Source organism: Lepidochelys kempii, chromosome 24 (genome assembly GCF_965140265.1).
Source record: "Lepidochelys kempii isolate rLepKem1 chromosome 24, rLepKem1.hap2, whole genome shotgun sequence".
Lineage (NCBI taxonomy): Eukaryota > Metazoa > Chordata > Testudines > Cheloniidae > Lepidochelys > Lepidochelys kempii.
This window is the reverse complement of record NC_133279.1, coordinates 18,240,634-18,298,938: the sequence shown is the minus strand read 5'-3', so window position 1 is coordinate 18,298,938 and position 58,305 is coordinate 18,240,634. Positions and strand designations below refer to the sequence as shown.

The 58,305-nt window shown below is 56.7% G+C and overlaps 4 protein-coding genes across 6 annotated transcripts in view; 3 read left to right on the top strand and 1 right to left on the bottom strand.

Moving 5' to 3' along the window:
* The first annotated feature begins 1,696 nt into the window (after nt 1–1,696).
* On the top strand, nt 1,697–4,561 carry LOC140902661 (uncharacterized). The gene has a single exon (XM_073322987.1). The coding sequence runs from the start codon at nt 1,697–1,699 to the stop codon at nt 4,559–4,561; it is 2,865 nt and encodes a 954-aa protein (XP_073179088.1).
* Nucleotides 4,562–14,941: 10,380 nt separating this feature from the next.
* Nucleotides 14,942–35,673, top strand: PRDM9 (PR/SET domain 9). The gene is made up of 10 exons (XM_073323000.1): nt 14,942–15,022; nt 15,484–15,607; nt 16,089–16,193; nt 18,587–18,660; nt 27,814–27,946; nt 28,760–28,885; nt 29,610–29,881; nt 31,395–31,462; nt 32,054–32,244; nt 34,274–35,673. The coding sequence occupies exons 1-10, from the start codon at nt 14,942–14,944 to the stop codon at nt 35,671–35,673; spliced, it is 2,574 nt and encodes an 857-aa protein (XP_073179101.1).
* A 9,536-nt stretch (nt 35,674–45,209) lies between these two features.
* CD79A (CD79a molecule) lies at nt 45,210–50,932 on the bottom strand. Of its 3 annotated transcripts, none has more exons than XM_073322752.1 (5): nt 48,987–50,932; nt 47,234–47,757; nt 46,765–46,883; nt 46,490–46,555; nt 45,210–45,952 (listed from the first exon to the last, which is right to left on the bottom strand). In XM_073322752.1, the coding sequence occupies exons 1-5, from the start codon at nt 49,112–49,114 to the stop codon at nt 45,839–45,841; spliced, it is 951 nt and encodes a 316-aa protein (XP_073178853.1). In that variant the 5' UTR covers nt 49,115–50,932; the 3' UTR covers nt 45,210–45,838. The 3 variants fall into 3 exon arrangements, with proteins under 3 accessions (XP_073178853.1, XP_073178852.1, XP_073178855.1); XM_073322751.1 differs by having other exon boundaries at nt 46,490–46,558; nt 48,987–50,801; XM_073322754.1 differs by having other exon boundaries at nt 46,490–46,558; nt 47,234–47,704; nt 48,987–50,790.
* A 391-nt stretch (nt 50,933–51,323) lies between these two features.
* The window catches only part of ARHGEF1 (Rho guanine nucleotide exchange factor 1), a 21,075-nt gene continuing 14,093 nt past the window's right edge, over nt 51,324–58,305 (top strand). Inside the window, 9 exon segments of the mRNA XM_073322999.1 lie at nt 51,324–51,509; nt 53,151–53,225; nt 54,163–54,234; nt 54,471–54,554; nt 54,676–54,789; nt 55,427–55,525; nt 55,820–55,862; nt 57,290–57,395; nt 57,884–58,024. Coding sequence (XP_073179100.1) covers nt 54,208–54,234; nt 54,471–54,554; nt 54,676–54,789; nt 55,427–55,525; nt 55,820–55,862; nt 57,290–57,395; nt 57,884–58,024 — 614 coding nt within the window. The 5' untranslated portion in view covers nt 51,324–51,509; nt 53,151–53,225; nt 54,163–54,207.

Genomic DNA, 58,305 nt, shown 5'->3' with positions numbered 1-58,305 from the left:
AGGCCCCTTTACTTCTCTCCCCTATGTCTGTGAGTCGGCCCTGAGAGCGGACACAACTAGGGTGACCGGACAGCAAGTGTGAAAAATCAGGACGGGGCAGGGGGTAATAGGAGCCTATATAAGAAAAAGACCCAAAAATCGGGACTGTCCCTATAAAATCAGGACATCTGGTCACCCTAGGCAGAACCCCTCTCCCCCACTGGGCAGCCCTGCGCCATGCAGGGGAAACCAAGGCACACCCAAAAATGCAACAGAAAATTCCCACTTTGTTCCCCCCGCCCCCGAATCAGCTGCTGTGGGAGCAGATGTCCCCTGCACTCGGGCTGCGGCTTGCCTGCCTGCAGCATGCTGGGTCCTGTCAGCGGAATTGCAAGCTGCAGTGGGAAGGCAGGACCCCGCAAAGGAGAAGTGAAAGGGGCCGCAGCTGAGGACGATGCAGGATTCCCTCGGCCTGTTCCCAGGGCGCATCACCCCTCCCAACAGGTGCTACCTGGCCCCCTCAGAGATGGCAAGGGAGGAGTGGGCCTTGGCTCTGGAGCAGTAGGGCCCACAGCAGCAGGGAGCGCGGGGGGGGGGGAGGGGAGGAAGCTCTCCTGGGGGCAAACCCACATGCCAAATCCCCCTCTTCTATCTGTCCCCCAGTCACTGCTCTACGGAGTGCTTTCTCCCTCCCTCAGTCATGGCAACACAGATCACTGCACAACCGTCCCCTCCCAGAGCCAGGTAGAGAACCCAGGAGTCCTGGCCCCCAGCTCCCCCTGCTCTAACCCACTAGACTCCCCTCACCTCCCACAGCCAGGATAGAACCCAGGAGTCCTGACCCCCAGCCCTCTCTGCTCTAACCCACCAGACCCCACTCCCCTCCCACAGCCGGAATAGAACCCAGGAGTCCTGCCCCCTTGCTGTGGGCCTTTCTGCAGCATTGTCCCTAGCTCTGTGCAGCTGTAACCCCACTGAGTGTCAGCTCAAAATGTGACTGAAAATGATACTCCCAAGCACTTCCTCATTCAAAGTCTCAGACGCCTCCTTGGCAAAACTCCCAGCACCCCTCACTGCCTCCTCCAGCAAGGAAGAGAGACGGACCGTGCCCTGGCACTCAGCTCAGAGCCTGCCAGGATCCCGAGCCATTCCCCAGCTCTGCGCCGGGGAGGGAGGGAGCTGAAGGCGTAGGACACACCAGGTGAGAACCATCCCCCAGTGGTACCACAAACATCCCAGGGGCTGCTGGGAATAAGACAGGAATTTGCAATGGGGTGCAGCTACATAGAAGGCCAGGGCTAGTACCCAGGAGTCCTGAGTCCCAGCCCAGCCCCCCTGCTGTAACCCACAAGATCACATTCCTCTCCCAGAGCTGGGAGAGAACCCAGCAGTCCTGGCTCCCAGCCCCCCTCGCTCTAACCACCAGCCCCCACTCCCCTTCCAAAGCTGGGGCAAGAACCCAGGAGTTCTGGCTCTCAGAGCCCCCTCTAATCCAGCAGATCCCACTCCCCTCCTAGAGCCAGAATAGAACCCAGGATCCTGCCGCCCCCCGCCCCCCATCCCAAGGGAGTCCTCATTCAGTCTCTGCGGCCCCCCAGGTCCCTGTGCTCAGCTCTGCCCCTCTGTCCCAGGCAGTTCAGAGCAGAGGCTCACACTGACCGTCTGGTTCTAGGTCTCTGTGCCAGTGTGGAGAGCCCCCAGTCCCCGGGGAGGCAGGATGGGCCCCGGTTTTCCCCTCCTGGCCGCATGGCTGCTCCTCATGCCGGGGGCGTCTGCCTATGGCTTCAGGAACTGTATCCAGTCCATGGAGGACCCACACAGCTTCCGGTGCATCCAGCGCTTCCTGAAGGACATAACCAGCGCTGTGGGCGACCTGCCTCCTGACGCCACGTTCGTCAATGTCTCCCACAACTCCATCTGCCGCCTGCCTCCGGCCAGCTTCCGCCACTTGCCACAGCTGCAGCAGCTGCAGCTGGTCTGTAACCACCTGGAGACGATAGAGGATGGGGCTTTCGAGAACCTCAGCGCCTTGGACACGCTCAACTTGTCCGACAATCGCCTGGCCAAGCTGTCCAAAGGGGCCTTCCAAGGTCTGGGTAACCTCACCCACCTCTCCCTGCGCAATAACCCCCTGAGCACGATTCACCCCCGCGCCTTGCAGCCCCTGGGCAACCTCCGCACCTTGGACCTGTACTCCTGCCGCCTGGTGAGCTTTGCCGACGTGGCCTGCAGCCTGCAGGGGTTGACAAGACTGCAGGTGCTGAACCTGTCCTGCAATAGCCTGAGTTCTCTCAATTCCAGCTGTCCGCTCCCCCCATCTCTCTCCACCCTGCATCTGTGCAACAATTCGCTCCGGGCCGTGGACGGTGGCGGCCCACAGCTCCTGCGCCACATCAGGAGCCTGGACCTGTCCTATAACAACATCTCCAACGTCACTTCCTTTGCTGGCGCCGAGCTCCAGAACCTCAGCTACCTGCTGCTGAAGGGGAACCCCTTGGATGTCTTCCATCTTCTAAATGTGTCCAGCCTGCAGCCGCACAGCCTGGACTACTCCGGCCTGCACTTAGGCAACGAAGGCGTGAGCAAGGTCTGCCAGCGTTTGGGCAATCACCAGCTCAACCACCTCCTGCTGCAGAGCAACAACATCCGGGAGCTGAGGAACGTGTCCTTCTCCCTGTGCCCGCCGATCCGGACTCTGGACCTCTCGTGGAACAAGCTCAAGTGGCTGGACTGTGTGGACAAGTGGCAGCACAACCCTCTGGAGAGCCTGGTGGTGGAACACAACCTGCTGAACCGACTCAGCACCTGCCAAAACTCCTCGTTTTTGGAGGCGTTGCACTTCATCAGCTTCCGCTACAATCGCATCCTCTCAGTCAAATACTGGGCATTCAGATACGCCCCCAATCTGCGCATCCTCCACCTCAACATCAACACCATCTCCTACCTGCACAAACATGCCCTGAAGGGGCTCTACAACCTCACTGAGCTGCGGCTGGATAACAACCTGCTGACCGACCTCTACGAGGCCAGCTTCACCAACCTGGTCAGACTCCGCACCCTCAACCTCCGCAATAACCGCATCTCCATCCTCTTCCCCTGCGTCTTCAGGCACCTCAGCCTGCTCCGGATCCTGGACCTGGGGGGCAACAACATCCGCCACTTGACCAGTAGGTCGTTCAGCGGGCTATGCAGCCTCTCCAAACTCTACCTGGATGGCAACCGCATCAAGGAGATCAGCAGTGAAATTTTCCACCTGGTGCAGGCCACGCTGGAGGTGCTGGATTTGACGGGCAACAAACTGCAATACATCACCAAGACACAGCACAAGAGCCCACCCTTCAGGCACCTGCACAAACTCTATGATCTCAAGCTACAAGCTCAGCAGCCGTACGGCATGAAAATAATCCCCGCCAAGTTCTTCCAAGGCCTGGCTGCACTGCGCTTCCTCTATCTGTCAGAGAACAAGCTGCTCTCCATCTCCCCGGATGCCTTTGACGACCTTGCTCAGCTGCAGTATTTGAGCTTGGCTGACAGCAGCAATGGCATGCAAGATCTGCCACCTGGGATCTTCAAAAACCTCAGCCGCCTGCAGAAACTGAACCTGGAGAACATGGGGCTCCATTCGCTGACGCTGGAGGTCTTCGGGAACCTCAGCAACTTGACTTCGCTGCTCCTGGCCAAGAACCAGCTGCAGACCGTCAATGTGAGTGTGGCCAATGCCCTGGGCTTGCTCAGGTACCTGGACCTACGCAAATGCCCCCTGAGCTGCACCTGCGAGAACCTGTGGTTCCAGAACTGGCTGGCCAACAGGTGGGTGCAGGTGGTCTATCTCTACAATTACTCCTGCGACTCCCGCCAGCAGCTGGGCTATGTCTACAGTTTTGACACACACGTCTGCTTCCTGGACGTGGGGCTGTACTTGTTCTCTGTCACTGCCCCGGCGCTGCTGCTTCTCATGTTGCTGCCGCTGATCTACCACCGGGCCTACTGGCGGCTCAAGTACCATTTCTACATCCTGCGCTCCTGGGTGAATGACCGCTGGAGGAGGCAGGATGGGGAGCACTTCCAGTATGATGCCTTCATCTCCTACAACTCCGCTGATGAGGGGTGGGTGTTGGAGCAGCTGGTGCCAAGCCTGGAGAGCAGCCAGGGCTCCTTCCGCCTCTGCTTGCACCACCGGGACTTCGAGCTGGGGAAGAGCATTGTTGACAACATCGTGGATAGCATCTACAACAGCCGCAAGACCGTCTGTGTTATCAGTCGCAGCTACCTGCAAAGTGAGTGGTGCTCTCTGGAGATCCAGCTGGCCAGCTACCGGCTCTTTGAGGAGCTCAAGGACGTCTTGGTGATGGTGCTCCTGGAGGCCATCCCCGACAGGGAGCTGTCTGCCTACCACCGCATGAGGAAGGTGATGCTCAAGAAGACCTACATCAGCTGGCCCCTGGAGCCTGCAGCCCAGAGGCTCTTTTGGACCAAACTCCGGAAGGCTCTGAAAGGCAGCTACATGGAGGAGGAGGAGGAGTTGTATCCATTTGATGAGGAAGATAAGCCACTCCTAGAGTCCACATCCCAGCTTGGCTAAGGAAATGGGAGTTTCCAGTGGTTCTATACCACTGCCAATCCCCATCCCCTGCAGCCCATTACTTCCTCTATCACCAGCAACTTCCCCACCTCACAACCTCACCGCCCACAGCAAGCAGCCCGCCTGTTTCTATCTCTGAGGCTTAGCCTGGTCCTGTCCCTTGGGAGTTTTGCCACTGGCTTCCCTGGGCGTAAGAGCCTCCAGTCCCCACCTGGCCTCGTGTTCGAATGACCCTCCATGAGTGACAGAACTGGGCAATGGGACCCGAGCCCAGTTTGAATTCATCTCGGGACACGCTGGAAGCAACAGCACGAGAGGAACTTGTAGGTAAATTCTGACCTGGGACGTGGCAGCTGCCCACTGGAGACAGCCAGGACCTGCGGGGAGGACAGGAACAGAATTCCCTCTGACAGCTGAACTGTCCACAGAGTGCCTCAGACAGGAACTAATTAACCTTCCTCACCCCCACCCCCCCAGGAGGTGACTTCTCTGAGGTCACGCAGCCAATCTGGGGTAGAGGACTCCTGGACCCTCCTGCTCTACCCCACTCCCCTCCTGGAGCTGGGAGAGAACCCAAGACTCCTGGTTCCCAGCGCCCTCTGCTCCAACTCACTAGACCCCACTCCCCTCCCGGAGCTAGGAACTGAACCCAGGAGCCCTGGCTCCCAGCCCTGCACTCAGAATAACCTGCCTTCTGTTCCCTCCATCTGGGAATTCAGTATCCCTCAACCGGGCAACTTAAGCTGCTGCTGGAGTCCTCACCCTGCCCACGGCTCCTATGGAGCCAGCAGCGTGCACCTTCCAGGGCCCCGGGGCAAGTGACGGAAATGGACCCTGCAGAGGAGCGCTGTGTGGCTCAGAAGCTTGTCTCTCTCCTCCACAGAAGCTGGTCCAATAAAAGAGATCCCCTCCCCCACCCTCTCTCTCTAATTTCCTGGGACCCACAGCCTACTGCTACACTACATCCACTAATGGACCCGGCAGGGGAACTAAGAGACAAACTCCCCAGGAGGAGCAGGTGGGCCAGGGCCCAGGCAGCTTCTGGCCTGGGGCTGGCCCCGGGCTGTGAGACCTGCTCTCTGCCTGGGCACATCTGACCAAGGTCCCCCCTGAACCTGGAGGACACAGGCTGGAGACCTGCAGGGGAAGGGTTCAGGCACTAGGGGCGATGCATGGCAGCCTCTGTGAGAGGGGGCAAAGGGAGCTGGATCTATGGTGGGGGTCCAGGGGCTGGTGGGGGGGGAACGAGGCAGAGCAGGAGAACTGAAAATTACAGTTCCTGGGTGCCCCGAGGGAGGTTGAGCAGGGTCAGAGCAGTCCCGACTCCCAGTTAATACCCTCCAGGGGCAATGGGGCTGGGGGAATATCCACTACGAAAGCCATGAGTGATCTGACCCTGACTGGGGGGAATCCCAGTGTGACGGCCTGGTCACAGGGACTCAGTGATGGAGGATCTGTACAAGGGCATAACAGAGCATTCAGCCTGAGGGGAGATCTGTCTGTCTGTCTGTCCCTCTGTCTCTCCAGCCAGCCAGCCCCCCGGCCCTCTGGGTCCCTGGTTTAGTTTATGGTTTGGAAGGCCACTGGCCCTGGAGAGGGGCGGGCGAATAAGACGACCCCAGCGGGAAAGCAGAGTGGGATGCGCTCAGCCAGCCATCTCCTTGTGCGGGCGGGAGGACAGGTCATGCTGCCTACGGCAGCAAAGCAGCAGGGATGGAAATCCCACTGCCTGAGGCTTCTGCGGATCCTCCAGGGGGCATCTCGGGGGCGATTTTCTTAAAGGCAATTCTCTGCAACGGGGGCTCACAGAGGGGGAGTGATAGGGTTCATGCAAGGCTCCTGGCCCCAGGCCTTTGCTCTGGCTCAGAAGGACAATGCATCCATGGCTGCCTTGGCCTCAGAGAGCCTCTGGGAATGGCCCGCACTCCTTGGGGGCTGGAGGCAGTGACACTAACCCCAAGGGGGCGCCTGGGAATGGGGCTGGCAAGAGGGGGAAGTGGAACCTGCCCCCCAGCCTGGCGTGGCTGTGAATCCAAGGAACTGTCTCACCTCCAAGGAAACCCCCACAGTGCCACTTATTGACAACTGGCCTTTATTGAGGAGCCTCTAACATGGCCTCGGCTCTGGGGGAGCCCCCTGCTTGGGAGGTGACCTGGGGGACCCAAGAGGGGTGGATACCCTGACCATGACAGAGTTGGGCTGCACGCAGGCCCCTAAAGCCGCACAGTTGATCCCAGTACTGACTGACGCCGCACAGGGCTCCGAGGAAAGGCAGCTGGGAGCTGGAGGGACCAGTGAGCGCCCCAATCCAGCCGGCGGTGCCAGGGCTCCCAATGCACTTCCTCCCCCTGCCAAGATCTCTCAGTACAGCTTCATGCGGGGGAAGACCCAGGCCTCAGGGCTGCCCTCCTCTAGCAGGTATCCATGCAGAGTGGGCTGCGGCGAGCGGCTGTGCTCCAGCGCCTCTGAGGGGGGGAAGAAGGACATGGGCAGCTGCTGGAGTGTGCGTAGCTGCTGGGGCCCCCCCAGGGAGAACCTGCTCTTCCATTCCCCAGCATGGGGGCAGCCTTCCCCACTGGCTTCCGGCAGATCCCAGGTTCTGGGAGCGGCGGCTCTGGAGTCCCATGGCTGGTAGCAGTTGGGGGCTCTCACTGGCTCCATGGATGCCGGCTTCTGACAGTGGTCTCTGGGCTTCACCAACAGCCTGTTGGCATGCCTGGGCTTTTGAGCTTCTTTGGGGGGCAGGAGCGGTTCCAGGTGAGGCCCCTGCCTATCCAGCGAGCAGACCTGCGGGAGGAGTGCTGGTTCTGAGCACAGTTTCCAGGAGACAGCCCTGTGCCCTGGACAAGGCCACGCCAGCGCTCGGGGGGCCAGGACCTCTGCTGCCTGGCTTGGCTGGTTGGGGCTCCAGATGCTTTTCAGGACATCGAAGGAGGTCTGCATCTCCGAGGCGGCTCTCTCCATGGTCTGGGAAGTGTGTAGCTCCAGTGGGGGCCGCTTGCTCTGGGTCTGGGTCTGCAGCACTTGCCACAGCTCTGGGCTCAGCCGGTGGGCACAGGAATGCTGAAGGGGCCCAGCCAAGGGGCACTCCGCAGGGCTCCTGCTGTCCAGACCCAAGGTCCGCACCGAATCTCCAGCTGCGAATGGCATCCAGTGCCCTTGACCGTGTCCCTCGGAGGCACACTCCTTTCGGGCCAGCCTAAAGGCCATGCTGGCTCTCTCGAGCCTGGTCCTGGGCTCCCAGATGGCTTCCCAGGATCTCCCGCAGCATGGAGCAGCTCTGGGCAGGGGGCCTGGGGCTTGCGGGGCAAAGGTGGCTATTGTGCATGAGTGTCGGGCCGAGCCGGACAGGAGCACGTGGTGGGACGGAGCTGCTGTGGGGTGCATGCTGTGCTGGCCAAATGGCTCGCATGCGCCAAGGGATTCCAGGTCCTCCCTTCGGGTCGCTCTCCTCTCTCCCTGCATGGAAAGAGAAGGGGGCTGGCTTGTCCAGCCGGAGGAGGACGGCATGCCAGCTAACAGGGCAAATGCTGGGAGTGACAGGGGCCATCTGCCGACTCCGCCCCTTGTGTGGGCAGTGTGCTCTGGTGTACCTGGGTCCGATGGGGTATGTGGGGCTGGGCTGGGGCACTCCGCACTGGGGTGCTCTGCAATGGGACTGGCTTAGAGAGTCTGTACCGATTGCAGCCCATCTCCGGGGCTACGGAGTCACGGCCCACACATCCCTGCGAGGTAAGGCCAGCTCTGCCCGACCAGAGGTCTCCACCTCCCCATGGGCAAAGGACCTTTGCTCTCATCTTAACTAGCTAATCTCTGTCCCTCACCAATGCCACATGCATGCGGCCATGCACACAAGTCAGTAAGGCAAAGACCCCACCTTGGAAAGTCACTGGGTCCTCTCCGTGTCCCCTGGAGTCCCACTGGAAATGGGGTAGGCAGGCCTAGTGACAGGCCTTTAGATTGACAACCCAGCAGGTGGGAGGTGTTTGCTGCCCCAATGATGGAGGAAGGTGCCTTTATGGCCCTCCAGCCACTAGGTTCTGGGGTAGGGGGGCAGGGGGCTTTCCAGGGACCACAGGCCACTCACCGTTTTAATGACCGTGTGCACAGGGCTGGGGCTGCTGCAGGCCAACACGTCCTGTCCCCTTCTCCTCTTCCCCGAAATGCCCTGTTCAGAGCTCCAGCTGCCACTTGATCCCGGACCCAACAGCAGCGCCTGACCCCTGGCATCTGGGCTCCTAAGAGCTGAGGGCAGCAGAAAATCAGGAGGCTGCGCAAACCCAGGAATCAAACGCACTGTGGGCCAGGTGCCTCTCCAGAGCGATGGGACAGAACACGACGACGCCCTTGCCAGGCCCCGAACCGCAAGGTCACTGCACCCACCTCTGGGGGGAATGCGCCAATCGGCCCCCCCCCGGGCCCAGAGCTGCAGGGTCACTGCACCCGCCTCTCCAGAGCGACGGGACAGAACATGACTCCGCCCAGCCCCGAACCACAGAGTCACTGCACCCGCTTCTGGGGGAAATGTGCCAATCGGCCCCCCCGGCCCCGAACCGCAGGCTCACTGCACCCGCTTCTGGGGGAAATGCACCAATCGGCCCCCCCCGGCCCAAAACCGCAGGAAGCTAGTACAGGAAAGTCATGGCACCCACCCCGTGCGGGACCTGGGATGCCAACTAGGGAAACTGCAGCAGGGAGATGAGAAGGCAGAATGGAACTGCACAAGTCGGGCCTGGCCTGGGCATTAGGGCTAGCACCCCAACTCCGGGGGACAGACCCCAGGGAACTTGAATTAAAATACAGGGGGCTGGGGTGTGCATCTGAAAGACTTAGTGCTGCATTGGGGCCGGCACTGACTGCCAGGGGAGAGCCCCCCTAGCGCCCCACTGGGGCCAGCACTGACAGTGAGAGGGGAGAGCGCCTCCTGCTGAGCCCCTGCCCCACTCCCTGCCGCACAGGCCCCTAGCGCTGCACCGGGGTCAGCACTGACTGCCAGGGAAGAGCGCCCCCTATTGAACCCCACACCCCGCTCCCTACAGGACAGGGCCCTAGTGCTGAACTGGGGCCAGCACTGACTGCCAGGGAAGAGCGCCCCCTATTGAACCCCATACCCTGCTCCCTGGGATAATCAGGAGTCTCCCCTCCAAGGACTAAGCAGGCCTGTCCCTGCCTAGCTTATGACAGCTGTAGTGATGTCATGAGTTTGCTGACCCCCACCCCGCCGCACACCCTTGGCCACAGCCCTTACCTCCCTGGGCAGAGCCACCGCACAGCTTGTTATGCACCATTAGGGCAGAGAGATCGGGCAGGGTTTGGTGCCGGTCCAGCAGGGTGCTGAGTATTGTCTGGCGCCTTTCGCTGATCAGATTGCGCCCCGGGAACATCGATGTCAGGTCGAGATGGGTTTGGAGTTCCTGGGCCAGCTCCCTCATGGTGGCGGTGGCACCGCCTGGCTCGGCCCCACTCGGGGGGACGTTCTCCTTCTCGTCCAGGGGAGCTGGGACCTCAGCCTGGGAATCTCCTGTCTCCACCACCGCGGTTTCAGAGTGACTTGGGCCCAGCTCCCTGGCAGCAGGGGCAGCTGTAGGTTGGGGCCCTTCGCCCACGGCGTGGGGTACAGGCGCGTTGGTCCCATGCTGTCTGTCTGGAGCGCATGTCTGACCAGGGGCGCAGGGTTCCCAAGCCTGGCTGATTGCGCCAGGGATTGCAGCACTTGTCTCCGTCTCTCGCTCACTTCGGGGATCCAGCAGCCTCTTGATGTCAGCTGATTTCACCTCCCTGTTAAACATGCCCAGGTGCTGGCTGAGCCTGTGCTGGGTTATGATGACCGGCATGGAGCCGGAGTCCCTTTTGATGGCTGGTAGAGGGGTGGACTTGGCGTAGCCAGCGCAGTGCGAGCTCCAGCCCGGGGTTGGCATCCTCTGAAGCGTCCTGCAGCCAGGCCTCTGCTCCAGACCTCCGACCGCAGTGTTCCTGCCGAACTTAGCAGAGTTGCGCTCCCGTTTGGTTTTGCGCCGCTTGACTCGGCCAGGTCTCTGCCCGGCACCGTGGTGTCCCAGCTGCGATGCTGTCAGCTGCAGGCCAGAGGGGGCAAGGCCAGGGTCATCGCCTGCCCTTCTGCTGCAGGGATTCATGCTGGCTGCTGCTCCTGCTGCAAGGAGCAAAGCCAAAGAGCTTCCAATACTCCCTCTGCCAGCCACCCCAGCTCTCCCCTGCCTGCTTCCCCAACGCCATGCAGCTAACAGGGAATGGACCCACAATGGCCTCGAGTGGCTGTTTGGGGGAATGCAAAGGGTGCATCTTCTGATTACTACAGCTACTTGTCTGGCTCGGTGTCTCCTGCGCCAGGCTCTGTACAAACACACCACACAAAGCACTACAAGGACACGAGCTTGCTCATGGCTCCAGCCGTCATCTATTCCCTCTCAACCCCCAGGTCTTCCTCTCTTTAACTAAAAAGAAAAGGAGGACTTGTGGCACCTTAGAGACTAACAAATTTATTTGAGCATAAGCTCTTGTGAGCTACAGCTCACTTCATCGGATGCATTCAGCTGTAGCTCACGAAAGCTTGTGCTCAGATAAATTTGTTAGTCACTAAGGTGCCACAAGTCCTCCTGTTCTTTTTGCAGATACAGACCAACACGGCTGCTACTCTGAAACTTCTCTTTAACTGCGTCCTTGGCTTTAGCATTCCTGGACGGGAACGGTTTCCAGGCTGCTGGGTCTGCCTGGATGGGAACAGCCTGTCCTAGTACTACCCTGCGGGGAAACCCCCAAGGGCTGAGGTGCAGGTGCAGGGGTCCCATGGCCCGTTCAGCCCTCAGCCTCTCTGCTGGTGAGGGGGCCAGGTAGCACCCCTGTGGAGGTGTGAAGGAAAGGAGGCCTTCACCCAAGGGTGACAGGCCCTACCGCGACAGGAGCTTGTGCTGAGACCCCAGCAACTCAGTTCACAGAGTGTGTGGAGGGAGCTGCGGGTAAAGTGAGGGAGAAGGGGCAGGAAGGAGTGGGGAGTCAGTGAGCTCCCTCCCCACTTCTCTGAACTGAATCCATGGGCCTTTCAGGGTTGGGGATCTGGGTCTGCACCCAGATCCCCTATATCAGTGGTTCTCAATCTGGGGTCCGGGGCCCTCTGGGAGGCCGTGAGCAGGTTACAGGGGTCCACCAGGCATGGCCAGCGTTAGACTCACTAGGGCCCAGGGCAGAAAGCCAAATTCCTGCCACATGGGACTGGAGCCCGGGGCACTGAGTCCCACTACCTGGGGCTGAAGCCAAAGCCTGAGCAACTTAGCTTCGCAGGGCCCCTGTGGTGCGGGGCCCAGAACAACTGCCCGGCTTGCTACCCCCTAACACCGGCCCTGGCTTGTATATGCAGAAACACAATTGTTGTGGCCCAGCTGGGCCCTGGAGTTTTTATAGCACAGTGTGTGTCTGGGGCGGGGGGGGGCAGCTCAGAAAGATAAAGGTTGAGAACCCCTGCCCTATGGGTTCCTTACCCAGTACCCTCTTCTCAGGGCCCCTGGGATTCTTCCCTCAACCTCCTCTCCTCAATCCCACCCCAGAGACCCCTCCCCTCAATGCCCCTAGAGACCCCTCGCCTCTGACCCCCTCCCCTCAATCCCACCCCAGAGACCCCTCCCCCATCCTATTCCCCTCAATGCCCCTACAGACCCCTCCCCATCCCACTCCCCTCAATCCCATCCCAGAAACCCCTCCCCCATCCCACTCCCCTCAAAGCCCCTAGAGACCCCTCCCCCATCCCACTCCCCTCAAAGCCCCTAGAGACCCCTCGCCATCCCACTCCCCTCAATCCCATCCCAGAAACCCCTCCCCCATCCCACTTCCCTCAAAGCCCCCAGAGACCCCTCCCCATCCCACTCCCCTCAATCCCATCCTAGAGACCCCTCCCCATCCCACTCCCCTCAAAGCCCCTACAGACCCCTCCCCATCCCACTCCCCTCAATCCCACCCCAGAGACCCCTCCCCCATCCTATTCCCCTCAATGCCCCTAGAGACCCCTCCCCATCCCACTCCCCTCAATCCCACCCCAGAGACCCCTCCCCATCCCCCTCCCTCAATCCCACCCCAGAGACCCCTCCCCCATCCTATTCCCCTCAATGCCCCTAGAGACCCCTCCCCCATCCCACTCCCCTCAATGCCCCTAGAGACCCCTCCCCCATCCCACTCCCCTCAATCCCATCCCAGAGACCCCTCCCCCATCCCACTCCCCTCAATGCCCCTAGAGACCCCTCCCCCATCCCACTCCCCTCAATCCCACCCCAGAGACCCCTCCCCATCCCACTCCCCTCAATGCCCCTAGAGACCCCTCCTCCATCCTATTCCCCTCAATGCCCCTAGAGACCCCTCCCCATCCCACTCCCCTCAATGCCCCTAGAGACCCCTCCCCCATCCCACTCCCCTCAATCCCACCCCAGAGACCCCTCCCCCATCCCACTCCCCTCAATGCCCCTAGAGACCCCTCCCCCATCCCACTCCCCTCAATCCCACCCCAGAGACCCCTCCCCATCCCACTCCCCTCAATGCCCCTAGAGACCCCTCCTCCATCCTATTCCCCTCAATGCCCCTAGAGACCCCTCCCCCATCCCACTCCCCTCAATCCCACCCCAGAGACCCCTCCCCATCCCACTCCCCTCAATGCCCCTAGAGACCCCTCCCCCATCCCACTCCCCTCAATCCCACCCCAGAGACCCCTCCCCCATCCCACTCCCCTCAATGCCCCTAGAGACCCCTCCCCCATCCCACTCCCCTCAATCCCACCCCAGAGACCCCTCCCCCATCCCACTCCCCTCAATGCCCCTACAGACCCCTCCCACCTCCATGCCCCTCTCCTCCAACTGCCCGAGCAGGGCTTCCCCCGCCCCTCGCGGAGTGGGCGTGGCTGACCGACTCTTCGGGGAGGGAATGCCCCGCCCTTCTCGCCTAGGGGCGGGGCGGGGCGGGGCGGGCAGGTTTCCTTTCCTCTCCTCTCCCCTCGCCTCGCGCCCCAGCCGTTAGTCGCGTTTTGCCGGGCGCGAGACCAGGTCTCTTTCCCGCGCTGCCCGCTGATTGGCGGCCGCCGTCCTTTCGCCCCGCGATGATTGGCCATAATATACCGATGCCCCTCTATGATTGGCTAGAGGTTTTGGCGGGCTCTGGTAGAACAAGGCAAAGGGTTGTGGGGGAAGAGGCTGGTGCAGCCCAGTTCGACCAATCCAGTCACTGGGTGGGGGGGCGACCCCAGAGCCTCAGGGCTGAGGGGAGAGATGCCAACCTGGTCTGAGCCCCAGGGGCCGAGGGGAGAGATGCCAACCCGGGCTGAGCCCCAGGGCTAAGGGGAGAAACGTCAACCCGGGCTGAGCCCCAGGGCTAAGGGGAGAAATGTCAACCCGGGCTGAGCCCCAGGGGCCGAGGGGAGAGATGCCAACCCGGGCTGAGCCCCAGGGGCCGAGGGGAGAGACGCCAACCCGGGCTGAGCCCCAGGGCTGAGGGGAGAGACACCAACCCAGGCTGAGCCCCAGGGCTAAGGGGAGAAACGTCAACCCGGGCTGAGCCCCAGGGGCCGAGGGGAGAGAAGCCAACCCGGGCTGAGCCCCAGGGCTGAGGGGAGAGACGCCAACCCTGGCTGAGCCTCAGGGCTGAGGGGAGAGACGCCAACCTGGGCTGAGCCCCAGGGCTAAGGGGAGAAACGTCAACCCGGGCTGAGCCCCAGGGGCCGAGGGGAGAGACGCCAACCCGGGCTGAGCCCCAGGGGCCGAGGGGAGAGACGCCAACCCGGGCTGAGCCCCAGGGGCCGAGGGGAGAGACGCCAACCCGGGCTGAGCCCCAGGGGCCGAGGGGAGAGACGCCAACCCGGGCTGAGCCCCAGGGGCCGAGGGGAGAGACGCCAACCCGGGCTGAGCCCCAGGGGCCGAGGGGAGAGACGCCAACCTGGGCTGAGCCTCAGGGCTGAGGGGAGAGACGCCAACCCGGGCTGAGCCCCAGGGCTAAGGGGAGAGATGCCAACCCGGGCTGAGCCCCAGGGGCCGAGGGGAGAGACGCCAACCCCGGCTGAGCCCCAGGGGCCGAGGGGAGAGACGCCAAGCTGGCCTGAGGGTCAAGGGGAGAGATGCCAACCCTGGCTGTGCCCCGGGGCAGAGGGGAGAGACGCCAACCTGGGCTGAGCTGCATGGGATGATGGGGGTAGACCCCAACTAGATTAAGCCTGTGAGGCAGGAGATCCCAAATTGAGCTGAGCCTGTGAGGCAGGAGGACTGCTATTCAGGCTGAACCCCAAAGATCCCAAAAGGGGCTGAACTCCAGAAAGGGAAGAGACACATGTTGGACCCTCATTTCATTGTCCCCTTACAGAGTTTACTGGGGTGGCAGGACAAATTGTCAGGCACCATGAGTGACAATGCTGGAGAAGGGAGAGCATCAGAAAAGAGGAAAGAGCAGAAAAGCAGGAAAGCAGGGGAGAGTTCCAAGGTGAGGAGCCCAGGGGAGCAGCTGCTGGGAGCAGGTGACCCCCATGGGGAGCTGGGAAATTTGTCTCATCTTCCCCATTGCAGGAAGGGAGAGCATCTAGGATTCCACCTGCAGGGGAAGGAGCACGTGCCCCTGTGCCTTGGGAGGCAAGAGCCGTGGGGCTGAGACCCCCAGCACCATCACTCCCTGTCTCCTGGCCAGAGATAATAATCAGGCCCAGGAGATTAATTTAAAATTAGACCCTCACTTTTCCATTCCAAATGGTCAGTCAGTGGAAAAGGTAGGAGATGAGATGCTGCACAGGGCCAATTTCCATACACATTTCTCTGCCCAAGAGATTTGCTGCTATTGTTCTAGGGTGGGTGGACAGGGAAGGAAGGAAGTGTTCCCTTTTCTTGAGAAAATTTGGACAGTGACTAGTGAACATAACACACCTGTGACACTTTTCTTTACTTGATTAGGTGGAAGATGAATTCAAAGAGCTGTCCATCTATTTCCCTAAGGAGCAATGGACAGAGATGGGAGACTGGGAGAAAACCCGTTACAGGAACATGAAGCGGAACTATGAGTTTATGGTTGAACTCGGTGAGAGGGCCAGCTGGGGGTGAAAAGGGCAACTCCAAGTGGCACAAGCAGCTGGAGAGTTGAAGATGTTGTATTTAGTCCTTCTTTAAGTCTCCTCCCTCGTTTTGGGAGGGAAGAGACATTGAGAGTTTGTGTCTTTGGGGCAGAGAGAAGCCAGAGTATAAATCCAGTATAGAAAACACTCACACTCTGTACCTCCCATTTCAGACCTTAGGCTTAGGTGAATGTCCTGGCTTCTCCATTTGCTGTTTCTGTGATGAGCCTTGTAGGCACTTGAGGCTTCTGCAAGCCCTCTGGCCTGGCAGTAGGAGTCCTGAGGTGCCAGGCGAGCCTCACAGGTCTTCCAGATTAGGACACATGGCACTGCCACCAGGTTCCCGTGCCTGTATTCCCAGTGCAAGGTGTTGGGAAGGGGTGTCACTGCATAAGCAAGACTCAGATCATGTCAGCTGTTATCGCTTATAATGGATTTCTTTGTTAGGCCTTCCTACCCCGAAACCTGCATTTATGTGTCGTGGTCGACGTCCCCCAAACCCCATCATAGACGACTCTGAGTCTGATGAAGACTGGACACCAAAACCTTTAGGTAACAGAGCAAAGAAGTTTCAGAGTAACAGCCGTGTTAGTCTGTGTTCGCAAAAAGAAAAGGAGGATTTGTGGCATCTTAGAGACTAACGAATTTATTTGAGCATAAGCTTTCGTGAGCTACAGCTCACTTCATCGGAATTCCCGATGAAGTGAGCTGTAGCTCACGAAAGCTTATGCTCAAATAAATTCGTTAGTCTCTAAGGGTATGTCTACACTACGGAATAAGGTCGAATTTATAGAAGTCGTTTTTTTAGAAATCGGTTTTATATATTCGAGTGTGTGTGTCCCCACAGAAAATGCTCTAAGTGCATTAAGTGCATTAACTCGGCGGAGTGCTTCCACAGTACTGAGTCTAGCGTCGACTTCTGGAGTGTTGCACTGTGGGTGGCTATCCCACAGTTCCCGCAGTCTCCGCTGCCCATTGGAATTCTGGGTTGAGATCCCAATGCCTGATGGGGCTAAAACATTGTCGCGGGTGGTTCTGGGTACATATCGTCAGGCCCCCCTTCCCTCCCTCCCTCTCTCCGTGAAAGGAAGGGCAGACAATCGTTTTGCGCCTTTTTTCCTGAATTACCTGTGCAGACGCCATACCACGGCAAGCATGGAGCCTGCTCAGGTAACCGTCACCGTATGTCTCCTGGGTCCTGGCAGATGCAGTACGGCATTGCTACACAGTAGCAGCAACCCATTGCCTTCTGGCAGCAGACGGTGCAATACAACTGGTAGCCGTCCTCGTCGTGTCTGAGGTGCTCCTGGCCACGTCGGCTGGGAGCGCCTGGGCAGACATGGGCGCAGGGACTAAATTTGGAGTGACTTGACCAGGTCATTCTCTGTAGTCCTGCAGTCAGTCCTATTGAACCGTCTTATGGTGAGCAGGCAGGCGATACGGATTGCTAGCAGTCGTACTGTACCATCTTCTGCCGAGCAGCCATGAGATGTGGATGGCATGCAGTCCTTCTGCACCGTCTGCTGCCAGCCAAAGATGTAAAAGATAGATGGAGTGGATCAAAACAAGAAATAGACCAGACTTGTTTTGTACTCATTTGCTTCCCCCCCTCCCCTGTCTAGGGGACTCATTCCTCTAGGTCACACTGCAGTCACTCACAGAGAAAGTGCAGCGAGGTAAATCTAACCATGTATCAATCAGAGGCCAGGCTAACCTCCTTGTTCCAATAAGAACAATAACTTAGGTGCACCATTTCTTATTGGAACCCTCCGTGAAGTCCTGCCTGAAATACTCCTTGATGTAAAGACACCCCCTTTGTTGATTTTAGCTCCCTGAAGCCAACCCTGTAAGCCGTGTCCTCAGTCGCCCCTCCCTGCGTCAGAGCAACGGCAAACAATCGTGCATCTGAGTTGAGAGTGCTGTCCAGAGCGGTCACAATGGAGCACTCTGGGATATCTCCCAGAGGCCAATACCGTCGAATTGTGTCCACAGTACCCCAAATTCGAGCCAGCAAGGCCGATTTAAGCGCTAATCCACTTGTCAGGGGTGGAGTAAGGAAATCGATTTTAAGAGCCCTTTAAGTCGAAATAAAGGGCTTCATCGTGTGGACGGGTACAGGTTTACATCGATTTAATGCTGCTAAATTCGACCTAAAGTCCTAGTGTAGACCAGGGCTAAGATGCCACAAGTCCTCCTTTTCTTAGAGCAAAGAAGTGACTCTTCATTTTAATGAGCTATCATTACTGGGCATCTCCAATGACTGAAAGATCCTTGGGGGAATCAGCTCCTTGCCACATAGTCCCCAGCCTCAAAGGTCTCATGTTGCCCTTTTCACCCTTCTAGCTGTGGAGAACTGGAGAAGATTCACTTTGGAGCTCCTTAACATGACACTTTAATTTACCACAAGGGTTGCAACTTGAGGCTCTCCTTGCTCTAATCTGGGGCATTCAGGTTAAAAAATGAACAGTTTATTTTTTATTCACAAACATCCTGTATCAGCAGCGAGGCAGCATGAAATGTGGAACATGTACAGAGAAGTTCAAAGGGTCTGAACCACTCTGTGACACCCTGGGGCTTATGGGTTCAGATAGATTCAAACTGCTGCTAAGTCAAAGGCTGCTTCAAGCACTCACGCTGTATGTTATTTATAAATATTAAATAATTTTATGATGAGTGAATAGCAGTTTCTTACATAACAAAGCATTAACCTAACATCCTGACCTCTACACCTTGCTTTGTTAAATTGTTACCTTGCACAGTGAAACCAGTTATATTGTAACAGCTACGTAGTGGTTGAGGAGGGCTGAGACGACTTCCTTAGAGCTTCTCTATCTCTGATTTCTGTGATTCTGTGACAGTAAGTCAGAACATGAAACGGCTGGCAGCTTCCTGCCTGTGACACTTACAATTTCGGTAATGTTTGTTTGTTTGTTTTACACTTACAGTTAAAACCTTCAGGCCACCATGTAAATCTGGCAGTATGAAACAGGAAAAAAAGAAAAGGCAGAACGTCAGTCAAGTAAGCTTACTAAGTACTTTTTGCTTAGATAAGGAATCTTACAGAGGAGGTGAACCCCATTTTTAATTAACAAATGCCTCTACAGTGACATGAAAAGTGTTTTTATGTGCTAGTTATACTGCTGAGTCAACTAATAATGAAATAATTATTATGACACTTCCTAGGGGTACGAGGGCTGTGGGGCACCTCACTACCACCTGCTCTTAGCATGAGGCAATCTTGTCTGTACTTGTTGTGGATCAGCTCCCTGATTCCAGGAGCCCCAGGCACCACAAGCACTCCCCTCTCAGCCTAAGCAGGCTTTGCTGTCCCTCTGCAGGGCAGAGATAGGCACTTTCCAAGCCCTCTGTGCATCCCCCTGGAGCATGCAGCCCCTGTTCCATTGGCCACTCACAGTAGTCACAGTCACAGCTGTTCCCAAAGGCACAGGACACCCCAGTTTACCAGTTACACCTCAGATCACTGCTCTGCTTAACATGCAGCAGAGGTTATAGTGAGAACAAATCCAAGTTCAATCAAATGATAGCAAGTAGAAATATTGGAAACAAATGGTTACAGATAAAATCATAACATGCTTTTTAGAGCCTAGACTTAATTAACAAGATACCCTCAGCTTTAATAAAGTATTGATCACCAGCACTTTTCAATCAGGTCGGCTGTGATCCCCTTTTCATGAGACAAGCTGCTCCATCAGCTTGTCCCTAGATGCCGGATATGCAGCCCCAAATATAGCAAAACAGTCCTTTAATCTTCATTCATAAACCAGATGCTCTCCTGCTGTGTCCCTTCGATTTTGGGATCCCTTGTCTTTTTCACAATATTGGTTGGCTGGTGGCTCCACCAAGGGTGAGAAAGCAGAAGGAGACTCCGCTGGTTGGAAGGCATGAGATGCTATGTCCTGAGGTTGGGAGTTCCACGACCACCACTCCCAAGAGGAGAAGGCGGGTGGTGGTGGTCGGGGACTCTCTCCTCCGGAGGACTGAGTCATCTATCTGCCGCCCTGACCGGGAAAACCGAGAAGTCTGCTGCTTGCCAGGGGCTAAGATTCGCGATGTGACGGAGAGACTGCCGAGACTCATCAAGCCCTCGGATCGCTACCCCTTCCTGCTTCTCCACGTGGGCACCAATGATACTGCCAAGAATGACCTTGAGCGGATCACTGCGGACTATGTGGCTCTAGGAAGAAGGATAAAGGAGTTGGAGGCGCAAGTGGTGTTCTCGTCCATCCTCCCCGTGGAAGGAAAAGGCCTAGGTAGGGAGCGTCGAATCGTGGAAGTCAACGAATGGCTACGCAGGTGGTGTCGGAGAGAAGGCTTTGGTTTCTTTGACCATGGGATGGTGTTCCATGAAGGAGGAGTGCTGGGCAGAGACGGGCTCCATCTTACGAAGAGAGAGAAGAGCATCTTTGCCAGCAGGCTGGCTAACCTAGTGAGGAGGGCTTTAAACTAGGTTCACCGGGGGAAGGAGACCAAAGCCCTGAGGTAAGTGGGAAAGCGGGATACCGGGAGGAAGCACAGGCAGGAACGTCTGTGAGGGGAGGGCTCCTGCCTCATACTGGGAATGAGGGGCGATCAACAGGTTATCTCAAGTGCTTATATACAAATGCACAAAGCCTTGGAAACAAGCAGGGAGAACTGGAGGTCCTGGTGATGTCAAGGAACTATGACGTGATCGGAATAACAGAGACTTGGTGGGATAACTCACATGACTGGAGTACTGTCATGGATGGTTATAAACTGTTCAGGAAGGACAGGCAGGGCAGAAAAGGTGGGGGAGTAGCACTGTATGTAAGGGAGCAGTATGACTGCTCAGAGCTCTGGTACGAAACTGCAGAAAAACCTGAGTGTCTCTGGATTAAGTTTAGAAGTGTGTGCAACAAGAGTGATGTAGTGGTGGGAGTCTGCTATAGACCACCGGATCAGGGGGATGAGGTAGATGAGGCTTTCTTCCGGCAGCTCACGGAAGCTACTAGATCGCATGCCCTGATTCTCATGGGTGACTTTAATTTTCCTGATATCTGCTGGGAGAGCAATACAGCGGTGCATAGACAATCCAGGAAGTTTTTGGAAAGCGTAGGGGACAATTTCCTGGCGCAAGTGCTAGAGGAGCCAACTAGGGGGGGCGCTTTTCTTGACCTGCCGCTCACAAACTGGGTAGAATTAGTGGGGGAAGCAAAAGTGGATGGGAATCTGGGAGGCAGTGACCATGAGTTGGTTGAGTTCAGGATCCTGACGCAGGGAAGAAAGGTAAGCAGCAGGATACGGACCCTGGACTTCAGGAAAGCAGACTTCGACTCTCTCAGGGAACGGATGGCCAGGATCCCCTGGGGGACTAACTTGAAGGGGAAAGGAGTCCAGGAGAGCTGGCTGTATTTCAAGGAATCCCTGTTGAGGTTACAGGGACAAACCATCCCAATGAGTCGAAAGAATAGTAAATATGGCAGGCGACCAGCTTGGCTTAATGGTGAAATCCTAGCGGATCTTAAACATAAAAAAGAAGCTTACAAGAAGTGGAAGGTTGGACATATGACCAGGGAAGAGTATAAAAATATTGCTCGGGCATGTAGGAATGTTATCAGGAGGGCCAAATCGCACCTGGAGCTGCAGCTAGCCAGAGATGTCAAGAGTAACAAGAAGGGTTTCTTCAGGTATGTTGGCAACAAGAAGAAAGCCAAGGAATGTGTGGGCCCCTTACTGAATGAGGGAGGCAACCTAGTGACAGAGGATGTGGAAAAAGCTAATGTACTCAATGCTTTTTTTGCCTCTGTTTTCACTAACAAGGTCAGCTCCCAGACTGCTGCGCTGGGCATCACAAAATGGGGAAGAGATGGCCAGCCCTCTGTGGAGATAGAGGTGGTTAGGGACTATTTAGAAAAGCTGGACATGCACAAGTCCATGGGGCCGGACGAGTTGCATCCGAGAGTGCTGAAGGAATTGGCGGCTGTGATTGCAGAGCCATTGGCCATTATCTTTGAAAACTCGTGGCAAACCGGGGAAGTCCCGGATGACTGGAAAAAGGCTAATGTAGTGCCAATCTTTAAAAAAGGGAAGAAGGAGGATCCTGGGAACTACAGGCCAGTCAGCCTCACTTCAGTCCCTGGAAAAATCATGGAGCAGGTCCTCAAAGAATCAATCCTGAAGCACTTGCATGAGAGGAAAGTGATCAGGAACAGCCAGCATGGATTCACCAAGGGAAGGTCATGCCTGACTAATCTAATTGCCTTTTATGATGAGATTACTGGTTCTGTGGATGAAGGGAAAGCAGTGGATGTATTGTTTCTTGACTTTAGCAAAGCTTTTGACACGGTCTCCCACAGTATTCTTGTCAGCAAGTTAAGGAAGTATGGGCTGGATGAATGCACTACAAGGTGGGTAGAAAGATGGCTAGATTGTCGGGCTCAACGGATAGTGATCAATGGCTCCATATCTAGTTGGCAGCCGGTATCAAGTGGAGTACCCCAAGGGTCGGTCCTGGGGCCGGTTTTGTTCAATATCTTCATAAATGATCTGGAGGATGGTGTGGATTGCACTCTCAGCAAATTTGCGGATGATACTAAACTGGGAGGAGTGGTAGATACGCTGGAGGGGAGGGATAGGATACAGAAAGACCTAGACAAATTGGAGGATTGGGCCAAAAGAAATCTGATGAGGTTCAATAAGGATAAGTGCAGGGTCCTGCACTTAGGACGGAAGAACCCAATGCACAGCTACAGACTAGGGACCGAATGGCTAGGCAGCAGTTCTGCGGAAAAGGACCTAGGGGTGACAGTGGACGAGAAGCTGGATATGAGTCAGCAGTGTGCCCTTGTTGCCAAGAAGGCCAATGGCATTTTGGGATGTATAAGTAGGGGCATAGCGAGCAGATCGAGGGACGTGATCATTCCCCTCTATTCGACATTGGTGAGGCCTCATCTGGAGTACTGTGTCCAGTTTTGGGCCCCACACTTCAAGAAGGATGTGGATAAATTGGAGAGAGTCCAGCGAAGGGCAACAAAAATGATTAGGGGACTGCAACACATGAGTTATGAGGAGAGGCTGAGGGAGCTGGGATTGTTTAGCCTGCAGAAGAGAAGAATGAGGGGGGATTTGATAGCTGCTTTCAACTACCTGAAAGGGGGTTCCAAAGAGGATGGCTCTAGACTGTTCTCAATGGTAGCAGATGACAGAACGAGGAGTAATGGTCTCAAGTTGCAGTGGGGGAGGTTTAGATTGGACATTAGGAAAAACTTTTTCACTAAGAGGGTGGTGAAACACTGGAATGCGTTACCTAGGGAGGTGGTAAAATCTCCTTCCTTAGAAGTTTTTAAGGTCAGGCTTGACAAAGCCCTGGCTGGGATGATTTAACTGGGAATTGGTCCTGCTTTGAGCAGGGGGTTGGACTAGATGACCTTCTGGGGTCCCTTCCAACCCTGATATTCTATGATTCTATGATTCCGTATGCAAATAGATGTACCTTGTGAGACACACATGATTGGCCAGAGAGATTAGGGCCTCCGACCCTGCCTGAACAGAACTTGTTTGAGGCCTGTCACCGCTCAGTGACCTGCTTTTAACTTCAAGGCATTAAGAACATAATTTCCAGTATAGATACCTAACTTCTTAAATATTATCCTTACATACCTTTCATGATTATGATGATCTACCTATTGGCACCTGGTAGAGACCTTGCATGCTACTCTTTGTGAACTATGGTGCATATACTTGTCACAGGGATCCCTGTAATACTCTATGCCCCCTCTGTCCTCTGCCAGTTGACACAAAGAGGTTCTTGGACCACAATTATCAATTAAATAATTAATGTTAAATGTAATAATTAAAACCCAGAACCTCAATCAAATGATTGTAAAAATAGTTATATACACCAATAGGATGCATATACAAGATGGGGAAGGGGAGAAAAAAGCATTTATATAAAAGGCCAAGAAAAGCTTTAAGACTGAGGATCATTTTTCAGAATATCTCAGTGGAATTGTTGAGTTTCTGCCAGTGGACTCAAACACATTGCAGATAGAAACAAATTCACTTCAAGGCTGCTTCTTGACGTGGCAAATTTCAGAGGGGAGATGTCTAATACAGGCAAGCCACAAACTTTCTGCCGGAATGGGAGTCCAGAGCAACATCAACAGTTACATCAGGATTGTAACATTGGGACAGAATACTTCCTGGCAAGACTGATACGCCCCCTACTGGTTGGTAGAGGGTCTTACGATGGTAGAGCACAGAATTTTTATTCCAAAGTAGAGCTGGCTGAAAAATGGAAACATTTCACTAACTATTTGGGTAACAATTTCAAAAACATTTTCAAAAAAAATTAAAATGTTATGAACAATGTAACAAAAAATGGAAAAGTCAACTTTTTTGTGAAACAATTTATTTGTTTGTTGTTGTTTTTTTACACAAAGACCATTTTTCCATTCTAAAATTTTATTTAAAAGCTTTTGACTGGCTTTATACAGTAGACACAGTATCAGATTAGGCAAATATCAAATCACCTTAGTGAAGAGGTCAGTAGGTAAATATCTGTATTTTAAGCCTTGTAGATAACTTGCTCCTTGCCTCTCACCCTCCATATATCCCCTTTGGATTATCAAAGGCCACCAAAGAGAATATTCAAGTCAAATTGTATGAGACCCTGTGATGAGGTGTGAACCCCACATTGGCCCTGAATGGATTAATGTGGGCCTGAGGGGTGAGTTATATTACCTTGGTGCACCTGGAGGGAGAGCCAGGTGTGGCTGATCATGAAGCCCAGCTGGGCAAAAGCAGGTTGGTTAGGATAAAGAAAGGAAGCAACTCGCAGAATGAATGTCTATAATCGTTCTAGGGGATTAAGGAGGTGGTAAGGTAGAGGCCAAGTAGGCGAATAATCTAAGCCCTGGCATCCTAGCGGGAATAGAGGAGGCTGGTAAGCAGCTGGGGAGAAGGGAGCCATGGAGAGGAGAAGGGACTGGGGGTGTGCCCTGAAAGAAGGGAGGGATTTGGAGTCAGACTGCTAGGAAGAGGAGAGAGTACTTTGGATGGGGCTCTGTGGAGGAACAGACTAAGGGCCTTAAAAGGCCAAGCCTGAGAGAGGCTGGCTAGGAAGGAGTCCAGGGAAACAGCAGCAGCAGCAGCAAGGAGTAGAACTGAACCACTGGCTAAAGCAGGCCTAGGGAACCTTTTTTCTATCACCGGGCCATTGACTCACAGAAAAAAATCAATCGTGGGCCACATACAGCCCTGTGGGGGGGTGCCAAAGCTTCCCACCCCTGGTGGGGCGAGCAGGCACTCATGGGGGGCACTGAGGCTCGGGGCTTCCAGCCCATGGTGCTGAGACTTGCCATGGGCCAGATGAAATTAAACAAAGAGCTGGATCTAGCCTGTGGGCTGTAGGTTCCCTGCCCCTGGGCTAGGGTTCCTGGGCTGGGACCTGGTGTAGTGGAAGGGCCCAGGCTCCCCTATCTGCCACTGGTAAAGTGTCATGAGCCCAGAGGAGGGGACAAGGACACTGGAAAACTTTGAGGTAAAGATGTGAGGACCAGAGGCCTCATGTTGGAGGCCCAAAGATCCTTTGGTGAGGATGTTGGGCTTTCTGTTGCCCTGGAAGGGGTGGACTAAAGTGTGACCTGGCAAGAAGGCCAAGTTATGGGAAGAGAGATTGCTGCGGTGATGGAGCGACTGTCAGCAGGGGGAAGAGGAGTACTTGTGGCACCTTAGAGACTAACCAATTTATTTGAGCATGAGCTTTCGTGAGCTACAGCTCACTTCATCGGATGCATACTGTGGAAACTGCAGAAGACATTATATACACAGAGACCATGAAACAATACCTCCTCCCACCCCACTCTCCTGCTGGTAATAGCTTATCTAAAGTGATCACTCTCCTTACAATGTGTATGATAATCAAGTTGGGCCATTTCCAGCACAAATCCAGGTTTTCTCACCCTCCGCCCCTCCACACACAAGGATAGGTTCCTGGGTTAGTGGTTCTGTTGTGTGGTATGTGGTTGTTGGTGAGTATTTGCTTCAGGTTGTAAGGAGAGTGGTCACTTTGGATAAGCTATTACCAGCAGGAGAGTGAGTTTGTGTGTGTGGTTTTTGGAGGTGGGGGGTGAGAAAACCTGGATTTGTGCTGGAAATGGCCTACCTTGATTATCATACACATTGTAAGGAGAGTGATCACTTTAGATAAGCTATTACCAGCAGGAGAGTGGGGTGGGAGGAGGTATTGTTTCATGGTCTCAAATAAATTGGTTAGTCTCTAAGGTGCCACAAGTACTCCTTTTCTTTTTGCGAATACAGACTAACACGGCTGTTACTCTGAAACCTCTCCTTACAATGTGTATGATAATCAAGATGGGCCACTTCCAGCATAAATCCAAGTTTAACCAGAACATCTGGGGGAGGGGTAGGAAAAAACAAGGGGAAATAGGCTACCTTGCATAATGACTTAGCCACTCCCAGTCTCTGTTTAAGCCTAAATTAATAGTATCCAATTTGCAAATGAATTCCAATTCAGCAGTTTCTCGCTGGAGTCTGGATTTGAAGTTTTTTTGTTGTAAGATAGCGACCTTCATGTCTGTAATTGCGTGACCAGAGAGATTGAAGTGTTCTCCGACTGGTTTATGAATGTTATAATTCTTGACATCTGATTTGTGTCCATTTATTCTTTTATGTAGAGACTGTCCAGTTTGACCAATGTACATGGCAAAGGGGCATTGCTGGCACATGATGGCATATATCACATTGGTGGATGTGCAGGTGAACGAGCCTCTGATAGTGTGGCTGATGTTATCCCCTGAATTCAGGGTGATGGTGTCCCCTGAATAGATATGTGGGCACAGTTGGCAACGGGCTTTGTTGCAAGGATAGGTTCCTTGGTTAGTGGTTCTGTTGTGTGGTATGTGGTTGTTGGTGAGTATTTGCTTCAGGTTGGGGGGCTGTCTGTAGGCAAGGACTGGCCTGTCTCCCAAGATTTGTGAGAGTGTTGGATCATCCTTCAGGATAGGTTGTAGATCCTTAATAATGCGTTGGAGGGGTTTTAGTTGGGGGCTGAAGGTGACGGCTAGTGGCGTTCTGTTATTTTCTTTGTTAGGCCTGTCCTGTAGTAGGTGACTTCTGGGAACTCTTCTGGCTCTATCAATCTGTTTCTTCACTTCCGCAGGTAGGTATTGTAGTTGTAAGAATGCTTGATAGAGATCTTATAGGTGTTTGTCTCTGTCTGAGGGGTTGAAGCAAATGCGGTTGTATCGCAGAGCTTGGCTGTAGACGATGGATCGTGTGGTGTGGTCTGGGTGAAAGCTGGAGGCATGTAGGTAGGAATAGTGGTCAGTAGGTTTCCGGTATAGAGTGGTGTTTATGTGACCATTGTTTATTAGCACTGTAGTGTCCAGGAAGTGGATCTCTTGTGTGGACTGGACCAGGCTGAGGTTGATGGTGGGATGGAAATTGTTGAAATCATGGTGGAATTCCTCAAGGGCTTCTTTTCCATGGGTCCAGATGATGAAGATGTCATCAATATAGCGCAAGTAGAGTAGGGGCTTTAGGGGACGAGAGCTGAGGAAGCGTTCTAAATCAGCCATAAAAATGGACATCATGCACATTGTAGGGAGAGTGGTCACTTTGAATAAGCTATTACCAGCAGGAGAGTGAGTTTGTGTGTGTGGTTTTTGGAGGTGGGGGGTGAGAAAACCTGGATTTGTGCTGAAAATGGCCCAACTTGATTATCATACACATTGTAAGGAGAGTGATCACTTTAGATAAGCTATTACCAGCAGGAGAGTGGGGTGGGAGGAGGTATTGTTTCATGGTCTCTGTGTATATAATGTCTTCTGCAGTTTCCACAGTATGCATCCGATGAAGTGAGCTGTAGCTCATGAAAGCTTATGCTCAAATAAATTGGTTAGTCTCTAAGGTGCCACAAGTACTCCTTTTTGCGAATAGACTAATGCGGCTGTTACTCTGAAACCTGTCAGCAGGGGGTGCCATTTGGGGAGAGCTGCTGTGCCATGTCTGACCTGGAGAAGGTACTCCATTGCTGCAGTGGTCAAACTATTTTTACATGGCCATCTGTTCCTTGTAGTCTTTTGTATGTTAGTTTCTCCACATGACAGGCTCTGGGTAGAGAGAACCAGAACAGTACAATTATTGTAATGGAAAACGACTTTGTGTGCAGAATGAAAAGACAATGCTGGAGAAGGCCTCTGAGAAGGAAGTCTCTGAAAATCAAACCAATGCTGAGAAATTGGACAAAAATTCAGATGTGGGCACCAGAATCCCTGTCACTAATGTTGTTGATCTGAAAACTGGTAAGCCCAGAATGTGGACAAATCTCCTCTGTATTTTCATGGTCGCTCTGAGGACTATTAGGTCTGCAGCCTATGAGATTTGGTGGGAGGAGCTCTCTGCATGCCAGGGGTTACAGAGGGACATGTAAATCTCATTATCTGTGGAAACATGGAAATATCTCTGATTATAGTGAAGTCCAATTCAATACCACAGCTATTCTTACTGCTGCTTTTCCCTTGAGCTCTCAGTCCCTGAGTCCATCCCTCAGCACCTAAGCTCACAGCCACCAACTTGATGGGATTGCCTTCAACTGGTTGCTTAGGGTACTGTTGGGTGATGCAAGGCAGGGTGAGTCTCCATGGCACTCCTGTTGTTGCCATAGGAAACCAACACTAGACATCTAACCCGGCCTGAGTCAATCTTGCCAATGCGAAGCATGGTCATCAGGAAACAGACTGGCCTCTTTTTGCTGTTTTGCTTGGGTCTGAATTCTCGCATACCAGCCCACCTGAGGCTGTTGGCACTAAGATCAGAGGACAGTGAGCTAGACACAAATTTAAGGAGACAGTGTCACTGCTTAATCAATTATAGTCAGGAAGTGTCAGAGTCAGCAGTGGTTTTCAGTGCTCAGCTCCTAGAAACTGTGGTATGGCTCATATTTATATATGTTTTCATGTGCAAAGGGCCTGATTCTTACATATTCTGTAGCCACTTTGCTGTGTAAAGCAGCCTCAATATAAATGAGATTTAGGTCTGAAAATGCCATTGCCTATTTATTTCTATCAGTTCTGGTACTGCACAGACTAACCTACTCAGTATAATTCCCCTTTTAGATCTACCCAGGTTAGCAGTTTCTAAAACCCAAGGGCAGAGCTCCCAAGTTAACACATACAGCTTACGAAAGAGAGAGAAAAAAGTGTACGTTGAAATAAGTGAACCACAAGATGATGATTACTTATGTAAGTCACATGGTTTCTTTCTCTTTGAGCCCCTAATATTTTTCCTTATATGGCCCCCTGCACTATAGTATCTGAGCACCTTAAAAGTATTTAAGAAAAGGAATAAAGAGATACAGATTATTCCTATAAACCATGCAGGAGAAATAGCTGGAGGAGGGGTGGTTCAAAATAAAAGTTTTGTATTTAATTCTGAAAGTCCTCCTTAACTCTTGTGGCACTGAGTTCCATAGTCTTGGCCTAGCTCCTGTGATAGTTGTCTCCTGAACTCATGAAACTCTCCTCTTGGTCAAGAGTTTCATTGTTCTGATGGAACGTAACTCTCTCCCACAGAGGGCTCTTAATATGAGGAGAGACCTGGAATTGGACTGTCTATTCTATAAGGAGCCAGTGCAGAGCGCTAAGCATTGGGTGACATGTTCACAGCGACCTGCATAGCTAAACAGGTTGCTGTGTCCACTTTCCACTGAGTGCTTGCTGGAAGCAATATACCACCTGACAGAAATTCTCTGAAAATGTGCCTCGGAAATGTGGGGGGAAAAACTTCAGACTCTCTTCAATTCAGCCAATGTGCAGCAGCTGGAGTGCAGCTATCTAGTATGTAACCCAGCCACCTGTGTGCACTAGGGCCTGTGTGATGGGGTTAATGGTCTGGTATGCAGATAGGGGAGATGGAGCTGATAAACTAACTGATGGAGTCAATGTTCTGTTTCTCTTCCTCCTCTAGTTTGTGAGGATTGCCTGACATTCTTCATTGACGAGTGTTCAGTTCATGGCCCTCCAGTTTTCATCAGAGACCCAATAGTAGAAACAGGACAGGAAAGGAGAGCAGCTCTCACTTTGCCCCCAGGGATGAGAATTGGGGTTTCAAGTATCCCACAGGCGGGGCTTGGAGTCTGGAATGAGGCAGACACCCTGCCGGTTGGAGTTCATTTTGGCCCATACGACGGAAGGATAACAGAGGAGGAGGAGGCAGCCCACAACGGCTATTCTTGGCTGGTATGAATTGCTCATGATGCTTTTGTTTCTATTACAACACTGTGCTATGTTCTAGCTCATCAAAGTGTGAAAGGAAGGAGAGGAAGTATGCTCCTTGGCACTGAACTCTCACTCTGTTTTATTAATTCATGTTTTATTAGTATGATGATACATCAGCATTTCTCAGTGTCTGTCAGGGAGGTGGCATGAGGGGCTTGGGAAAAGTAGCCATTAATATGTTTAGGCCTTTAACACATGGCACTTTCCTAGCAGGGTGCAGTTGCTTTAACTTTCCTGATGCTGGTGGCAGGCTCAGCTTTCAAAGTTTGTTGGGAGACACTGTTTGAAGGCCCAGGTTCTGATCTCAGGCTTTGTCTACGCTACACACCTTTTAGTGACACAGCTGTGCTGCTACAGCCATGCCACTAAAAGTTGCATGTTGTAGCTGCTGTTTGTCGGTTGGAAAGAGCTCTCCCGCTGGCAAAGTGCTGTTCACACCAGCACTTTTCGTTGGTAAAACTTTTGTCCTTCGGGGGGGGTTTCACATCCCTGAATGACAAAAGTTTTGCTGACAAAGTTCCAAGTGTAGACAAAGCCTCAGTTACACTATGCAGCCTCCTTAAGTTCATTGGGATTGTCACTGTGAGCACTGTTTGGCCCTGTCTGTTCTGTGTGTATTCACACTTGCAGGATTTCTTCTGAACTGTGTTCAGGATATAATGAACCCAAAGCACGACACTTGTGTCACGGAGTCACTGGGCAATTCTCTGGAACTACTCCATACGAAGCCAGTCAGGACTCTGGGGGAGCCTCCTCTCTGAGCAGACTGTCTCCAGGGCAAAAAGCCTACACGGCTTCGACCTTCCTGGCCTGACCTCAGAGCATTCAGCATCCCCTGCCCCACCATGCACTTCCCACAGCGAGTCTGCACAGGCGGGCCTCCTGGGGAAGCCAGTGGGGCCTGCACCCCACCTCCACAGTCAGACATGACTCTCAGCCAGCCAGTAAAACAGAAGGTTTATTAGACAACAGGAACATGGTCTAACACAGAGCTTGTAGGTACAGAGAACAGGACCCCTCAGTCAGCTCTATCTTGGGTGGCAGGGAGGCCAGAGCCCCATCTGGGCCTCCCTCCATTTCCCCAGACAGCTCCAAACTAAAAACTCTCCCTCCCCTCCTCTGGCCTTTGTCTCTTTCCTGGGCCAGGAGGCCACCTGATCTTTGTTCTCCAGCCCCTTCAGTTGGCACCTTTGCAGAGGAGGAGCCCAAGCCATCAGTTGCCAGGAGACAGGGTGTCGGCCATTCTCTGTGCAGACAGCATCACACTGGCCCTCTAAGGCTCTGCAACAATCACACACCCTTATCCCATCACCTAGATACTTAAATGCATAGGGGAAACTGAGGCACCCACACAGTATTCAGAGAAAACATTAAGAACATTCCCACTTCGTCACAACTTGTCACTTATTTATCATATTCTCTGTATGGAGAATGCCTTATTGATTCCTGTGTGTCTTGTTTGGTTCAACTCCAGATCACCAAGGGAAGAAACTGGTATGTATACATTGATGGAAAGGATGAAACGAATGCCAACTGGATGAGGTAAGTCCCTGTACTCCTATCCTCATCAGTACAATCACAGAATGTTAGCTCTAGGATAGTCAGTGTTTCAGGTGTTTGAAGACACAGGATTCATTTTTACAGGCTGCAGCACACCCAATCCATCACTAAGCATGCAGTTATTTACCCAATCCTGTTAGCATTCACAACATGATATTCTCAGCATTAAGATTGCAACACAAACCCCAAAACAAAGTGCCCGCCTGGTTAGGGAGAGAGACAGCATTAGCCCTCCAATACCCAGACACAGAGAAGCATATTGAGGAAGCTTCATTCATCAGAATTTCCTTTCTATAAAAGTTGTACAGATTTTTTTTTGGCTCCAAGTCATCTCACTTTCATAGACTTAGTGGGAGTGGATGAGCTTCCAAAACACCTGACGCAGCTTTCAGATGTTACTGGCTAGGCTCTGAAATCTCCTGGCATGGACCAATAACCTATTAATCCCCATTAAGGAAAATACAGAAGTATTGTGGTTATTTCACTGTTTGATTGCCTAGTTTTCAGGTTGGCACTTCCCTGACTGAAGACCATTGTATTTAACAAATCACTTTCCTAACTGTGACTGTCCAGGTATGTTAACTGTGCTAGGGATGAGGAAGAGCAGAACCTTGTCGCTTTCCAGTATCATGGGAAAATCTACTATAGAGTGTGCAGGGCCATCCTGCCCCATTGTGAGCTTCTGGTCTGGTACGGGGATGAATATGGCAAGGAGCTGGGCATCAAGTGGGGCACGAGATGGAAAAGCGCAGCGCCACCCAAAGGTACCAGACTGTAGCCTTGCTCTAGCTACAAGCTTCCCTTGGCTTGTTTTGAGATGACACAATTTCTAATAACCAGGAACTTTCATTTCTTATCCTGACATCAGTCATGAATGCCCACGGGTAAATGCTTATGCTAGAGAGCCCATCTTGAGTGCAGATGTGCTGAGGGAAGCTGGTGAAAGGAGATGCTGCACCTGCCACTAGTGGTCGGAATGAGTCTAATTATGGGAGCTTCCTGCTATCCCTAGAACAGGTGTAGTCGGTTTGTTTTGGTCAAGGTCCATGTCTCTTGGTCAAGGTGTAGCCAAGGTCCAGACTCCAGAGAAACATTTTTTCACATTGCAATAACAATAATGACAAGTAAAAAGATTTCATGGTCCATTCAAAAGCATCTGGTGGTCCAGATTTGGCCTGCAGTCCGCCTATTGACTACCCCTGCTCTAGGTGATGGTCCAATTTAGAGCAGCTGCTGCTCTGAATCTCCCACTTCAGTTGCCTTTTGCTCAGTTACTGACACCACCTCTCCCCCCCACACACACACACCAGGAGGGGAATCCTCTAGCTCAGTGATTCTCAATGACCAGTCTGTGGGCTAGCACCAGTTGCTGGGATCTCCCTGACACAGTTTAGGAAGGCAGCAAGCAGGTCCCTGATATCAAAATGGTTGAAAAATCCTTAGATTCATGAGGAGACACAAAGACTAGGAACTGCTCAGCAGGTCAGTGCAACAGCTGAAACACTGTCAGTTGCCCCTCCTGCTCTGCGTGTGATTTATTACCCAACCCTCTCCGACCCCAGCATCTGCTTTATATTAAGAGGTGAAGGCTGGGACTAAAAACAGTATTTAAAGTTAAACTAAGCAACTAGGCTAGAGTTTCTCTGACTGGCTATCAGATGATCTGCACAGGGTGGCTAGAAGCAGCATAAATGTTACTGTGGGTGCAAAGCCACCTATCACCCTCACTGTATAGAATCCCAGAGTTCAGAAATTAAACCAGTACCAGATGGCTTTTTTTTTTCTTGTTTTGGAGATTTAAAAAAAAAAAAAAAAAGCTTAAAGGTGGGAGAAGGCTTTGGAGGATGGGGTGTAGCGAGGGGCTGGTCAAAGCCACTATGTCTCTACTGCCACTGAAATCTGCAGTAGAGCCTCCAGGGTCACACAGTGATCCTCGGACTAGGCAGAGCTAGCAGAGTGCTGATCAGTGCACTCCCATCACTGGGAAACACCCAGCAGGGGTTGTGCCTACAGCCTGTCCCGCACAGTGAGGGGAGGAAGGAGGCTCCAGGGGGCCACCAGTGTGAGGAGACAGTCTGCCTTTCGTTTTAAGTACTACTGGGACGGGCAATATAGGTTATGTCTACATTACACAGCTTTTAGCAACATGCCTGTATTGCAACACCCATGCTGCTAAAAGTTGTGCAGCATAGCCACTGTTTGTCAGCTCTCCTGCTGACAAACTTCCACCCCTAAGGAGTAGCATTTGCATTGTCTGCAGGAGCACGCTGTTCACACTGGTGCTTGTTGTCGGCAAAACTTTTGTCTTTTTTGGGGGGGTTAACACCTCTGAATGACAAAAGTTTTGTTCAAGTGCCAGTGTAGACATAAATGCTTGGAGATACAACTCAGAAATGCTTATAGATACAACTCTTTGCCATGGCTTACTCCGCTGGTCTTGGGACAGAGGAGTTGCCCGGGACCAGAACCCCCAACAGCTGGGAGAGGAGAGAAAGAAAATGACACTCATAGCAGTGACCTAGAACAACCAGGCACAGTTGTCCCAGCTTCAGGTCTGAATCTGGCCAACTGTCAGGGGATAGAACTGAACCCTGGGGAGGAGTCCCACATTAGGTCTGGTACTACAGGGAACGGTTTATTTTATATCCTAAAACTAAAGTCTGAGTGTCACTAATTGTCTGGTGTTCTTGGCCCTTCCTATGTGGCAGGATAGTAGTGCAAAGCCTCTGGAAGGGCCAGCATGTTGGAACAATTGCCATTTCCTACCTGAATTCTGGTTTGTTTTTTGGACAGTGCATGGGCAGGATCCACACTGCCATCCATGCCCTCACTGGAGGCTGGCTTGCAGCAGCAAAGATTACCTCCACCAACACTTGAAGCGTAAGCACCTGCCTACCAAATTGCAGACTGAAGAAGACGAAGGTGCTCTGGGAGGGGAATCTTGCCCTAAAACCAGAGGTCTTTCCTTCCCGGGGAATCCACCATCACAGCAGCTCGCACCAAACCCCAGCTCCCTCAGCAAAGGCACGTGGGGAAAGGAACCACACTTGCAAGGGCAGAGGGAAGGTGTTGGAGGTAGAGAGGCTTTTGGTTTACTGTCAAACCTGCCTCCACAGCAGTGGAGGGACACAATAGGGGAGCCACATTCACAGAGCAAAACAGGGGAGGAGGGAGGTGGCGGTCGCAGACAGAAGTGGTATTCCTGCAGTGAGTGTGGGCAGAACTTCCACAGGCCATCGCACCAGATTAGACATCAGCAGAGCCACACAGGAGAGAAGTCCTATCTTTGTGAGTGTGGGAGGAGGTTCAGCCAGTCATCCAGCCTCACCGGCCACCAGCGCATCCACACGGGAGAGAGGCCCTTTCAGTGCCTGGAGTGTGGGAGGAGGTTCAGCCTGTCATCCAGCCTCACCAGACACCAGCGCATCCACACAGGAGAGAGGCCCTTTCAGTGCCTGGAGTGTGGGAGGAGGTTCAGCCAGTCATCCAGCCTCACCGGCCACCAGCGCATCCACACAGGAGAGAGGCCCTTTCAGTGCCTGGAGTGTGGGAGGAGGTTCAGCCAGTCATCCAGCCTCACCGGCCACCAGCGCATCCACACAGGAGAGAGGCCCTTTCAGTGCCTGGAGTGTGGGAGGAGGTTCAGCCAGTCATCCAGCCTCACCGGCCACCAGCGCATCCACACGGGAGAGAGGCCCTTTCAGTGCCTGGAGTGTGGGAGGAGGTTCAGCCATTCATCCAGCCTCACCGGCCACCAGCGCATCCACACGGGAGAGAGGCCCTTTCAGTGCCTGGAGTGTGGGAGGAGGTTCAGCCATTCATCCAGCCTCACCGGCCACCAGCGCATCCACACGGGAGAGAGGCCCTTTCAGTGCCTGGAGTGTGGGAGGAGGTTCAGCCAGTCATCCAGCCTCACCGGCCACCAGCGCATCCACACAGGAGAGAGGCCCTTTCAGTGCCTGGAGTGTGGGAGGAGGTTCAGCCAGTCATCCAGCCTCACCGGCCACCAGCGCATCCACAGGAGAGAGAGGCCCTTTCAGTGCCTGGAGTGTGGGAGGAGGTTCAGCCAGTCATCCAGCCTCACCAGACACCAGCGCATCCACAGGAGAGAGAGGCCCTTTCAGTGCCTGGAGTGTGGGAGGAGGTTCAGGCAGCCATCACACCTGACCTGCCACCAACAGACAAACACCTAGAGGGGAAATACCCTGCAGACCAAACAACTGTCAGAGCTGGCAGCTGACTGACCTGAGGGGTCTGTATCAATCATGGGGGATTCTGGGTAAAGCAGGGAGCTGTACTGATGGACTCCTTAACCTTGGGGGCTTTTGGTTCCTTTGCTTCATACTGACTGCGGTGGTCAGTGTAACCCCCTTCACCTTTCCACTCCTGGGCTGACTGGAGAGAAGCATCCTTCTTCTACTTGCGGAGGGTTTTGTTGTTCACTAAAGCTGGGTACTGCCCCAGCCTCTTTGCTGTCCTGAGTGGCCTGTTGGGTCTGCCTCTCCAGAAGAGACTTGGCCTGTGGCCAACAGGAGCAGCACAGGAGACAGGTGGGCCAGGAGCAGCAGGAATTAAAGCAGTTACTGTAGCTGCTAGGATTGAGTATACAGTAATCTCCTTAAGCTCCTCTCCACACTCTGCTGCAGCCTTGCTACTGTACAAGGTAGGGCTAGGCCAGGGCGGGAGCAAGGCGGGCCTGCTACAAGACCTCCACGTGGTCCTTCGCAGGACCCCCCTCCCATTTGTCTCACACTATGGCTAGTGCAGTGGGAGCCAAGCACCTGGCATGGGTTAGTCAGACTTTACTGATGGGAGGTCCTTATTGCTCAAGAGAGCAAGGCAAGGATGGGGTGACTAACTCCGAATGGGTACCAGCAGGGCAGTGCCTCGAGCTCGGTTCAGGCTCTCACCAATGCACTCCTAAGGCTGGAAATGCCTTGCCTGCCTATTAACACACTGTTGTTCATGTTTTGTTCCTATTTGTTCATTCTCTCCCTCTTGAAGATATTTTCCCTTCACATTTCTTCTTTAAGCCTGTGTTAATAAAAGGAGCTTCTCTGAGACTGATCTTATCCTGCACAGTGATCCCTAATGTTGCCGGCACCTAGTGCCGAGAGGCTGAACAACAGCTTGAGTGGTTCGTTACCCAATGTGCTACACCCAATAATCACAACGGGGTGGAGAAGCAGAAAAGTTTATTTGCAGCTGCAAAAAGGTACAGGGAGAATAAAATCTCAAATCCTGCACCCAAAGCAGGAAGTTACACAGGCTTTTATACATCCTTTTTCCCAGCATACTTATCCAATAGCAAGCTGCCCCAAGTATCCATATAGCCAGCCAATCCAGTTCCCAGGTAGTTCCCTGGTTCTCTGTATCATTTGTTAAACTATACATAAAGCTGCTTTATTCAGCATTGTTCTTCCATATCTGCCCTGTTTGGCCTTGCTTAGTTTCAGGCAATCTGACTCTGCAGCATATCGTTGCAGATCCTCAGCATAACTGCTGTGTGTGCCTCCAGGCGGGGGGGCCAAGGACACTTGGGCCTAGTACGCAGAGCTGCTGCGAGTGCCTCCAGACGGGAGGGGGGGCCAAGGACACCTGGGCCTAGTGCGAGGGGGCTTCATCGACACTCGTGGTCTTCCATCCCCTCAAGTTACCTAGTGGCCATGCCCCAGTGTCCCCAACAACTCCCCCCTTTGAGAACACTCAACAACCTTGGCTCTGAGTTTTCTCACTTGGGCTACTTATTTCTTTACAATAGGACTTTGCATAAGCACTCTGTGATAGCCTGAAGAGAGTGACTTATTAACTTTTGCAAAAGGGCCCTAACGCATGAGACTGCACAGCACAATACCAGTAATACAAGCAATACAGGAAAGAGAACTTTCAATAACAGGCTAAATAAACCACCAAGCCAAAACGACAAACCCCAGCCTGAAAACAAGGTTTGCAACCAATCGCTCTCGGGGGCAGTATAGGCAACCTGTGCTCGGGCATGGGCCTCAGCCTGTACCACCTTGTCATAGATCTCATAACTGCTATCATTTACATATACACAACATCAGGGCCTGACGAGGGCACAAACCCCTCCTTGGGATGCCAAGAGATAGTCCAAAGCCAGCCTGTTTTGGAGGGAAAACGTCCTGAGCTGCTGAACCTCTTTATTTAATGTTTTTACTGCTGACCCTAAATCGCTAACTGAGTCCTCTAACTCTAAGGCCACCTTCTCAAGTACTATCTGCAGCCTTATAGTATGGTGGCCTATGCATGCCATGGCTGGCCCGGAAACCAGTGGCGCTATTCCCAGTACAGAGCACCCTACCAGCTTCTCGGTTGTGAGGGAATTCTTCATATTGCCCTCCAATGCCGTAGTCAGTCGCCGCAGGGTCTTTTCTCATGACTCAACAAAGGTGTCGGGCATTTCTAATCTTTCCTTTGGGCAGTGTGGCAGTTATGGAAAGATGAGGAACTCCCATGAGCTATATAACAGCTACCTGTCCAGTTGGCTAGCAGCACCTTGTAAGCCTTTTGGCCACATACAAAATAGTGACCCTGTAGGGCCCAGTAAGGACTGTTTCTTAAGGGGATTCCTGGGATATTTAAGGCTGCTTTTCCAGTTCATATGCCCCTAGGGGGGCATCCCATCCTCCTGATTGGGTACAAGGGGGGGCGTTTCTAATTGTGCCGTTCAAATTACACTCGCCATAGGGACCACTACAAACCCACCATTGGCTTGCTATGTTGGAGATATTAACTGGACGGCAAGTTATATTTCCAAACCCCTTTTCTGTGGTAAGATTATTTGAGTTTCCCTAAAAGGGGAGGAACCATTACACCCACACTGCTGGCCTCCCCTTTTGGTCTTTATCCAATACCCATCAGCCAATGTGTAATAACACAGGAGCTCTTTCCCACAGGACGCCCATAGTGATCAGATTGGCTTCGGGTAAAACATAACACTCCCTCAGTGAGTACTGCAACTGAATACTCCTGGTCCTGATAGGTGGCTTGCTGTAAAGAGGTCTTGTTCCAGAACGGCGAGTCCGTTCCTTCCTGCTCTTTGGTGGCGGCTAATTCTGCTAGGGTCAGGGGCAGCATGTCAAGGGGCATTCCCGTTTTGGGGGACAGTGGAGTTGGAGCAGATCCCCAGCAATCAGTCTGGTTTGTTAAAATAGCAACATGGTGCGCAAGCGAAACAAAGGAGTTATGCTCCCGATATGCACAATTTGGAAATACCAATACAGAGAATAACAATGTTACCCAATTAATTATCACCAGAGTCTTCCCAAGCCAGGGTCTCCAGTACCTGGGTGGGCCCATTTTAGCATTAAGGTGCCTGCTATTTGTGTCTTTTAAACAGTAGCTTTAGCCCGAGATCGTCACTAGATGAGGAGTCAGCAGGTTGGACGGTCCACTGTCCTGCTGACGAGAGGGCAGGTACTGCCTTCAGACGAGCGTGATGGATCCAGTTCTTGTGGCCCTCGACCTTTGCCGCTGTATGGGAGATCAGCAGGACAGTATAGGGTCCTTTCCACTTTTCCTGGAGAGGCTCGTCTTTCCAGGTACGAACAAGCACGGAGTCACTGGGCTGTAAGGAGTGGACGGGAGAGTCCAAGGGGAGAGGCTGGGAATTCTTGCTATACCTGTGAAGAGACAAGAGAACAGCAGACAGGGAACACATATACTGAGACAAAAAAACATTACCCAACTCCCATTCCCCTGACAGAACCAGGGTGCCATTCATAGGCCATGCCCTTCCAAACATAATTTCAAAGGGACTAAGCCCTAATCTACCCTTTGGGAGAACGCGGATACGGAGTAGGACGAGGGGCAAAGCATCAGGCCATCGCAGTGAGGCTTCTTGGCACACTTTTGAGAGATGCCGTTTAAGGGTCTGATTGGTACGCTCCACGACCCCACTGGCTTGCGGTCTCCAGGGCGTATGGAGTTCCAGGGGATCTGTAAGGCATGTGAGATGCTTTGGATGATTTTTGACGTGAAGTGTGTCCCGTTGTCAGATTCCATCCACAGGGGGAGTCCAAAGCGAGGAATGATCTCCTTAACAAACTTGAGGGCCACTGTCCTGGCAGTGCAGTTACGGCATGGGAAGGCTTCTGGCCATCCGCTGAACCGATCCACTATGACAAGGAGATATTTGATCCCTTGGGTCCGGGGAAACTCAGTAAAGTCTATTCGCCTCACTTGTCCGGGGCCCGGAGTGGGTTCTAGGGCAGCTGATGGCACAGGATGTCCCGGTCGAGGGTTATTCTTTTGGCAGACTAAGCAGTCCGCTTGTACCTGGGCAGCCAGGGGTCGGAGTCTGGATGTGATAAAGTATTTTCCCATTAGCTGGATAAGTGCTTCCCTGCCAGCATGAGTGGTTTGATGTAGTTTCTGCAGCACTGGCCGGATCAGGCCCTTTGGTAGGAGGACCTTCCCTTCTGGGGAATGGAGCCATCCCTCCTTTTCCCGGAGACCGAGTTTGTCGATTAGCTGTCTCTCCTCCCCAGAGTACTGAGGGGTTGGAAGCTCCCCTACTGATGGGATAAGGGCATGCATATGGGCGTTCTCAGCCTGAGGGGATGGCAGGGTGGCAGCATGCTTAGCCTCTCTATCTGCCCGGGCGTTACCTCTGGCCACATCTTGATCTTCCCTTTGATGGGCTTTACAGTGTACCACCGTCACTTCTGAGGGAAGTTGTACGGCTTCTAGGAGCCGGAGGATTTGGGGCCCGTACTTGACTGGGGAGCCTTGGGCTGTCAGCATTCCCCTTTGCTTCCATAGGCCAGCATGAGCATGCAGCACACCAAAAGCATACTTTGAATCAGTAAAAATGTTGACCCGCTTTCCTTTTGACAGTTCAAGTGCACGGGTCAGGGCTATCAGTTCGGCAAGCTGGGCAGAGGTCCCAGCAGGCAAACCTTCAGCTTCCACAGTGTCATGGAGGGTCACAACAGCATAACCCGCCCTCCTTTGCCCATCTATTACAGTACTGCTACCATCAGTGTACCACTCATAATCTGCATTTGGGAGGGGTGCATCCTTTAAATCCGGACGGCTGGAGTACTGGGCATCTATGATCTCTAAACAGTCATGTTTCTGTTCCTCTGTTTCTGGCAAGAGGGTGGCTGGGTTAAGGGAGGGGCAAGGCTGTAAGGTGACTTCAGAGTTCTCTAACAGCTTAGCCTGGTACCGAGCAATCGCCTGGGTGAGCCAAAGCCCTCCCTTTGCATCCAATAAGGCTCGGACCATATGGGGAGTATAGATTTGCATAACCCCTCCCAATGTTAGCTTCTCGGCTTCCTCAAGCACTAGGGCAGTAGCTGCGACCGCCCGTAAACATGCCGGCCAACCCTTTGCAACCTGATCCAATTGCTTAGAAAAATAAGCCACAGGACGCTTCCATGCTCCTAACAGCTGTGTGAGCACTCCTAGGGCCACCCCCCTTCGTTCATGTACATACAACTGAAACGGCTTAGAGAGATCCGGCAGGCCCAGAGCCGGGGCTTCCATCAATTTTCTTTTCAGGATTTTAAATGCCCTGTCAGCCTCTGGGGTCCAATAGAAGGGGTCATGATCTGCTCCTTTTACACAGTCGTACAGGGGTTTAGCTCACAGTCCGAACTCTGGGATCCATATCCTGCAAAAGCCTGCCATACCCAGAAATGCCCTGAGCCGCTTACGGTTACTTGGGGTAGGAACTTGACAGATAGCTTCCTTTCTTTCGCTTGAAAGCTGACGCTCCCCTTGCCATATGTGAAACCCAATAAAATTTCCCCTTGCCATATGTGGAGCTTTCTGAGCTTCCCACCCGCATCTTTACTCGGGGTTCCGGGGTAGAGTGGTCCATCTCCCCTGACACCCCTATTCCTGTTCCGCCATCGCCATCATAGGGGCACCCCCCCTTTTCTTTCCTCTTTTGGCACTCATTTTTCCAGTGTGCCTCCTGTCGACACAGGGCACACTGGTTGCGACCCAGTCGTCTCTCCTGCGGGCCCGGACGGTCGCGTCCATGGCCCCTTCCTCCCCGGCCACTTCCCTTAGTGCCGGCCTGTACCGCTGTTACCATCAATCTCACTTGCTTTCTCTCCTTCTCTGTCTCTCTCAGACTATAAGCTCGGTTTGCAGTCTCTAAGATTTGTGCCATGGTCATGCCCATTAAATCCTCCTTTTTTTGTAACTTTCTCTTAATATCAGGGGCTGCTCTGCTCGTAAAAATTCCCTTAATAATTGACTCAGTTGCCTGATCATTGGGGTCTGCATTAGTGTTCTGTCGAATGGTGTCCCGAATACGCTGTAGAAAGGCCCCTAGGCTTTCTTTTAAATCCTGCATTACTTCATATGGCTTTGCCCAATTATTATGTCGGACAGCCGAGTGACGGAGTCCATGCAAAAGCAACTCCTTATAGGAGGTAAGGCGGGTCATATCCCCAGGATCATTTGGATCCCACCTGGGGTCTGCTCGGGGGACTTGTGCATCCGGGTCAGGGACATTAATACGATCCCGGTCGTACCGTCTCTGCACCTCCTCCCTTGCCTTGGACACAACCCGTTGTCTTTCAACCTCAGACAACAGGGTTCGCAGGAGGATGTTACAGTCGTCTCAATCCGGCTTGTGACTACTGAGGCACCCCTCGAAGACTGAAATAAACCTGCTTGGGTTCGTTGAGAATTCCCCAGCCTGTGTTTTAAAAACTGCTAAGTCTATTGGATTGAATGGCACGTGGGTGTAAACTTGCATAGTGGTAGCCTGACGTCCGTCTGCCCCTGGGCAAGCCACAACAGTCTCGGTAAGCAAAGGATAGAGTCCCACCGAGGGGGCAATCTCTGTAACCCAAGGCATCCTACCCTTATAAGGTGGGGGTGTGGGGGCCGAAGGGGACACCGGCTCTGCCATTACAGTGGGGTTGGGGGTCTGGGGACTAACATTAGCTACTACCGAATCAGTTGGAGTCATATTACAACTCTGCAGAATTACAGCTCTGTTCTATTTCTTAAAGCCATAAACACTTGTGCATACAAATATTCATTCCATTTACCCATACACTCATAAAACAAAACTAATTGGAGGATCGTGTTGTAATTAATTGACCCTCCTGGTGGCCACCACTCCTGGTCCTCTAGTTGATATTGAGGCCAGTCAACTGTACAGAATCGTTTTAATTGGTTCTTAGTCATTGGATCCGCACCAAATACCTTCCAGTTTGCTAGAATGCACTCTAGGGGTATACAGCGTGCCCTAACCCCTGAGCTCTGTCCCTGTCCCATACCTACAGGATAACTCTGGGCGTCCCCAGGTTCCAACAGAGCATACAATCCGGATTTCAAAAGGTTCCTACCTTATCCAAGGGACCAGTTTTTCACCGTTGTCCACCACAACTGCTTCTCCACTATATGAGTGCGTTGCACCGTTGTGCCCTCTGGGGTCGATCAAATCGCGTCTCCTCCGAGGCCCCGGTGAACTCACCGGTGCGCACTGGGCGTCGGTTCTTGCTGCAATCCTTGACCTCCAGGAGGGGTCCGGGCAAGGCTAAATTGCAGCCTCGAGCCCACCCAGGGACGCCAAAAGCTGTTGCCGGCACCCAGTGCCGAGAGGCTGAACAACAGCTTGAGTGGTTCGTTACCCGGTGTGCTACACCCAATAATCACAACGGGGTGGAGAAGCAGAAAAGTTTATTTGCAGCTGCAAAAAGGTACAGGGAGAATAAAATCTCAAATCCTGCACCCAAAGCAGGAAGTTACACAGGCTTTTATACATCCTTTTTCCCAGCATACTTATCCAATAGCAAGCTGCCCCAAGTATCCATATAGCCAGCCAATCCAGTTCCCAGGTAGTTCCCTGGTTCTCTGTATCATTTGTTAAACTATACATAAAGCTGCTTTATTCAGCATTGTTCTTCCATATCTGCCCTGTTTGGCCTTGCTTAGTTTCAGGCAGTCGGACTCTGCAGCATATTGTTGCAGATCCTCAGCATAACTGCTGCGAGTGCCTCCAGGCGGGAGCGGGGGCCAAGGACACCTGGGCCTAGTGCGAGGTCGCCACTCGTGGTCTTCCATCCCCTCGAGTTACCTAGTGGCCATGCCCCAGTGTCCCCAACACTAGCAGGGGGCAGTGACTGAACCCAACCAAGGCAGCTGGCTCTCAAAGCACAACCCTCTAAGCCTGACCTATTCTATCCAGCAAGTGCAGCAGCAGGCTCATAAACTTCTATTAACTGCCCTGAAATGTTAATGCAGAGTGAAGCTTGCCCAGCCCCCTCTCGTTCCCTCCCAGACTACAGAGGGAAAACTTAAACCTCTGCAACCCAGGAACCACAGGATTAAGGTAACTGCCCTCCTACCACATCACCTTAACTGTGTTACCTCTTACTCAAATGATGCAAATTGGGCCCACTCACCCTGCCCGCCTGCCCCCACCCCATGAGGCAGAGCCCTCACACAACCCAAGGAAGCATGTAGACTGCAGAGCATTTAGAAAAGTCCTCTGTTAAATCTCAACCGTAACTACCTAGAGCTGCTGCTCCGCTCTCATCCTGGCCTTACTCCTGGAGGGGGAAGGGACTGGTTTGTACAACCCCCATGGCTCCTGCTCCTTGACTCCCACTCCTAGATGTTACACCAGAGGCAGGGGTGTCCCGGGGCATGGAAACTTTATTACAATTAAAGCAAAGTGCATGGAAATGTAGCTCTGCTTGTAATCAGTCTTGTCCCTTATCATTTTACTCTTGCAGGTACTAGGAGGAGGGGTCATGAAAATGTTGGACTTTGGGCGGAGACGGGAGCCTCGCTGACCTCACTCATTGAGCCGAGCTCGAACAGACACGGCTCTGTTCCCACAAGCCCTCCACCCTCTGCCTTACACAGCCGCAGCCTGCGGTACTCGATAGCAACCGCTCTCCTTGGAAAATAAACAGCTTGTTGTTTGATTGAGCATTAAATTGTCCAGTTAGCAAAGCTCAGGGGGTCATGGGTGTTGCCCCACCTGGCAGGGAGAGGCCTGGGTTCAGACAGCGTACCCAGGGGCAGCTGGAGCAGGTCCCGAGGGGTTAGTCCTATGGTTTGGGCAGAGAAACGGCCCCTGGGGCTAGACTGACTGGGCAGGCGGGTGAGGGCGATTGCTCTGTGTCTGAGCCAGACAGTGCTCTAAAAACGACCCCCCCACACCCAAGGGCTCGTCTACCGCTCTGAGCAGAGCAGCCCCCGACTGTCCCCCGGTGACCCGGCTGTGTGTGTGAGCGAGGCAGGCAGAGGGGGTGTCTTGCCTAGTCTGAGTAGGGCAACACAACCCCCTCCGGGCCAAACTCCCCAAGAATCTGAACCCAGAGAAACCTCCCGGGGGCTGGAGTGAGGCCAAGCCAGGAGAAACTCCAGCTGGAGCCCTGTTGTGTGAGGCGCTGGAGAGTAGCCCAGGCTTGGAGCGAGTCAGTGCGATCTGGAGCCTTTCCACCTCCAAATCCCGAGAAGCCCCATGGCAGAGAACGGCCTTGGCAGCAGAGCCCCCAGGGAAGCCACTGCCCTTTGCTACCGCTCAGCCCCCAGCACAGCCCTTGGTTTGGAGCAGGGGTTCTCAAACTGGGGGTCGGGAGCTGCCAGCCTCCGCCCCAAACCCCGCTTTGCCTCCCGCATTTATCACGGTGCTAAATATACAAATTAATTGATAAGGGGGGTCGCACTCAGAGGCTTGCTGTGTGGAAGGGGTTGCCAGTACAGACATTTTGAGAGCCGCTGGTTTAGCGAGAGAACACGGACACGTTTATTGAACAGACTGGAGTGACAGCGAGAGGCAGAGAGAAACGGCTACATGTAAAATAAACTCATAACACGCCCAGCGGGAAGTGACAAGACACTGCTGCGCTAATGAAGTTTAGCTCACCTAAATTAACGACTCAGTTGGCTGCGACACCCCCCGCCCCTCCCATTGTAAGACAAGCACCCCGGCAGTCTGTCCCCAGGTGAAGGGTACCCGGGTGGATCTCTGCACCCTCTGCCATCGGTCCACATTTCCCGCTGCTGCGGGGTCTGCTGAGATCTCCCCAGCGAGTTCACCGTGCCTCGCCCCACACTTCGCTCAGTGGGGAGCGCACCCATTGCAACATGACATTTAGCCTGACAAGCGTCTCCTGCCTGAGAGGAACTAGGTTCTCCCCTTGGGGAGAGCACCCGGCTCCCAGGCCCCCAGAGCAGAACGGTCCGTGTAAACGCACAACTCCCCTCCCTTCCCAGCGTGGCGACAATCAGGGTGACGCAGGCTTGCGGCAGAGGCCTCGCCCAGCAGCCTGGGACAAACTGCCGTGGAGAGACCAGACCCAGGGACCCAGCTGGCACCAAGAGGTCCCCGGGTCACGGCCGGTGCCCCCCTCACGGCTTCTCCAGCTGCATGTCGAGCACGTGGAGGTTGGCCACGTCCTGGTAGGTGGCATGCAGGCCCCGCGAGATGTCCTCGTACATGGAGCACTCGTCCAGGTTCAGGCCCTAGTGTGGCAAAGCAGAGGGGGCTGGCTCGTATGGAGACCGAGGGAGAGGCTCAGCCCCCGGCACCTGCCCCATAGGGGCCATGTGGGGAGGGCGGGGCCCAGTCACAGCGGCTGATGCTTCCCAGCCCCTCCTGCCCCACACAGACCCACAGCACTTCACACAGCAGTGGTGGGGTGTCCAGAAGCACTGGGTGACCCCCTAGCGCTTCACTGGGGCAGGCACTGACTGCAAGGGGCCAGCGCCCCCCGCTGAGCCCCCCACACTGCGCCCTGCAGCCCAGTGCCCCCTAGCTCTTCACTGGGGCCAGCACTGACTGCCAGGGGCCAGCGCCCCACACCCCGCTCCCTGCAGCCCAGCACCCCCTAGGGCAATCTCCACGTTACCCCACTCTGCGCTTTGCAGCACTGGGGGCCTCCCCTCCGTGCAGGGATCCTGGCTGACCCTTCTTAGCTGTGCTGGGCAGGGGCCAAAGGCTGGGACCTCCTGTTCCCATAACCTCCCTGACACAACCCCACCTGCGCCCCCCCAGCTCACCTCGTACAGATTCTCCTCTTCGTACTCGTTCTTCTTGGACTGCAGCAGCCGCTCATTCTCCCATCTCTTCTGCAACAGCCAAGGGGAGCAGGCGTGAGGCAGGGGCCGTGCGGCGTTCACCCCACCCCCACAGTGAGCCTGCCTGGGGATCACACTGCCCCCCCATCAAAGCAGCCCGTAGGCACTAGGGGGACCCTGATGCAGGCTCCCCAGGACGGGGGGCCAGGCCCCAGCCCACGGTCAGTGTCTGGGGGTCCCAGGACAGAGGGGCTCACCCTGAAGAGGAGGAAGATGCCGGGCCCCACGGCACAGAACAGGAGCAAGATGCCCTCGGCGGTGATCAGCTGGTTCTTGGTGGATTCCCGCATGTTCAGGAAGGGAACCGGGATGGGTTCTGCAACACCAGGGGGAGGGGGTCAGCTCCGCTCCAAAGTCCCCAGAGCCTCCCCCGCCACTGCCATTCAGCCCCCTCTGGGGTGGGATGAGTTTCACCACCACGCAGCCCCCTCTGGGGCGGGACGAGGTCCCACACACACCACGCAGGGCCCTCTGGCATAGGGCAGGCCAGCTGCACAGACTCCCCGCCTCCCCCCCCAGCTGTTTACCAGCAGAGAGGCCCAGGGGGACTGAGGGAGGCAAAGGGAACTGTCCCAGCTGGGGTTTGACTGGGGACCCCGCAGCCACCCTGGGCCAGGTGGCTTCTGTTCTGCTGCATGCCCCCGGTGACCCCCGGCCCTCACTCACTGCGAACCCGCAGGTAGGTGCCGCACGACTGGCCCCAGGCCTCGTCAGTTTGCACCTGGCAGAAATACAGGCCGATGTCGCTCTTCCTGGCGGAGTGGAAGCTGAGGATGGAGACGCCGGTGCCTGCGGTGATGGCCACGCTGTGCTGGGGACCGGTGCCATTGGCCACCAGGATGGGCTCGCTGCAGTTCCGAGAGGCTCGGCTCCAGGTGACCCGGGCCCCAGACGGGGCTTCGAACCGGCACTCCAGGGTCGCCCGGCCCCCCTCAGGGACAGTCACAGAGGTGAGGCCAGCCTCCACCTTCACAAGGCTGTTCTCCGCCAGGAGCTGGGCGGCCGGGCTGGTTTGCACCCTGACCACAGGGCGCCTGGGCCAAGGGGTGCTGGGGGCCGGGAGGACCTCGGTCACATTCGAGGTGGTCCCATTGCACAGCGCTGTCGTGTTTGTGCAGAGCTCGTGGCAAAGATGTCCTGTGGGGGTGGGGACACACCACAGCTCACCAGCCGGAGCCTTGGGGATGGGCCTGGTGGATTCAGGGGGATACCAGGTGGAACAAGCCTAGGTGGACAAGCTGGGGATACTGTGTGGGACAAGCCTGGGGGACAATCTGGGGGGGATACTGGGCAGGACAGGGGTGGGGGATCGGGAGGGGGAATACTATGCGGGACGAGCCTGCGGGGATGAGCTTTGGGGAGGAAGATCTGGGGGCAGCAGGGGGCGGGTGGATGCTAGGCCGGATGGGGCACTGGTCTGACCTAGGGGGAATACCAGACTATCCAGGGTGGGGAGCCAGCAGGGTGGGAGGGAGGCTGCCCTGGCCCCCCAGCCCCTCACTGACTCCAGGCCCCCCGGAACCTAGCAGCAGAGACTGCAGGTGAGGGGGCCTATTCTGCTCCTACAGCCCTCTCCCCCCTCTGCCACGGCTCCCGATCACCCCCAGAACCCAGAGCAAGGAGATTGTGGGCACAGAGTGAGATGGGGCTCACTTCTAGTGGTTAGAGCAGGGGGGCTGGGAGTCAGGACTCCTGGGTTCTCTCCCCGGCTCTGGGAGGAGAGTGGGGGCTGGTGGTTAGAGCAGGGGAGGCTTCCCCCCCTTGCTGCCAGGCATTGCAGGACTGGGTGGGTGTAGGTCTGTGACAGATGGATCAGTGAGTTGCACCTTCCCTGGATCAGCTCCCCCCATCCCGTGCTGCTGTCTGTCCCTCTGTCTGTTATATCACAGATTTGCATCCGACCCCACCCCAGAGATTAAAAAAAAGGAACTAACCCTTAGCCCCCAAACCACCAGGAACAATCAGCCAGCCCCAGAGACAGGCCACCCTGCACAGCGGGGATGGGGCCAGGGGCTCAGAGATGCCTGCACCCCAGGGCCACCCCCCCATTCGGATCACTCAGCTGCAGCCCCTGATACCAGAGCCTCCAGATGCTTTCAGTTCCTCCTTTCAGTCTCTGTTGACAGGAAGCGAAACTAGCAAAGAAAAGGCCAGATTCTACACCTGACCCTGTTCTGGGGGTTTAGGGGCTGGCCTGGCTCAGGGGATGGGGGACGGGCACGGGGCCTTTTCCCTCTAGGGGGCGCTGGCTGATCTGCCCCAGGGCAGGGCCTAGGTGCTTGTGGGGCGCTGAACGGAGAGCTCTGCCCAGCCAGTCCTTCTCCCTCGGCCCAGCGCTGCTGGCAGATTACTTAGCTTCAGCTGTGATTCTGCCCATTGCCGGGGCTCCCCATCCCCCCAGATCCCTCGTGGAACCTACCCGGCAAGAGGCAGAGGGGGATCAGGACACAGACCCACGCTGGCCCCGTCTCCATGGTGGTCGGGGTTCACGTCTCCTGGTGCCGGGGTGCGGAGCAGAAGCCCTGCGTGCTGCAGCCGGCTCTGCATGTGCAAAGCGTCCGTCCGGGTCCTGGCTTTTCTCCTCGGTGCCCATCAGCAGGAGATGCGCCCCACTGCATGCCCGCCCCCGCGGGTCCTGCCCAGCTCTGCAGCCTTCCGGCCTCACGCACTAGCTCGAACAGCTGCTGGCAGGCTTCACGCTTGGCTAGGAGACTTCCACGGTGCTGGGGGACTGGGATGGGGGATTCGGGGGGGGGGGGTACTCTCTGGTCCCCAGGGCCAGCCGAGGGGAGCTGTGTTGCAGGGAGTGGGGTGGGAATTCTCAGGGCAGTAGGGATCTGTGTGCACCACACAGGCCACAGCCTGGCCCCCAAACCATCACCGGAGCAGATCTCAGAGCTCAGGGATTTAACATGGTCAGGGACGGGGGATCCGTGGTCCAGCTTGTGGTCTCCCAATGCCCTGTCCGACCAGGTCTAGCTCCCCCTCCCGGCCAGGGCACGTCTGGCCTTTCGCTGCTGAAGTGAAGAGCCCCCGACCCCGGAGCCGAGAGATAGGGACCAAGTCCCCCACAACCCGCCCTGGGCCTGGCTGAACAGTGGGAGCTCCTGGCAGCTTGGCTCTGGGGCAGGGCTTTGAACCCTTGAATCATCCTCAGGGCTCTGCTCCGGCCCCTCCCCAGCGTCTCACTAGCCGGCAGGGAGCGCAGGGGGCCCAGCACCAGCCGCAGGGAATGTGGGGGGCCCAGCACCAGGCGCGGGGAGCGCAGGGCCCAGCACTGGGCACGGATCCAGCCACGTGGCCCCTGCGCCAAGCCCAGAGGGGAGATCCCCTCCCCGCACCTGCCGAGACCCCTGTCGGTCCGGCCAGGGACTGCGCTGCAGGTGTGTGTGTCCCCCCTGGCAGCCAGTGCTGAGCCCAGTGCGGCACTAGGGGGCGCTGTGTGGCAGGGCGTGGGGTGGGGCCTCCGGGGGGTCAGGTCGGGACCCCTGGGCCAAATGCCACTTTGCTGCCTGCGTTTGGCCCCGGCCGCGTCAGTGGGATGCAGGCTTTTCCTCTTCAGCTTCTCTCTCAAACTGCTGTGTGGGGAGATTTGTAACCAGCCCCTGCCCCACCCCAGAGGCAGCTGCATGCCAGCGCCAGGCGAGGGGTCCCTGTATAACTGGCCCCTGCCCCACCCCAAAGGGGCCAGGTCCCTGCCACTGTGTGAGGGGTCCTTGTACAAACAGCCCCCGCACCACTCCAGAGGCAGCTGCATGCCAGCGCCAAGCGAGGGGTCCCGGTACAACCGGCCCCCGCCCCGCCAGGCCGCGCTATTCTGGGCCGCAGGGTTAGTTCCCTGCGCGGTAATTTCAGACGGGGCTGGCGCGGCAGGCGCAGCACCCGGGGTTCGCCGCCAGAGGGCGCGCACGCAGCAGGTGGGGGAGGGGCGCAGACTCCAGGCCCAGCGCAGACCCCCCCCCCCCCGACCTTCCCGGGGGAATCGGGCCCGGCACGCGGGGGCGGGGTAGAGTGCAGGGCAGGGCGGGCGATCATTAGGTGCTCACACTGGAAAGTTTGTACCCCAAACTTCTGGGTCCGGTGTGTGTGTGTCCAGGGGAGTCGGTGGGGTAGAGGTAGGGGTACGGGGGGCTGGATGGGGCGCAGGAAAGGCGGGGGAGCTGGGCAGGATGCGGGGGGGCTGGGGGGTGCAGAGCGCAGTGTAGGGAGTGCTGGGGTTGCCGTGGGGGGCTGGGGTGCAATCAGTGGCGGTGTAGGGGGTTGGGGCGGTGCAGGGGGGCTAAGGGATGCAGTGGGGAGCTGGGGGTGCAGTCAGGGGGTGGTGCACGGTTGTGGCAGCGTAGTGGGGTCATGCTAGACGGTACAGTCAGTGGGGGTGCAGGGGGTTGGCGTGCAGCAGGGGGTGCAAGAAGGTTTGGGGGCTGGGGTGGTGTAATGGGGGCTAGGGGTGGTGCGGGGGTGCAGTCGGGATCTGGGGGTGCAGTCAGGGGGTGGTGCGGGGCAGTTGGGGGGCTGGGGCGGTGCAGGGGGATCTGCGGGTGCAGTCAGGGGGTGGTGCGGGGCAGTTGGGGGGCTGGGGCGGTGCAGGGGGATCTGGGGGTGCAGTCAGGGGGTGGTGCGGGGCAGTTGGGGGGCTGGGGCGGTGCAGGGGGATCTGGGGGTGCAGTCAGGGGGTGGTGCGGGGCAGTTGGGGGGCTGGGGCGGTGCAGGGGGATCTGGGGGTGCAGTCAGGGGGCGGTGCAGGGGAGTTGGGGGGTTGGGGGGGTCTCGGTCTCTAGTGGCCCGGCCAGGAAGCGCTGCAGGGAGCGGGGGGGGGGGGAGCCCGGAAAAGGCAGCGGCTTCCTGCTCCCGCCCCCCCCGGTCCCGCCGCCGGAGCCGAGCGCAACGGAGCGGCCTGACCAGCCCGGTCCCGGTCCCGGTCCCGGTGCGGAGCGAGGGGCCGGTAAGACCCGCCCCGAAGCGGGCCTGGGGCCGGGGGGCGCGGAGCGGAAGTGGCGTTTCCGGTGGGAATCCCCCGGACTCGCGTCGCGGCCCCCCCTCCCCCGGAAGGTGCCCGGGTGGGGCTGGGAGGGTTCGGGGGGGCGCTGTGGGGCAACGGGGGGTTCTCGGGGCTGGGAGGGCTCTGTGGGTCCGGGGGGGCCGGATCTGAGCTGTCCCCCGGAGGGGCAGGGACCCATGTCCGCCCCCGCAGGCCAGTCCTCACCCCCGCCCCAGAAGTGGCGCCCCCTAGAGGGGGAAGCCCCCCCCGCACCCCGTCCTCCTCCCGCTGGCTGCTGTGCTCCACGGAGCGGGTGCTATGGGGATATTGGGGGGACAACCCCCGTTCCCCTCCCTGCCCCCCCAGCGGCTCTGCCCCTCAGACTCCCAGCCCTGGCCCCACACCAGGCAGCTGGGGTGAGGGTGCCCCTGTAGAGACAGATGGGGGCTGGGAACCTGGGGGGGCAGATCTCTCCTCCCTCCCGCCCCCCCCCCGATTCCTGCCACGTCTAGAATTGGTGAAATCTTTCACTGGATTCTACCTGCTATCTCTGACCCCCCTGGGACAGGCTGGGCCCAGGCAGGGACCCACTCTGGGGGGAGCCCAGGGCCCCCCCCATCCTGCAGACACAAAGACCCCTCCCCCACCTGCCACCTGTCAGGAACAGCTGGGAGCAGCCCGAGAGATCCTGGGAGTCACCAGCAGAGACTGGAGCCCCTGCGGGAGCAAATGTGTCAACAATTCCCAGAAGGGGGGGAGCTGCAAGGGGCTGCGGGTCGGGAGTGAGGGGCACCGGCAGAGCTGGGGGGGGGCAGGAGCCCAGGGTGGGCTAGCAGGGGCTGCGGGTCAGGAGTGAGGGGCACCGGCAGAGCTGGGTGGGGGGGCAGGAGCCCAGGGTGGGCTAGCAGGGGCTGCGGGTCAGGAGTGAGGGGCACCGGCAGAGCTGGGGGGGGGCAGGAGCCCAGGGTGGGCTAGCAGGGGCTGCGGGTCAGGAGTGAGGGGCACCGGCAGAGCTGGGGGGGGGCAGGAGCCCAGGGTGGGCTAGCAGGGGCTGCGGGTCAGGAGTGAGGGGCACCGGCAGAGCTGGGGGGGGGCAGGAGCCCAGGGTGGGCTAGCAGGGGCTGCGGGTCAGGAGTGAGGGGCACCGGCAGAGCTGGGGGGGGGCAGGAGCCCAGGGTGGGCTAGCAGGGGCTGCGGGTCAGGAGTGAGGGGCACCGGCAGAGCTGGGGGGGGGCAGGAGCCCAGGGTGGGCTAGCAGGGGCTGCGGGTCAGGAGTGAGGGGCACCGGCAGAGCTGGGGGGGGGGCAGGAGCCCAGGGTGGGCTAGCAGGTGCTGCGGGTCAGGAGTGAGGGGCACCGGCAGAGCTGGGGGGGGGCAGGAGCCCAGGGTGGGCTAGCAGGGGCTGCGGGTCAGGAGTGAGGGGCACCGGCAGGCTCTCTGTGTCCCTGGGAAGTCAGTGCTCCCTGGCTGGTGACCGGCACCAGGGGATTGTGGGTCGGTCGGGCCCTGGGGGGGGATGTGGCCGCGGCTCATCACTTCCTGCAGGAAGCCGAGTCTCTGAGTTTCTCGCTGTAAATAATCTGGGGCCCTTGCTTTGTTTGACAGCCCAGCGGAGCCGCCTTTCCGGCTGAGGAAGGGGGTGCACCGAGGAACCCAGGTGTCCGGGCCCAGCAGCCTCAGGTAGGAGGGGGATTTGCTGCTTGTGGTCTCGTCTTGGCATCACCTGGAAGCAGGTACCAGATGGGGAGGATGTGGGGGGTGGGGCTGCCAAACAGGCGCCCCGGCTGGGGGGATGAATTGGCCCTGCTCCCCCATCCTGCTCTCCCAAGGCCGGCTCAGGCTGTTCCCTGCTCCCCCACTCCGTGCACCCTAATCCTTACCTCCCTATTCCCTACCTGCTGCCCCCTCCCTGCCTTCGCACCCTGACCTCCACCGCCATCCCCCCTGCTCCCCACCACCTGCTGCCCCCTCAGCCCCCCTCCAACACTTTCTGGCAGCTTTAGGAATGTGAGGGGACCAATTTCCACCCCCCAAGGGAGAAGAGGGGGTGAAATTACCCCTCACCCAGTTGCTTTTGTGCTCGGCCAGGCCTGCGGAACTGACAGCCACAGGATCCGGCTGGGGCTGGGGGGCGCTATGCCAGAGCCAGCCACCGGGGGGCAGTGACTCCAGGGCGAGTGCTCTGCAGGCTCAGACAGATGTGCCCCCGCCCCCCTGCCCGGCTCTGGGCTCCCGCCCTGTCCCAGGGGTGGGGTGTGAGTCAAGCTGGCAGCCGGGAGCCCCCCTGGCCCGGTCGGGGATCTGAGGCTCTTTGTGCCACACAAACCCTGTATTCATCCCGCGCTCACCTCCAGCTCGCGCTGGAATGTCTGGGCCGGGCGAGGAGGGTGGGGTATGCAGGAGGCAGCCCCCCACACGCAGCCCCCCCAGGACCACCAAACACCCCCCACACGTGCAGACTCCACATCCCCTGCGGGGGAGGGCGGTTTGTACCAGTGGGGGGTGGCCTTTCCCATGGGGGGGCTGAGCTAGGCTCAACTGGAGTGGGGGGCAGGGAAGGATTGGGGCAGGGGGTTGCTGTCTGCACCCCCGTGACCTACCTTGGTGTCCTTGGCAGGTGGGTCCCCCCAGAGCTGGCAGCTGGGACCTCCCTAAGGGCAGGATGGAGCCGGACAAGCCATACAACGGGGTGAGTGGCTGGGGGGAGCGGAGGGCCCCCCGATACCCCATCGCTGAACGGTCTGCTTGGCCCCAGCCCCCGCCCCCCGCCCATGCAGGTGGGGGGTTGGAATTGGGGGTGAAGCTCCCCCAGGCCCTTCCCTCCTGGGCCCCTCAATCCCCCCCCTTTCTGTTCCCCCTGGTACCCTCTCTGGGCCCCTGCCCCTCCCCTACGGGGCCCAACCCACTCTCTCTCTCTGCCCCCAGGGCCCAGCACCAGGTGCCCATAGTGGGTCCAGCGTGGCCATCATCGGGGCGGAGGACGAGGATTTTGAGAACGACATCGAGCCGGTGAGGGGGGCCTGGGAGATGGGGTCCCAGGGGTGGGGCCACGGGGGCTGTGTCTTTGGGAGGGGGGAGGGGACGGGGCGTCTCGGGGCTCGGGGGCCTGATTCCCAGGCTGTCCCCCCAGACGCTGGAGGACCAGAGCAGCCCGTTCCAGAGCATGTGTCTGGTGAAGCAGCATCCGGCCTATCTCATGGCCTTTCTCCACCACGTGGTCCTGCAGTTCGACTCCTGCCCCGTGGTGAGTGCGGGGGGCTGGGCATCAGCACCCTACACCTGGTGGGGTGGTTGAGCCCCCGGCGGGAGGTGACAGGTCACTGACCTCGTGGGGACCCCCCAGGACCCTAGGCTGGTTCAGTGACCTGTTCACTCTGTCGCCGAGGCAACTGGGGGGGCTCCTGAGGGTGGGGAATTGAGGGGGGGAGGGGCGGCAGGGGGAGTGCAGGCCGGGGAGGGATCCCAATAGTGGGGGAGGGGCGGCCTGGCGAGAGCAATGGGGGGGGGTGCCTGGCAGCAGGGGAGGGGGTGGCCTGGGGAGAGCAATGGGGGGGTGCCTGGCAGCAGGGGAGGGGGTGGCCTGGGGAGAGCAATGGGGGGGTGCCTGGCAGCGGGGGAGGGGGTGGCCTGGGGAGAGCAATGGGGGGGTGCCTGGCAGCGGGGGAGGGGGTGGCCTGGGGAGAGCAATGGGGGGGGGTACCTGGCAGCGGGGGAGGGGGTGGCCTGGGGAGAGCAATGGGGGGGTGCCTGGCAGCGGGGGAGGGGGTGGCCTTGGGAGAGCAATGGGGGGGGGTACCTGGCAGCGGGGGAGGCAGGCTGAGACTTGCCTGTCCCCCCCGGCTCCCAGGTGCCCCCCGTTCTGATCCCCCCCATCCCTCCAGCTCTGCTACCTCCACGTGGATCTGATCCGCAGCATGAGCCCCAAGGAGAGCAAGAAATTCTTCCTGGATTTCTGCCACACGTTCCTGGACAAGGCGGGGGTGAGAGCCCCCTGTGAACCCCACTGGAGAGACCCCCAGAATGGCCCCCTGTCCCTGCAGAATGAGCCCAATACCCCTTCCAGCTGTTTCTTCTCCCACAAGTGACCCCCTGAGCCATTGCCCCCCCCACCCAGTGACTCCGCTGGGGCCATCAGAAGTATGAAACCGCCCTCCCCCCCGGATCCCATTCACTGCTCCCTCCACCTGCAGTTTTCAGGCCCCGGGTCCCCTTGGTGCCCCCCCAGGGACTCGACCCCTTGTTCTAAACCCCCTTCTCTCTCTCTCTCTCTCCAGCTCCTGCGTGTCCCCGTCCCGCAGCCGGTGCAGTTTGAACTGGGTGAGCGTTGCACTCGGAGCTTGGGGTGACTGGAGATAACCCACCTCCCAGCCCCCCCCATTCCCTGCTTCCCGTCCCTCAGGGTCCCCTCCCGGCCTCACCAACCGCCCCATAGATGCAGCTGCCTCTGGAGTGGGACCCGGCAGCTGTTTGTACCATGAACTGCACGGCAGCTTAGAACAGGGAGCAAGGAGAATCCTGGGGCCGGGCGGGCAGGGGGCTGCGGGGCGGGAGTGAGGGGCACCGGCAGGGCTGGGGGGGGGCGGGCGGGGGGCTGCGGGAGTGAAGGGCACCGGCAGGGCTGGGGGGCGGGGCGGGGGGCTGCGGGGCGGGAGTGAAGGGCACCGGCAGGGCTGGGGGGCGGGCGGGGGGCTGCGGGGCGGGAGTGAAGGGCACCGGCAGGGCTGGGGGGCGGGAGTGAGGGGCACCGGCAGGGCTGGGGGGCGGGCGGGGGGCTGCGGGGCGGGAGTGAGGGGCACCGGCAGGGCTGGGGGGCGGGCGGGGGGCTGCGGGGCGGGAGTGAGGGGCACCGGCAAGGCTGGGGGGCGGGCGGGGGGCTGCGGGGCGGGAGTGAGGGGCACCGGCAAGGCTGGGGGGCGTGCGGGGGGCTGCGGGGCGGGAGTGAGGGGCACCGGCAGGGCTGGGGGGCGGGCGGGGGGCTGCGGGGCGGGAGTGAGGGGCACCGGCAGGGCTGGGGGGCGGGCGGGGGGCTGCGGGGCGGGAGTGAGGGGCACCGGCAGGGCTGGGGGGCGGGTGGGGGGCTGCGGGGCGGGAGTGAGGGGCACCGGCAGGGCTGGGGGGGGGCGGGGGGAGCCGACCTGGGCCAGACCCTGCCAAGCTGGCACAGGGAGCCACCTGGTGGCCGTCCCGGAGCACTGCAGCCGGCTGGGCTGGGCTGTCTCTGAATGGCTGAACACCCCCCATTTGTCCCCCTGGTCCCCCCCCAACCGCCCCGTCACTGGCCCTGGACCCCTTCCCCACCTGGTCTCCTAGGAAAGCCCCAGATTTTACTGGGCTGAAGCTGCTGCTCAGATCCAGGATTCACATTCACTTCCTGTCCCAAACGGCCACACAGCTGGATACCCAGCCCCCGCCCCAAAGGGGCCATGTCCCAGCACCGGGCGTGGGGTCCCCGTATACCCAGCCCCCACCCCTGCTTTGTGTGTGGAGATCGTGAAATCATGTAGGGTCCCGCGGAGGGCGGCTGGGAGCAGGTCCCGTGTGGGGCCGTAGCCAGGGGAGTTGGGGAAAGGCCGGGTCCTGGGGTGGGGATTGGGAGTCTCCTTCTCCAAATACAGAACCGGGATCCTTCACGGGGCACCGGAAAAGAGTCTCAATCCCTGGCTGGGGGCACTGCTGTGCGGAAGCTCGCAGCGCCGGAGTCCCTGGCTGGGGGAAGCTCGCAGCGCCCTGTTCTCTGCCCACAGACCGGATCCGCCCTGAGCTGCTCCCGGACGACACCCTGCAAGAGTTCCTGATCGAGATCCAGAACTTCCAGGAGCCCGACATCTCGCGGCAGCTAGAGGATTTCAGGTGGGTTGCCAGGGGCTCCCATTCGGGGGGGGGGGGGGGTGAAGAGGCAGCGGTCGGGGTAATAGGGGTGGGGTAGTGTGGTGGAGGGGCTGGGGAGATGGGCGGGGGCTGGATTGGGGGGGCCGGGCGGTGCGGCGGGGGCTGGATTTGGGGGGGGCCGGGCGGTGCGGCGGGGGCTGGATTTGGGGGGACGGGCGGTGCAGGCGGGGGCTGGATTTGGGGGGGGCCGGGCGGTGCAGGCGGGGGCTGGATTGGGGGGGACGGGCGGTGCGGCGGGGGCTGGATTGGGGGGGGGCGGCGCGGGCGGGGGCTGGATTTGGGGGGGCCGGGCGGCGCGGGCGGGGGCTGGATGGGGGGGGGGCCGGGCGGCGCGGGCGGGGGGCTGGATTGGGGGGGGGGCCGGGCGGCGCGGGCGGGGGCTGGATTGGGGGGGCCGGGCGGTGCGGCGGGGGGCCGGGGGCCTGGCTCACTGGGGCCCCGCCCCCCAGGTCGAAGCGGATGATGGGGATGACGCCGGGCGAGCAGGAGCTGGCAGAGCTGGAGTCGTATCACACCCGGGATCGCGGGATCCGCGAGGCCAAGGAGAAGCAGGTGGCCGAGCTGCTGCTGGCCCGGCTGGACGAGATGCAGTGAGTGACCCCCCCCCCGACTCTCCCAGCCCCCCGGAACTCCCCTGGGACCGCGGCCCCCAGGCCCCCTCCGCCAGCCTGCCCAGGTCCCCCCACATTTCCGGGCTCAGAGCCAGAGCACCCATGTGGGTGGATGGGAACCAGCGGCGCCCCCCCCCCGCCCGCCCCACTGCTGCATCATCCCCGGGGCTGGACAAAGGCCCCGGCCCGGCCCAGGCGCGGCCATGCAGCGAGCGACTCTCCCGAGCAAGCAGAACATGCTTCCCTGCCCCACGGCCAGC

Excerpts from the sequence above, each read along its gene's own strand:
- PRDM9 (XM_073323000.1), top strand. The coding sequence starts at position 14,942 with ATGAGTGACAATGCTGGAGAAGGGAGAGCATCAGAAAAGAGGAAAGAG. Across the intron at positions 31,463-32,053 it reads ACGAATGCCAACTGGATGAG|GTATGTTAACTGTGCTAGGG; the intron begins GTAAGTCCCTGT and ends GTGACTGTCCAG. Across the intron at positions 32,245-34,273 it reads AAGCGCAGCGCCACCCAAAG|TGCATGGGCAGGATCCACAC; the intron begins GTACCAGACTGT and ends TTTTTTGGACAG.
- LOC140902661 (XM_073322987.1), top strand. The coding sequence starts at position 1,697 with ATGGGCCCCGGTTTTCCCCTCCTGGCCGCATGGCTGCTCCTCATGCCG.
- CD79A (XM_073322751.1), bottom strand. The coding sequence starts at position 49,114 with ATGCAGAGCCGGCTGCAGCACGCAGGGCTTCTGCTCCGCACCCCGGCA. Across the intron at positions 46,884-47,233 it reads CACCTACCTGCGGGTTCGCA|AACCCATCCCGGTTCCCTTC; the intron begins GTGAGTGAGGGC and ends CTGGTGTTGCAG. Across the intron at positions 45,953-46,489 it reads AAGAGGAGAATCTGTACGAG|GGCCTGAACCTGGACGAGTG; the intron begins GTGAGCTGGGGG and ends TTGCCACACTAG.